A 62,183-nucleotide genomic window follows, 5' to 3' on the forward strand; every position below is an offset into this window, starting at 1 on the left:
TATGCAGCATATAGGAGCAAAGAAAACAGCATTTATTTTTAAAAAAGTACTTTCCCTGATTTAACTTTCACAAAGCTTCATTTGAAGTAAAATAAATATCCCCATTCGCCAAAGCATGACTGGACGCTCATTTAGATGGCCCTTTTGGGACACCTGCCATGGCACGTCTGATAATGCAGTCATGGAAATATGTGTTGGTGGTGTTTCATGCCAGAGAGCAGATGTGTGACAAGCACAGTGGCATCTACCGGCAAAGCTTTGGTATTTGTGAAGAACATTTAGTCTCAGTCCTTGTCCAAAATGAAACAAGGATCATTTTGATTTAAAGTATACATACAATTGCAGTACCTTTTTAGGTGTACTAATGAATATGTTTATTGTGTCCCTGTGGTGGTTCAGAATACTTTCGAAGGAGTGAGTGGAAAAGAGTTCCAGTGGAAAAGTGCAGCAGTGTGCAAAGCTCTGGAGAGTTAACTATGCATGCAGGGATAAACAAATGTACTGGAGTAACAGCGGACCATATCAAGAAACATCTGGGGGCAGTGTGTGCGTGTATTTATGCTAGCATATTTGTGTGTGCGGTGCACACATGCATTTGTGTGCAGGAGCCCACAGACCACATCACAAGATAAAACCCATTAATCCATCATACATGTGAATATAAAACGTCATTCACCAAAGATAAAAATAAGAGCGATAAGGTTACCGTGTGGAGTTTTTAGATTTGAGGCGTGTTACCAGTCAAAGTATTTTCAACAGAAGTTATGGCTGTCGTTACTGGACTGGCAACTTGAGCTCAGTTGGGCTTTAAATGCCAAGAGATGGCCTGCAACACGAAAGAGCCTTAAGTAGTACTCCCTGCCAACAAGATATAGTACCTCTGAGGGCGCAATGTCCAGACACAGAGAGAGAAAAACACTGTATTTTCCATCTGGGATCTAACATTATCTTTTTTTTTCTCACAAACACAGATTTTTAAGCTTATTAGGATGAAAAATGTTTTGGCTATTATTTCAATGGACTAAAGGACTTTATAGCTGCATTTCGATCACTAGGAACTTTTGGAGGAACTCACTGCATTTCCACCGAAGGAACCAGGGTCTAAATTTAGTTCTAGGGTCTTTATTTTAACCCCCAAAAAGTCCCTGCTCGGGGGTAGTACTTTCCGAAAGCACCGGTACTTTGGGAGGGTGGGCCTTGCCTTGCAGTGAATTTCTGAATGGTCAAGTAGAGGCTACTGGCTTTAACTGGAGAATGTCGGGTGTTTTTCTATGACTGCTCCTCTCTTTTCCACCGTTGTTTGCAAACCAATAAATCACAATCAGCTGTCAGATAACCACACAAGTCTCACCGATGTCCGCCTGAGATTGTACATCGCCATTAAATGTGTTGCTCGGAAATAGCAGCCAGCGTGCAGCGGTGTGTTTATGGCGAACAGCTAATGGAGTTGCGCTAAATACTGAGTCCAGCATTGTTGTTTTAAGTTTTTATCAGTCAGGAGGTTTCTACACAGAGCCGAAGTTGATCTCCTCTAATAAAGGTAATAAAGCTTGTTAAAAAAATCCAGGTACTCCGACACTCAGGTGGATACAGACATGTGTCCTGCCAGCTGATCTGCATCTCTTGTCGGCTGTAAATGTGGTAATAACCTTCCAAACTGTCGCGATTTTATTTTTGTGTTTCTTTCTCTGTGCTGGAGTTATTTTAAGAACTTTATAGCTTTATCCAGTTTGTTATTAAATGTGTAACAAACTTTATCATGTGTCTCTTCATTAAACTCAAAAAAGCAGTTTTTAATGGTCAAGCATAGCCTATTGTTTTTCATTATATTCCAGTCAAATCTGATGTTCATTTATAAATTTTACTCATGGATAGTGGTTACTAAATAATGATGCCTGTGCATCGCTTTGTACGGCGTATAGGCCTACACGAGCTGGTTAATTTGCCTAATCTTCTCAGGTCTTTAGACCACACAAGAATGGGCTGAAGGAATCTTTAGTTCCTTGAAAAGAGATCCGGGGTGTTGCTTCAACACTGCACAGCTATGGCAACATATCGTCATTGTAATGGTCGCAACCCGCTACCACATCTTGAATGACTGTAAACACCAATTCAGTGCTCTTTTCAGAGAAAAAGATTTCTTACTTATTGCACATGAAATATATTCCAATATGGATTCTTTTTTTGTATCTGAAGAGTCTCTTTTTTTTTGTCAGTGTGAGGGTGATTTTGCCACTAGATGAGACTGTTTGGTTCTACGCACCTGCCACGACTTTTTGAAAAGCTTAGCGCATACCTAATTACAATTGTTCGACCTTTGTCAGGAGAAAATGTCATGAGATGTTACACAACATTCTTGGTATTTTGACCCTCAACTGTGACACCCTCCAGTTGTATCAATGATGGCTAAATCACTGCTCATCTGCCCTTGACACTCCTCTTTGCTCCATTTACCAAGATGCATCCCTCTTTTCCTTTCTACTGATGCCCAGAGCAGTCAGGAGTCGCAACATTGATGCTGCAGTGGAGCAGCAAAAGCTTTCCTTTTGTAGCTTACGTAATGAAAACGTCAGGGGTGGGGGTATGCTCTATAACTGTTCAAGGCCCAGCCCATATGGGGCTTACAAGACACTAAACAGCAACAAAAAATACGATGATCATATGGCAAATCATAATAAACAGTTCAACAGATTCAAAGAGTAACATTTCAATTTATTACATTTAAATAATTGAAGTGTCTTGTATTATGATATGATGATGCAGTGTTGTGTGTCTTAGCTGCCATGCACTTTCTGTTACTTGCCAAAAATCTCAAAATCAAAAATCTCTTTAACAGATCACCTATTATACTTGTTTTTTACCTAAAGGTTGCAGACTTGCCCTCCTTTATCTCTACAAATCAGCACTAGAAGTTGATACTTGACCCTCTTGTCTGGGTTGATGCTTAAAAAATCATGGATAAAAAACGAGCAACGAAACGCAAAGGTGGTGCCGAAAAGTTGGGGGAGAAAAGAAAAAGAAGTCGTTGGTGGCAGGTTCACGTGTCTATTAAGATTTAAATCACAAATGCATGGTCCGGACAGCCACTAGGTTTGAATGTACACTGTCATTTATTTATTATACTCAAGGGCTCAGCTGGGGTAATTAGTTTACCTGAGGAGAGCTAGATGGGTGATTCTATTTTTAAAAATGTAATGTAAAATGAATGGCTCATTCAATTGGCTCGTTTCATGTCGTGATATACTATATTGGTATACAATTCTCCAGAATGCAGGAATAAAGCTCTCCAAAGACCCAGAGGCCCAACAAATGTTTTGTCCAGAGAGATGGCTGACTAGGGACAAATTCCATTTTTATGCCCCAGTCTGCTACTATTGGCAACCCATCACCAATGGCACTGTGAGGTTTAGCTGAATTATCTTCTCATCTTCTGTGGACCACAGCACAATGTCTGGACATAGATGACGTAACAAAACATGAGGGACTGACATGTAAATGAAAAGGTTTTCCTTTGCGGCGACTGCTTTTTTAACTGATGTACCTGACTGATGGTCAGTCTCACATTCGTCTTACCTCAACTACTCTGAGACATCATACCAAAACTCTTCAAATTGGGGCAAGCTGCTTCTCCCTCACCTGGGGCACTTTCTATGACTCATGAAGCCATAAACATGACGTCATCCGAAAACAGCAGAGCTGCCAGGCTGCTGTCACCAAAATGGACACTCTCCAGACAATGGCTGCAGATTGACATCCTGTTCATAATTAATGAAAAAGGGGACAAGGTGCATCCTTTTAGGAGTCCAAACTTTTCCCAAGAATCTGAATATACCTATTCTTTCTCATCCTGCTAGCATACAGGGACCAAATGAGTCATGGTATGAGAAGTCCCTTTGAGGAAATACCACATGGTTTGGTCATAGTGTGAGGAGTAGTTAGACTGTCTCTTTTCAGTGTTAAACAGACCTGAAATTTGTCTTTCAACAAAAAACAGCTAGTTCACACACACATTCTGCACATTCTGAGAAACAGCTTGCAATTGTATCCATTAGCAGCTGTGTATCAACACACCCCAGATGTCCAGGGATTATGTGATAGGAGTGAATTTAGTGATACTGAGAGTTTGAAGCACAGTGACAAACTAGAAGAGGCAGGTTACAGAGTTTGGGAACACACAAACTAACAGCAGAGATGGACTTGGATTCAGTCCAGACTGCCTGCCGTGCCAACTGTCAGTCATATTACACCGCCAACAAAGAATGCAATAAGTACCAGCTAATTAAATCAAACTGGATACACTCTTAGAAAGTTAAACCACCTCACAGCTTATATTTCTGTTTTTTTGTGTCACTGTCATCCAACACTGTGGAATTGATTGCTTTGATACCTTCTTCTGAGCACTTCTCTAATTCATTGACACGCACACATGCACACACGCACACACACACACACACACACACACACACACACACACACACACACACACACAGACGTCCACACAAACACAGATGTCAAAACCCGCTCGGTCAGTGACCCCCAAGGCAGCATGGGGTAGTGTAATTAAAGTACATTAACACATGCACCACAACTGTTTTTTCGCTTCACAGTTCAGGATGAGGGGTTGTAAAGCGTTTCCCTGATACATTATTCTGTATCATTATATCCCTCTCCCTTCGTTTGATGTGCTGATCTTCAATCACCCTGCAGTGGAGGGGTGAAGAACATCAGAAAGCTTTACACTCCGGCCAACTCGGGTTTCAGGATGCTGTAACGTTTTGAACTTAAAGCTGTTTCCTTGGGATTTTACTTGTGGGAGAGAACTTTATTCCTAGTGACAGGTAACCAGAGAGATGAGTGGTGGTCGTGGAAATGGGTAAAGTGTGAAAGCTAAGAAGGATAGCAGTTTAAAAAGTTTGGTGAAGTTTCAGCCTAATAATCAGATTGAATTGGGGCAGTTCAAAGGTCTGGAACCAGACTAGTTTAAGCCTACACTGTGTAATGCAGTTACCAGGGGGTATGTGGAAAAACTGTAGAGCGGTTCAATTATTAAAAACAGAAAACAACTTAGATATAAAGATGAGATGTAAAGATATCCACATATTAAGTCAGCTGTAACACCCGAATACTACCTGTGGTGACTGAGAAAGTCTGAAAACTAGTTAGCAAGCAAGCAGAGACGAGATGAGAAGAGTTACCTAAAATTAATGGATAAATGGTTGGAATAAGTCAGAATTTATAAGCTGGAATAGTATGAATTGGCCCTAGGTTTTCTGTGTGTCAACAACAATACTACTTCATATAGGAATATGCACCATGTGAGCACAATGTCAAGTGAAATACTGAAGGCCCTAAAACTAGATTTTGACAAAGGTTCTCTCTAAAAGAGCCACAAGATTAAGAACTGAAGGAACTGTCGTAGTTTGGTGCAAATTGCTCAGAAAATCTGCAAAGAAGTTATGTTATCAACTGATATAAGGTAAAGCTAGGGGTGCTGGGGCCCCTGGGCAGTTGCCTGATTTCCTGGTTTGGTTTGAGTTATTTATTTAGCTACTTTTTTTCAGCTAGTAGTTTTTTCAGGATGATCTGCAGACATTGATACTCTTTCCTAGAAAATTCCCAAAACATGGGTTTATACGGGGAATTAGTAGCATTATTTGACCCCACTGGCAGTCAAATTTGTTGTTGAAAGAAAAATAAATATTGAAGTCTGAACATGACATTAAACGACACAGACAGATGATTTTTTATTTTTTTTTGCAGTAAAGGTGCTGGTGCAGAGATAGGACGAGGGTTCTGTGTGTGTGTCTGATCCGGCTCTATCCACGACCTTGTCCAGCCCCTGGCAGAGGAAGGGGTCTGAGGTCTGGGTGCCATGGAAACTGCCCATTGGACCTCAGTGGGGAAGAACATTGTGCACACACACACTCTGTTTCTGTTGGACCGCCCTGCAGCAGTTCACTTATTTGTGGAAATGTTAAGAATTTGAGCAATGAAGCTTAGAAAATTGAACATTAACCAAAAACGATACATTTCCTGAGCGGTACTGAGGTCACCGTGGCAGCTCAGTACCATAACGCCCTAGGTCCTAATCTGGTTCTTGATTGTTGCTTCTAATTTATAATTTTTGTGAAATAAAATGGCTTGGAAAACAGATAAACCCCTTAAAAATAAAGACCTCACACTAGCTGTGAGTACGAGACAGCGAGCAACAACCCTCTTCCTCCTTCCTCGCTCTCCCACATGGCTGGCTCTCACTTCCCTCAGCAGACAATGGTCTCTCTGTCTCAAATGTTTAACCACTTTCTCACCTATCCTAAATACTCACACACACACTTTCGCAGACACACCCTTGTGCATATATAGACACAAATCAGTGCAATTTACATCCATGGAGACGCACACATACACGCACGCGTGCATGTGTGCACAAATACAGACACACGCTCACAGCCAAAGATGGGAAAAAGCAGAAATATCGCTGGTGTGATACCATCCTGAGGATGCCAGGGCAGAGCTGAAGTGTGGCACATGTCTTTGATGTGAATCCAGAGCATGGGCATGTAACAAACGCAGATACCAAATTACACCCTGTCCTGCTTTGATCTCCAAAACCCCATGCCTGCTTCGACAGGGGTAATAAGATTGTGTGTGTGTGTGTGTGTGTGTGTGTGTAAGAGAGAGTGTGTATCAGAGTGTGTACATGAAAGTTTTAATTTAGATGTGTGTGTCTTTGCCTGCATGATCAGTGTTAACACAAGTTTGTGAATGTGCATGCATGAGTGCAAATGTGCAATGATATGTGCAGTGTGTGTGTGTGTGTGTGTGAGTGGCAGTTTGTGTATTGCAGGGCAGCAGTTGCAGCATCGGGCCATGGGTAACTAAACCCTGGCTTGTAGGCGCCTGGTAAAAACATGTTCCTGGAGACCTTCTGCCGAGTTTGTCTTGTCGTCACGTCATCCACAGTGGACTCCCCACTCTGCCTTTACAGCCTACGATGATCAGGTTGCGTCTTGTATTTCCATCTGAACCACGCTCTAATCGCATGATGGTTGAGCTTCAACTGAACCACTTCTCTGCCCCGAGCGAGGAAGGAGGAAGAGGGTTGTTGCTCGCTGTCTCGTACTCACTTCTCTGCCTCTCACAGGAATTAGCGCAACACATGTGTATGCGTCCCTCATTAGTGTGTCTGAGATTCTGGAGTGATACACTGAGTGACGGGTGAATAAAACATTGAGGTTACATGTTGTAATTATGACTGTACTGTGGTTACTGTAATGTTTTAAAAAACACCTTCCTTTGACAGACCGATCTGGCAGTTTGGATCGATGATGATAGATGATATCTGTGCCTTGAGATGAGCAACAAGAGGATGAACAAAATAACTCTATAACTGTTAATCTGTGAATTGAATGTCATCGCCAGGAAGACCAATGTGCTAACAGAAATCATCACAGCACTTTAACATAAGGAGCTTAAAAATTTGCTTTATTTCTTTTCCATCACATCTCATTAAATGTTTTCATCTGGCTTGAATGTTTAAGAGCACAAAACATTGTTGTTATAAACACATGCATGAAGCAAGAAAGTATCACAAAGCTATAAACGGTATATAAAATCATTATGAGCAAAAAACGTCACAATATTATGAAATGTTTAGTCCTCTTTATAAAATCACATATAAAGATGACAAAATATTACTGGCACTGCAATGTAGTGACAATGCAGCTCTTTATGTGAGTTATGAGTAAAACTAAAAAGACATGGCTCACATGACAGTACATGTTCATTTAAGACTTGAGGACTGGAAAAAAGTAAAACACAGGTAGAAAGGTGTAATTGAGTCAGAATAAGACACCTGGGGCATCCTAGTAGCCCAAAGGTCGAAGGCGCTAAATGTGTAATTGCAATGGTTTGAGTATGGACAGGGTCCTTTGTCACATTATCCCTCCTCTCTCTCCCATTATTTCCCAAATATAATTGTTATCAAATAAAGCCACAACACCTGAAAAAATACCAAAAAGAAAATAAAGCTCTCACTTAAAAACTAAAGAAGTGTCAGTGTGACTGTAATAACTGTCATCCATTTAAGGATGAAAAATCTAAAACAACACTACTTTAACCAAAAGAACATGGATCTCTTCCAACTACAAGCTTTTGTGCGAAACAAAGTAAATATATGTATGGACACAAGAACAAACCATCTATGAAATCGAAATAGATGTTTGTTTTTGCTATGTTGTAAGTAGGTAAGGTTGTGTATGGCTTGTAAACAAATTTTTTTTTTGGGGGGGGGATAATAAAGGGGGTTGGTATTGCATTGTCAAAGCCAAAAATTCCATGTTTTGTGTATGTGTATAGGACAATTTGTATCCTTGCATCCCCCTTGTTAAAGCCGAACGAGTCATCCAGTGCTTGTAAATACCGGAGCAGCACAGTCAGGATAATGGGGATGATGAAGAGTCCTGCGGGAGGTTAAATGCACTTCATGGGCGTCTGGCGGCACTTAGTGGTGAATGTTTGCTACAGAGAGACTTCAGTCTACAGTGCTGTGATCGCATGACACTTGTCCACTCACATGAGCAAAAGCCATTCATGGCATATATGCGAGACATCAGAGTTTCAAACAAATGTGGCACATTACTGCATAATACCGATGATGAGCCTGTTGCTATTCAGTGACACACAACCATTGTGTAGCTTGTTTACAAACACATGTAAACACTTAGGCCTGCCAAAATGGCCCGAGTGATGTAATGGAAACTATGAATGCACTGGGATCTGCTGTCTCACCAGGAAAAGAGGGCAAAGTATGAAGCAGCTGTGGCAGCACATTGTCAGTTGTGTTTCTATCCGGGAATAATACTGAATACAAAAAATTATTTTACCAGTGAGACAGAAGTAAAAGTTATGTGATAAAACATTTAGTACAGTACATTCAAATTAAGGGTAAAGTCAAGCAGCTGTTTAAAAAGGTACCTGAGGTGCTTCATTTAGTATTACACCAGTCACTTTGGAAGTGTAAAAGAAATATATTAAAGGACATTTGTGAATTATTGTTTTGCCCAGCTGTACATGTTGATGAGTAGATAAAATGCTTACAAAATGATGCACAACCTGGATTTCCACGTGCTCTCAATGCTGTGACCGTTCAGTTTGGGGTCGTTCAGCTCATCAAACACTCCGCTGTCGATCATCTCCTTCTGCCACTGGATGGAGACTGCGCCTGTGCTGAACTCCTTGAAGAATTTCTCATCTTTGGCATCAAACTTAATGTCCTCACCCACACAGGTGTCCCTGAACTCGTCCGTGTCCTTGGCGTAGACCACGTTGGATTTTGGCACCCAGGGGGGCTTCAGCAGCCCGGCCTCCAGACGACGGAAATCGATGCTCTTGAAAAACACGTGGTTTCGTGGGTCGTCACCACTAACATTAGAAAGACACAACAGATGCTCAATTATTGAAGTGAGATTGAAAATTATGTTATGAAGGCAAGGGGCAGGTCAAATGATTAACTGACTGGCCAATAAAAGTGTTCATAAGTTGCTTCAAAAATCTGTTTCATGATGATATACTAGATTACAGAAATTCTGATACAGGTTACATGTCTACAGAGTAATAATAACAATAGCTTCATTATGCAACACCTTTCTTAAAAGGGACAGAGCACCACTGAAAACAGCAAACAAGATCAACAAATATGCAATACCTACAAATAACAGAATACCTTCGCACTGGAAGTTACTCCCACACAGGTGTTTTCACTTGTTTTGTTTTGTTGCACGTGTTTAGGGCCAAACAACCTACATCCTAATAGTCCTCATTAGTACACTGGTGACCTCATATATCCCAGTATTTGCTCTGTCCAACTTCAACCTCAGTAGAAGTCTAATCAGAAGAAGTAGATAATATAGTATATATTGGCAATTATCCCTTATAAGCAGGTCGTAATGTGTCCAAGAGGTTGGCAACCAAATTTCCTCAAGACGACTTCTCCATTAGATAGAGGCTCTAACAGCAAGAACACTGTCCCCTTTAGGTTGTGGTTTTGTCCCTTGGATGATAAGCAGTGTCAGAGGTCTAATCTGACTGTAGGGCATTAAAAGTTCAAAGACGTAAGCCTGAGCTGTACCACTAAGCCTTCTGAAAGTGACAAAAAGAAAGTCAGTCAATTCTGTCAGTGGAGAAATCCAGAAAAGGTGTAAAATGGTTGCTTGTACTTGATCTTTTAGTCTGTAATCTGGCTGCTGTTGCATTCGAGTCACCTCCACATAAATTTTCTTCAACATATTAATTTATTTTCCTAATTCAGAATCTGCTTGTGCTGGTAAAATGTAGTGCTTCAGCAGTGTTCATCAGCAAACTCATTTCTTTTATCCCTCACCTCTTGACCCCCTAAAATCTCTTCGTCAGTGACTTGCCCATGTGATGTTCATACAGTTATATTTAAATCAAGAAGTGAACCTAGCCAGTATTTCTCAAGAAATAAAACGGTTGGAAATCAACCTTTTGTGTAGCAGAACTTTAGTGTGTTTTGTCATGTTTCCTGTTCTTTTAATGATCTTTTAATTAAATGATCTTTAATCATCATTTGTGACCGCTTATCAGGTGACCCCTTCAAGGTGTCCTGACCTCCAGGTTGGGAACCGCTGGTGTGGATGCGGTACTCCTGAGCATGTTTCTTAAAGGACCATATCATACCAAAGATAACAGTATGTTTCCACTGGTGCAAAGGAAGTTTTCTTGACTGATTTCGTCCATGACGTCTATACCAACTAATTGCTTGAAAAAATTCAAGTTTTTTTTACCGGCACCCAAGGCGATGCTGCACCTTTTTCTTGAGAAAGAGACTGATGATATCTCTGGTGGGAGCATCAAAGTGTTTGTGTTCAAACTTGCACTCGTCCTCCAGAGTGCGCCGGGTCACCTCCTCAATCTGCACCTTTTCTTTGAAGTCTTTAAAAGGCAAACGGGCAGCCACCATCTCATAGATGCTGCAGCCCAGAGCCCACCAGTCCACAGATGTGCAGTAGTTCTCCTGCCTCAGAATCTCAGGAGCCATGTAACCGAATGTACCGGCCTGACAACACACAGAGGGGAGACATTAGCCTTCTCCATACATCTGGGGTATAACTTCAACAATAATTGCAGGGGGGTCAGAAAAGTAGGAAGGTTATGTATATTGCTGAAGGGAGTTGGGGAGTCAGCAACGGAGGGTCTTTTTCTTCAAATACAAAAATAATAAAATTTATTATACCATTCACAAATAAAGTTATTAAAGGGTACACATGTAGTTTTCAGTGGCCTTAAGCAGTGCGGTTTCAGAATGCAACCATTACATTTCCAAGTGTGTGCTCCTGAGCATGCTCCAACTAATCAGTGAGCCAAAACAGACTGACACACTGGAGAGAGCATCACACAACATGCTGGAAACGCAGGTAAACTCCCACTGTAACGTTACAGTAAGATTATTATCAGCTTGATGTTGAACTAATCCATGATCTTTGGCGTTACATTGCCTGCATTTAGTTGACGTGATACGTAACTGCCGGCTTTTCAATAACTATTTGTAAATCTTTTAGAGAGCCTCAGCAATGTCAGCATAGCTACATTTATTGGATGATAATGAAAATGGTTAGAGAGGTAGACTGAATATTATAAATGAGATTGTTGCCACACATTAGAATAACAGTTTGACTGTGGTAAGTAACGTTACACAACATGGGTATTCAACCGTGTTGTTGTCCTGCGCCGTTATGTTTCATTATAGTACATTATGTGGGTCACGTAAGTTGCAGCGACTGAGACCGGTGAAGAAGCTGTGCACCTGAGCATCGGTACAACGACAATAACTAAATTAAAAGTTATGAAGCAAACAATGTCAGATCCATGGTAATCTAGCTGGCTGCCCCTGGCTTGCATCACTATACAGGCAACCTCTGGGCTAGTATAAGCATATGGCTCCACATTTGCTTTGTACCGTGTGGCAAGCCATACAACTATAGTATTTTGCAATGGATAACATTAGCAACCAGTCAGCATTAGCAGGCAAGCTAACGTTATCTTACGTGAGCCAACTAAAGCACAAAATCAACATATTTCACATGCTTTGCTGTAATGTTAGTTTAATCAATCAATCAAGCTAGCTTGCATTAGCCTCCTTACGCTGCAAGTGTGTTAAACCGAGCAAGGGTTTGTTTAATATCTCATTCAGCTTTTCCTTTGTAAGAGAAAGAAAGTTATTTATTGCAGAAAATCCGACCTGCTTTCTTTACATAGGATGCAGAAGAGTGCTGGTCCAAGGGACAGACACAGCATGTGTATGGTTAATTTTTATGTCAGGTAACAACCCCTTCACAAGTAGGCATTTCACCAGCAAGGACCACACAATCAACAGGTACAATTAAATGATTTATTGATGATCGAAACAGAAAGATGTAATGATAATAGAAAGCGTTGGACCCGACGGACCCCCCAAAAGCTTCTAGTTACGTGAGAGCATTGGCTGATCTGAGATCTTTGAGATCTGAATGAGTGTGATGATAGTACGGCTGAAAGGGTAGCCAGAGTGACCAGGGTAATGGATGGGAAAAAAGCATGACGAGAGATTGCTTGGCGGAAGTGGCGGTGGCACCAGGAATCAAAAAGCCATTGGAACCAACTCGGAGACGATATGACGTCTTGTACTCTGGGATCCCAGAGTTGCAATTGGTTCACGAGGGTCTTGCAAGGGTTCGGGGTCATTGGACTCCGTAGAAAAGAATGCAGTGTTGTTTGGGGAATGAGTCTGAATTGCGAGTATGACGCTGAAGGTCAAGATGAAAGGGAGATGCAGGGAAGTGAAACCCAAGCGGGTGTGAACGTGGCTTCTAAGGTTCGGGACGTCTGAGTGATGCAATTACGTTGTACTAGTTGTGACGGTGGCGGGAGCTCTTCAAGCTGGCCTGTAGCACGAGAGATAGCTATGCTGTTAATGTTAAGGTTTTGGCGACCATTCCGCTGCGAACCATCTATCCTTATAGAACCCCCCAAACTCTGGACAGCAGCAGTCCCTTAGCTCTGCCACTCATTCTATATAAACCAGAGGTCCCCAGTCTAGAGGTCAGGATCCACAACAGGTCTCAAAATAAATCGGTCTGGTCATGAGATAATTAACTGCATAGGAAATCAGTAAAAAAAAACATATTTCTACAATTTTCAGGCTTTGATCTAATATTATTTCTTTTAGTTGCTGGAATATTTTGACTTCAGATCTCAAAAAATAATTCCAGTATTCAAGAGTGTGTAAATTTGTATTAAGTGTCCTGTTTGTCTGTCTGTTGATATAGTCTATGGTTGTGACCTACCAGGGGACTGCAGATGAAAGCTAGCTTTAAACTAACTCTGGTACAATACATCAAAGGTTACATGTCCCTTTCAAATTAAATAAAAAGACATACATATGCAAGTGACTTCAAAAGACTCACAACTCTCCTACGAGACATTTTAAAATGTATTTATGTAGTGTTTTTTTGTTTTTTGCTCTCAAATCAATGTGCTGTTTTTGAGGCCAGACAGACTCATCTAGTCTGGTCAAAAATTCAGCTTTTTAAAGTTCACATCACTCAACTGCAACAGACTATTTTGACCAGCTTGACATGATTTATGAGAAGATTAAATAATGAAACATGGAGACAAAAATACAAACACAATAGTGTGAAATTGGGGTCTAACAATGAGACACTGTTACAGCAAATAATGCTGCATTAACTGTCCTCCATCAGGCTGGTTAGCAGACAAATGAGACGTCATGGCTCTAGTGGGCGGCCTGATGTAAATCTCCTGACTCATCTCCTTGGACTGACACGTGGAGGCCATTTCTGGTTTTAGTGAAGCAAAGATTAACCAGCTAATGCTAACAAGCTCTTCTATACAGTTCTCACCCAGTGCAGCATCCAACTTGGGAAGAGGTGAGGCACCTTTTAATAAGATTCATTTGGGTCACACAAGGTTTTGCTCTCTGCTTGTTTGTCAGAGCCGGACTAAGACCCATCAAATCTATTCCTGGTAAGCTACTTTTAGTGGCGCATGAACAAATATACTGTGTGGTGGCTTTGTAATAGAGTAATGATAATATTGACCATGGACAATTTTCTTATATGTGAATATGTGATCAGGAGTACAAACAAATAAATAGACATTTCGTAGAGTAGCACAAACTACAGAGAGGCTTTGCAGAGTGCATAGCAGTACAAATGTCTGACAGTGAGTGTTGTAGGTTATCTAGGGGCAGGTCACCACACTAACCTTCAGGCAGCTTGTTTTGCCCTTTGGCAACTCCACAGCCAAACCAAGGTCTGACAGCCGACACTGTCCTTTAGCATCCAGTAGCACGTTCTCAGGCTTCATATCTCTGTACACAATGTCCATGGAGTGCAGGTGGAGTATCCCTGTGGTTATCTGGGCCACGTAGTAAACAACACGCTCCATACGAATACCCCGATCCCCAAGCTCGTAGATGTGGAACTTGAGGTCTCCTCCGTTCATGAGGTTCATGACCAGGCACAGGTGGGTCTTGCTGTCATAAGCGTAAGCCAGGTTTACAATGAAGAGGCTGCTGACCTTCTCCAGGATCTGCTTCTCCAGAAGTGCAAGCCTCTCCCCACTTTTCTTCTTCAGGCGCCTCTTATCCAGCTTCTTGCAGGCGTACATTTGGCCTGTGTGTTTCACCTGCACTGCACACACCTGCAAAACAGAGCAATATTAGTTTAGAATTTATATTTATATTTGTATTTATCTTTATTTATTGATTGTCCTCTTTTAGGAAATGTTTCAGCTACTTTTTGCTGTGATGTTAAAGCGAGACAGTGAAACTTTTACTGAAATGAACTGTGTAATAATATTGAATACTAAAACATGACATAACAGTAGCACAAGCAGAGAAAATCACGTAGTGATCAATCAACTTAAAGTCTGCTAACATATCCTAACATTAGCCTCCATAAGCTGTGAGCGTATTAAACTGAGCAAGGGTGCATTTAATTGCTCATTTAGATTTTCCTTTGTAAGAGAAAGGTTAGTTCTTCTTTTAAAACACACAAAGTCTCAAGTATTTGTTGTAAGTCAGCAAAGCAATCTGAGATTCACACTTTCATTCAGAAGATGGGATTTTTCTGCACATACCTCACCAAATCCACCTTTTCCCAAAATCCTAAACTCATAAAAGTATTTTTTACTGATCTTCTGCTTCTCGTACTCCTTCCACTGCAAGAACCTATAAAAAAGGGGGCTTTTCAGATACTCCGAGAATGGTTTCCCCCTCAGGAAGTCCCTTGTGGCTTCTCTCATCTGGCCTAGCGTCTCCTCATCAAAGTTCTCATCTGATAACTCCTTGCACCTCTCCGCTGCCTCTTTTGTGAGGTAGGTGAGAAAACTCCTGGACTCTGGTTGACAGAAGTTAGCAAGGATGCTCTGTTTGGCCTTCTCTCTGGCTTCATCTTCACCAAAGCTCCAGTCATGCAGCTCCTCCAGGAACTCAGCGGCAGCCACATACTGTGGGTTAGAGGCCAGGAGGAACTGCTGGAACAATTTCCTCCCAATAGGCTGTTGCTCACACAGCGACTCGTACTTCCCCACTGCCTCCCAGAGAACAGAGGCCTTTTTTGGTTTGGGGAGCGTCAGGGAGAGTCTCATTTTCTTCAGCTCATTGCAATCTATGTTCTGAGCATTCAGGTAGGCCGTGTTGGCCACAAGGTTGTCCAGTCCCACCAAGTCACCCATATTGGATGTATCCTGTGAAATACATGTAGGCAGCTGGGCCTTGTGAGCTACGACATTAATAGCAGACTCATCAGCAGGTTCCAGGCACAACTGAGTGCATGCATCTCGAACATCCTCCACCTCTTGTGCCACAACTCTTGAAGCATTAAAAGTACCACCGTCTTCAGGGATTTGTTGTGCGCTTATGTGTAGACGCCACTACGGGAAAGTAACTTATGTAGTCTGAACTTAAGAGGCTTTAGGCTCGTCTATTTTTAGGAGATGCAAAGTGCCTGTGTGCAGTAATTAGGCTGCCAGCATGACATGATGAGGTGGCAGATCCTGACCTCAACAAGTTAGAGGCAATTGGAGCTATGAGATAAAGAAGACACAGAGAGAGCTGTCTGAGTATAATGTGTGCAGTAGGCACACTTCATTGCTTATTATAGGAGAGAGAATAAAAACTTTATTAAATTAAATTAAAATAGCCCTAATTGGTTAACAGCCTAAGAAAATAAGTTTGAAGTAGCTGTCAGGAGAGTGGGGAATGTTCATCCTTGAAGATTTTAGCTGCATGGCACAACAAATCTTATATTTGAAGATGGTGCATAAAGCACATCTTCATCTTTATTCACTTCAACATCACCTGTGATTAAACAATTAAAAGAGGAAAAAATAACATGAAGACGTGCACCAATAATGCAACTCATTACAATAGCCCTGCTACAGATACTACACCTGCAAAGGTGAAATGGTTCAACTTATTTCCCCATGTTTGTGTGTATTATGTGACTAATTGGGACAACATTTTATGAAATTGGTCCAGTATTGAACAGGCGCACTGCAGTCGGCAACAGTGAAACAGGGCTGCAATGTAATCAGTGCGGGCAATTGCGCCTTGTCAAAGTACGTCCATTAAAAGGGCTTGTTGTTGCCACTGACAGGCTCAGATTGTTATTACCTGTGTCTGATATTGTGGAAAGTATCCCTACAGAGAAAGACCTTTTTAAAGAGTAAGATCCTTTTTACCAGAAACAGATGCTATATCGCTCTTGTCAAAGCCACCAAGATTCCCTTGACAAAAATACTAATTCTACCTCTCTGGTCGACCGCTGCCTCTTTCACTAAATTTGAGTTATTGTGCAGTGCTTTAAACCTTTTAAAGACCAAAGTCACACAATAACACAAACAAACAAAACAAGTGAGGCAGCGGTATACCAGCAACTCTTGTGTTCTGAGAGGTAAAATTACTATTTTATCATTTGAGTCTGGCGCTTAGAGGAGTGTTTCTGATTAAACAAAAAGGATCTTAAAATATTAAACTCTGTTACTAGGCAGAAAAAATCACAACTAAAATACACAGGTATTAGCAGCAAACTGTACTTAAAGCATCAAAAATAGAGGTGCTCGTCATTGAAAAAGTTACATTCATTGTATATTTATTATTGTATATTTTTTCTGATTTATTACTGTAATCATCTAAACATTGTAAAAGTGTTTAAATAATTTAACTGTATATACTGTTGGTTGGGTAGTCATTTCTATAACAACGCATCTTATAACCAATCATATGTTTAATGTATAAAATCTTGATCTTAAAAGTAACTAGAGCTGTCATAATAATACAGTGGAGTAAAAAGTACAATATTTCCCTCTGAAATGTAGAGGAGCAGAAGTGTAATGTAGTGTGGAAAAAGGAAATACTCAAGTACAAGTACCAATTTTGTATTTAAGTACAATACTTAAATAAATGTTCTTAGTTACGTTCAACTACTACTTCTTTGAATACTGTAGGTTAAGCTTGAAACTGGAACAAGGCCAAACTCACCATACATGTAGAACAAGTGCTTGTAGTAGCCTATAGGGGTTAGTATGGCCGCTTTCCAGGTAGTTCACTTCAACTGCCAAGGTACTTAATCATTCAGGTGACTTGTGGATTTCAGACTCCATCTTTTAACTGCACATTTCCATGTTTAGGAATGGTTTGGTGATTGCTATATCATTGTCAGCCCCACAGCCAATGTTCAATGTGTTGCATGTCATTCCTATTTGTATAATTCTGTATCATGTTATTATGCAGTTTCTTTGTTTTGACCTGCCAAAGGACTAAAGATGTGAATTAAAGCTATAACCTGGTACGGTGCATCAAATGGTTAGATTTATGTTTTAAATTGTACATCCCTTTTAAATAAAATAATTTAATAAATTACATTACTAGATGAAACAAATACACATTTACAGCTATACACTATTCTTTATTTTATTTTTATTTTTTACAAAGACAGTCACATATTCAAGGTGCTGAACACCACCAGACAATAATGTAAAGCTAACATGTGACCAAACACTGCAACAAGGTTGATCCTTCTCTTCACGACTCTCGATCCCTCCAATCATAACCAACGAGTCTGCGCTGCTTCAATTTTGTCCATCATCCTCCTTTGACACCAGGACTACTGGAACATGCAATCATATATAGGAGGACAGTTGTCGATGCCAGGTGGCTCTGCACAGGAGGTTGCAGTGATCACTGTCAAGTCTGTCACCACTTTCGGGTGCATACAGGTGCCGTCTGAGAATCAGACTGCCTGGTGGTGGGGCCTATTTGCCGATTCTCTGAACCACCCAGTCCTGCTGGCAGAGGGGGCAGCGATTGTTCTGCTTCACCCAAAGGGACATGCAGCAGTTATGGAAGGAGTGGTTGCACTCTCCCCATACAACTGAAAAAAGATGGACGATAGAGATACACAAACAGAGACAATGAATGAGTATTAACAGGGAACACACACTGTAATCAGCTGAGGTTACACAGATGGTAAACCTACACCTTGTTTATTTTAATGGTGAATAAACCTGTTGTTTTGTTATTTATGTCCAAGATGTATCTATCTTAAAAGCACAATCTTTGGCATGTTTCAGCACAGTCAAATGAGGTAAAGTGACAATAGTGGTGTTCAAGTTATGAAAAATGGGGAAGCTTACACGGAGACCGCTGAAAAGATTAATTTGTACTTGGGTAACAGTTAAACTAGTTATAATAATTAAAAAACACAGACTATGCACACACGCGCGCTATACACTGCAGGTATCCAGTAAATCTCCTTCTGTCACAATACATCTTACTCCGTGGAGGGCCAGTCACACTGAAATAATATTAATCTTAGAACTATTATAATATTTTACACACCTTCACTTATGATATATTAGGTGTATTACAAACAATTGCTCTGCAGTTGGCTCTTAACGTCACAACTAAATAAATCCCGAGTCATTTTTAGACGTTTGCATAAACATAATGCGTTTCATCCAAACAAAAGACACTATGTCTATGTGGATTCAGACTAATGTTGTCCATTTGACTTAATACATGAAACGACCAAGAAGACTTAAAAACCTGGCTTGGTCCGTGTCTTTTGACAGCAGCCCCGACACACTAGCTAATGTTAGCTTGTTGGATTAATGCCTGAATTAATAACGTGTTTTACTGCTGACATTGTCTTACCAACACAGTCCTCCTGTTTGTTTTCCGCCTGGCATCGGAGACAAGCGTCTGCGTATTAAGAAAAACATGTCACGAACACGGCACTCTGCCAGGGACTTATTACATACATTAAAGGTAACATTAGCCCCGTCAGCTACATCAACGTTGGCCGGTTCCCCGGACTCACCCATAACTTGTACCCGACAAATGGCACAAGTATCACACTCAACGTCCCAGCTCCACATAGCTACAGCGTTCCACTTCTTCAGGGAAAACATCTTGTCCCCGCCCGACTTAGAGCCCGAAGAAGTGGTGTGAGAGAGGACTAAGCCCGGCTCGTCACCGTCATCCATCTCTGCTGCACTGTACCTGAGGTAACGTTAGCCGGGCTAATTTAACTAAACAAAATGGATGAAACGGATAGCTGGATTAGCGAGCTTCTTCTTCTCTGTATTTACTGGCGGATCGCAACTAACTTTAAAGGTACATACCGCCACCTATCGTATCGGAGTGTGAAGAACCATGGCGTTATGTGAATTCTACTTTTAAATAAATGCCATTAAATGTAATGGCAGAAAATTGTTTTTTTCTTACATCTAATCTTTTATGCATGTACTTTTATTATTACTGTTATTGTTATGTCTTATTTATATTGTTTCTATCCTTAACCTATTCTTATTATTATACTCATTATATTAGTCTGTCCACACATGGGGTTTAGGTCAGAGCTGATTGTTTTTATTGTTTTCCTCTCATGCCGTTACTCTTCTCTCCTTGAATGTTAATTCAAGACTGGGAGAGGATCTCTGTCCCCCAAAACATAGAAACTTGGACTGTGTAAATGATTATGCATCCCTTTGGTCTGGGCCGGACTCCCAAAGCTGCCCAAGGCAGCAGGTCTCTGGACCAGCTGATTTTCTGTTGTAGTACTTCTCTGTGCTGATAACTTGGGGAAATATGGACTCTCCCATAAAAGTAACCTTCTTACTAATAAAGTAAGAGACATTTCTTTAAAATTATACATACATTTTATCCTACTAGCCACTCTCTTTGCAAAGACTCTACTCATTCTGGGAATTGCATCCAGAGACAATAATAAACGTACTGTTTTGTTTCCACTGTAACAATAACAGAAAACAGGAGGAATTGTTCCTAATCAATCTTTTGATCATTCTAGGAAAGTTACACATTGACAGAGCCAAATTAATCAGTCCAAACCTCTGGGCCGTATGTAGGACCAACAACTATATGAATCTTTAATTTAGTGTTGCTTTACTGTACCGTGTCTCTTTTACAAAAGTTTGCATTGTAAACACCATATTTCACATAAAAGCCTATGCACACAATACAAATAGCCTGCTGCAAACTAGCGTTGGCTGTTGATCGCATTCATCTATGCAATAACTATTCTGTGTGGTGTATCCACTTTATCACCCGTTTCTTTGCAATCATCATCAAGTCTAAGTATTAAAGTCATGGGACACACATAAGTGTTGAACTGCAGAAATCTGAATGCACTCCGGCTGGATGACCACCCAGAGTCCTCTGCAGGTTTGAGACTGAAGTGGAGCTGGTTCTGAGAGGGATGACATGCCATCACACAGCCCTCTGCTGCCTCTGCACTCTGACAGAGCAAAATCCCTGTTCTGACGAGAGTTGTTTTACTATGAGTTGCAGAGTAGCATACAGCTGTGTTAGATTGCTGTTTCACTAACACAGTGGATTAATGGTAAAGTGCACAATGTGTGGTAAGTTTGAACGTGGGAAAAATTGGTTTGTTCAAGATTGCACTTGGAAAGCTGTAGAACATTAGGAGCTCTGGGTGGATCAATTAAGACATTTTAATTGATTGTACAGGATATTCTAAGCCTGATCTATTTCCAGTCATTTGCTCCGAGTAGCTTCACCGGCTGTCAAAACGTCTCTATATTCAACCTTGTTATTAGTCCTGATGTGAAGTATACACAAAATTAAATACTTGACAGTAGGCCATCACCTGTGCATTATAAAGGGGGGAATATATTTTATGGCAAGTTGAAAATAAAGTCTGAAATAATTTGTATCCAACTATAACTTTTGCTAGGAAAATAGAAACGTCTCCATATTCGCCCCTGTTATTAGACCTGATGTGAAGTATACACAAAATTAAATACTTGATGGTAGGCCATCATCTTTGCATTATGGAAGGGGAAACATATTTTGGCAGACTGCTTGTCCAGCCTGGTAGGAGGCTACTGTTATCGCTTTTTGTGTATGAAAAGTTCTGTTTAAATGCAATGCATTATTAAATTGTTATGATAATAATTTACCCTTTAAGGAGTTGGACAATTTCCAGCAATATCCAAAGGCCATGCAATGGAAACATGGATTACAAGGACAAAATATTGTCTACAATGCTGCATTCAGTTTAATGTACATTTCGAGTCAAGGAGATGTAACGTTGAGGCGAGCAAAGCGTTAAACTGATTACAGTGATGTTGATACAGTATCGATGGCGTATGTAGGAGCAGCTTACTTGAAAAAGGTGACAGTCGTATGAATCTAGCTTCTAAACAGTAACATGGATGACAAAGTGATCGACTACGTTGTCAGTTATAACATCACCAGACTGTTATCGCGAAACTAAATGTTCGTCTTGTGTAGACATTCTCAATTGAGTGCAATGAATAATACGAAGTTCCGTAACACATAACGTAAGCCTATAAAAACGTTTATAAGTGCTAGCTTGCTCTACACAAACCTCGTTAATAAAACAATACTAAAACGATACATTGAACAATCCACATGGTATATTTTTCATTCACTTTGATGAAGTCGAAGGTCCGCCTTCACCGCTGAATGCTCGCGCGCTCCCGCGGCAGGGGAAACATAATTTCCTTGGCACGACCGGTGTACGCCGAAATTCATCCTGGTTGGCTAAATCGGGAGTCAGCACTAATTTATTTTTACCGGCAGTCTCGGCACTGTGTTAGTGCATTGCTGCCTCCCACCGGTATAGTATCGCCATTGAAGCTTTCTTTTTCTTCTTGTTTCCGGCAGACTAGACGCATCTGTGGCGTATTGCTGCCGTCCTCTGTTCGTTATTCACATCTTAATGGTAATTGCCTATATCCTTTTGTGTAAACCAGTTTTATGTAGATACTCGATCAGTTTCTTCATTTTGTTCCAACTAACCAAATTAACTAGAGTGCGTATGATAAATATAGTTTCTCCAATTGCTCCCAGGTCTCTAAACAATTTCCTCCTTTGACGAGAGTACTTTCTACAATTTACTAATACATGCTTCACTGTTTCCTTGTCTCCATATTCGCATTTTCCATCAGGATGTTTACCAATCAGAGCCAGCCCACAGTGCCCAAACCTCAATCTGGATAGAACTACTGCATATCTTCTCTTGCATCTAAAAGCACATTTTCCTTTCTCTACAATTCTTTGTAATGAATATGTTCTCCCCTTCCTTTCGTTTTGACCCATCAGTATAGATTTGTAGGTGGCCTCCCCATATTTGACACATCCGGGCTTTTATCTCCTTCACTACAGCCTCTGCCATATTTCTTTTGGTTGTTTCCATAAAATATAGGTCAACAATGGGATCTAGGATCAACCATGAAGGTATATCTGAACGACATATTGGTGGACATACATTCAAATTCACAATACCAATTTACTCTGCCATAGATTTGAGTTTTTCTGTAAAGTTTGTTTTGATCCTTCTTGCTGTTCCCATAAACTCCCAATGCTGACTCCCATCGAAGCTTTGCAGCCATACAGTCTTGATATCCTGCGATAGACCTGTAGATACGAGCGCACCGCTCAGTTGACTTCCGGCTTTTAAACCAATCAACTTCGGCTATTTTCAGATGCGTCTATATGTGAAATCGGATTGGCTCGTTCAATCTGCAGCTACTCCTTTTGAATTTTGTCCGTTCGTGGCAGTAGATTTGTTTAGGTAGACGAAGAGGTTGCATCTGTCTTAAAGGACGAATTATCCGGTGGCCAAAGGCTTTGAAGGTGAGGCACTGCTTCGAAGCAACATTTTAATTCAGTTGGTCTTTAAGAGAAATAACACATGTTAAGTTACAGGAACGTTAACTGTTAGTCAACAAATAACGTAATAGGTTAAACCAAATGTTAATCCAACCTTGCTAACTCTAAGTTAGCACTATGTATGCGAGGTAAAAGTTATGTTGTAAAGTTTATTGCTAACTTTAATTACTTATTTAGCTAGTTGTGGTCGAAAATGTGTTCTATGTGCTCATATGTTAGCTTGACAAAGCTAACTGCATAACGTAAGTTACGCTCGTGCTTTGTTTTGTGGCTTTCAGGTTGAAAACCCTTTGAGGTCAGCCAAGATGGATCTTAACTTGGGTGTTAAGGCTCTTCTTAGCTGGGTAACGTTACGTTGACAGTTAGATAGTGCAAATATGTTGATTCCCGCAAGTCTTTTTAGATGGTTGCAGTTTTATTTAACCAACTTGTCAAACTATCTTTTTACAGATTAACAGTATAAAACTGTCTGACCGAGGATTTACTATCAACGATTTACAAGATGGAACAGTCTTTCTAAAAGTTATTTCTATGCTGTAAGTAATGTGTTGAAATGCTTTGCCTGTGTAAACAAACGAAGCTCAATGACCTTTGAACTACGTCTACATGCTTCTTATGTTAGTGGGTTTTTGAAAGTAACGTTTTATTCCTTTTGAATTAACCTCCACTTCATTCTTGCTTCACCTTTGTCATCTCAGGAAAAAGGAATCAGTCTCCTGTGTCAGTAATTCCATTGAGAAACGGTTTAACCTCATTGCAGACTTCCTGGAAAGTGAGTATCTCCATCTTTCAAAAAATGTATTGTTATTAACAAAAACGTTCTTGTTGAAAATGTCATGTCTGCACCTTTGACCACACCCTGTATCATTGTTGGGTGTGGTCTGAAGTGTGGCCTGTTGCACCTGTAAACATGCCAGACAGTAATGTCAGTGTGTAAAGAACACACCCTCAGTACCACCTTTTTGTTAACTTACCTTAAATCTTACAGGCAGACAGATGTTGAATATTGTTGTCCTTTGAGAATTAACCTGTATCTATTTTGTTTATTAGAGGAGTGCAGATTTAGTGAAACCAATGGCACTTCATTGTCTTGGGACAAAATAAGAGATGGCATCAACCTAACAGTGGAAATTTCAAAGGTATAAGAACAAATGAATAATTAAATAATAAACAAAGACAAAAATGTATTTTGACTCGTTCTTTGTGATACCACCAGGTGCTTTTGTTGCTCGTGTACCATGACATAATGAATGAGCGTTGCACCCTGAACATGTTGGAATGCGAAGTGGAGGTAAGCGGAGAGCTGTTTTGTTTTGGTCCACCACTGAGATACATCACCATAACATTTAATCTATCATGTGTTGTGCTACCATTTAATTTGATGCTGATTTAATATACATTTCCACACTTAGCGGGAGATAGCAAACCTAACTGGTTCCTTTGTAATGGAGAGCGAGGGCTGTGTTTATCTGAGCAATGGGCTTGAAGCTTATTTAAAAAGGATACGTAAGTCTTACACTTTTTTTAATGTCTTCCATTTCCCCCATGATATGCCATTAACAGACATTTGTGTCACACACAATGCTTCTGTATAACACCAGCTTCCTGGTCTTGTAACATGCAAGATTTCAAATTTGTCTAAATGTATCTCTCCATGAATTTTAGATTTGTCTGTCTCTCATGAAATATTTGAGCGATCAACAACCACCTCTACCTCCAGCTTGTCGACCATTTCCTCACTGTCAGATGACGAGTCCCCTGTCTTGCACCGTGCACAGAAAATCACATTCATGGACATGCATACTGTGGCTTCTTCCTCAGTCAGGTATCAGTGTGGATTTATCTAACACAGGACTTATCATATTTATCAAATGTAAATAAGGTGATTTAACAGTCAATATTAATCCAAACTTCACTAATTTTCTTAAATAATATTTCATGAAGACTCAAACTTCACATTATGAGGCAGTCAGTATGGGTTTTTCACTGAGGTTATACAGGATATCTGTGTGGTTTGGGTATTGATCTGCTGACCCTCCCTTTTATTTTGCTTATCTGCTTTATTTTCACAGCAAGTCTCCTCTGCAGGATATCATGAACACACCTAAATTTCAGCTGAGGAAGATGCAACGACAGATGATCAGGGAGAGAGACTACCGAGATGGTTTGGAGAGAGAGCTGGCCACCAAGCTTGCATTCATTGCACAGAGAGGTACAACATTGAACTTTTAAATTTTACAATCACTTAAAATCAGTTAACCCCCAGACATAGCATCACAAAGACCTAACAAACCAGGAGCTGAAACCAAAGTCCCCTCAACCAGCTGGTCCTGAGGCTCTCTGCAGTAACAAGTCTCCAGCAGCCTCAGGACAGCAACACCAACTCAAGCAGACCAAACCAAATTATCAACAAGCAAAAAGAAAAATATATTGAATACTGGAAAGAAATGAAGAAAACACAAAGTAAATTATAATGTTATCTGACCCTAAAAAGAGAATTCATACTGGCAAACTACCTGAGCACAATAAAATGTCCTACACTAAGAAAAATATTGACAACATACAGACTGAGTGAACACAGCCTGGCCATTGAAAAGGGTTGACACAGACAGAGCTGGCTACCAGAAGAGGAGAGACTCTGCTCCCAGTGTGACAGGGGACAGGTAGAGACAGACCTGCACTTTCTAACCTCATGTCTTAAATATAAAACACTGAGGGGAAAAAAACATTGCAAACATTTGCCAAATATACCCTGAATTCGAATTTATATCAGACCCACAGAAACTCCCCTATTTACTGGGAGAAATGCCTAAATATCAAATAATTGCTGCAAAATATATCTCCTCATGCCATGAACTGAGGACAACCAGTGGAAAGTGATAAATAATTGTACAAATTTTCAAATTATTATTTTGATTGTTTGATATTTTAGTTATTGTTCCTTTTATCTGTATTTTATTTTTAGATTTTACATTTGATACTGTTTTTTGTTTGTTTTTTTAAGTAAAAAAAAAAAGTATACATTTTTAATATTTTGTCTATTAATACACACAGACGTTACTGCTTCATTTATTTTTTATTTTCATTTTCTAACACATGCTTACTGTTTTATTTATTTACTTTTATTTTTAATATTTATTATTACATAAGTTTTATTTTTAACACACACAAACAACTTTTACTCTTTTATTTACTTATTTAATGAAATGTATGAAATTAATTGTTGTAATTTATTGGCCATATTGTTGTTATACATTCATGCCAATAAGCTGATTTGAATTGATAAAACATTGTTCGTAGGTTAACCTATTTAGTTTTACTTTTGTAGTCTGTTTCTTTTCTGAGTAATATTTAACAAACATGTAGTGTTCTGTCTAAGTGCTACTGATAATGTACTCTTTAGTTAACTAAATTTGTTCTGCTTAGGAATGTCTATTTGTTTCTCTTCAAATAAAACTCGGTTCTATACTTTGTTTTCTTCAGAGTCCCATATTAACCAGTTGCAGTACCGCCTGGATAAGTTGAAAGAGGAGCAAGGTGATCAAGAGCAGGTCATCAGGGAACAAATTAATGAGCTTGAGACCAAGAACAATGTGTAAGTACCCAAGAACTGAACTAAACAAATTGTTGTTTATTAATGCATGACAGAGCTAATAACACCTTTTACACCAAAGATGCAAATTTAAAATGATTGTCCATTTTAAAATGAAATGGACTGAGCTAGTACCCTGTAAGTTACAAAATGTTGTTTTTGTTTAGGCTACAGCTAAACTTTATGACCTAATACAAATGGCAAATACAGTTATTAATTTAATCAATCTCACAATTTGTATGCGCAAGAAATTTACTCTTTCATACCTAAACCCAGCAAAAATTTGCTGTAAAACTGACTTAAGAATATGCTTTGTTTACTGCTTTGTGTCTTAGGTTACAAATGCGTCTTAATGAGATGTTAAAGCAAAATAAAGACTTCAAGAGTAACTCCTCACTTATGGAGCGCAAAGTGGATGAGCTGACAGAAGAAAATGGTGTACTCTCTTCCCAGGTAATGAATGACACATGACAGTCTCATAACTGTCCTCTCTGTTATGAGGGGATTAGCAGTCAAACGTGCTGGTAGTGTTGAGTGTCAGTGAGTTTGGCGATAACAGTCTATGGTTGTTACCCTTTCACATTACATGGAATCACGTGTTAATGTTCAAATCAGAACTTTTACTTAATAAAGATTGTAAAGGCTTTCTTTTAATATTTTGCAGATGAGAGCAGTGTGTTCACAGCTGGCCATCTTTGAGAAAGAAGTTGACAGGCTGACAGAAACTCAAGCATCTGCTCAGGAGGAGTGGAAAAGCAAAACAGGCCACCTAGAGTCTGAGCTCAATCAGGCTACTGCTGAAAAGGTAGATATCCTTTCAACAGAAGCCGTGTTTGCAACAAGCTTTTGGCTTTTTTAATCTTTTAAGGGATTCAAGTTGTAACCACTAGAATTAAACATGGTTTTAAAAAAGCATATGTTATCTAACATTGTTATAGTTTTATGTTGTTACTGTATTTCTGATGGGCTATTTATAAAGCATAGCAATCGTTTGAGTTTTGTGTTGACTGGAAGCAATCATTTTACTTTTCCATTATTCTGAGTCTGATTTACATTTTGGGTTCTACACAAAGCGTTTTAATGTGCTATGCTCCTTGTTTCTCAGGAGCTTCTGACTGAACAAATCCAGATCCTCCAGGGAAAGATTTCCTGTTTGGAGGAAGAAATAAGCAGGGCTGCTAAGGAAGAAGTAGGAGAGAATATGGGGCCTGTAATGGAGGTAATGTATGTGTAATAGCTGACAAGAATACTATAAAACTAAGCTCAAATGTTTCAAATTCAACTCACACATTTTCTCAATTTTTGAATTCTATTTTGATTAGATGGTTACTGATGGTCTTCTCTTCTTAAATTGCCAGAGAGAAATGTTTGAGATGGAAATCGGTGGTTTGAAGAATGAGCTTGTGAGCATGCTTAGTTCCCTGAAAAAGGCAGAAATGGAGATTCAGGTCAAAACACAGCAGCTGGCAGAATATCAGGAAGAAATTACTCAACAAAAGGATCTCCTGAAGCAACAGAAGTCATGCACTGAAGAAATTATTCAAGCCAAGGATGAAATTATAGACAAGTTGCAAAAGGAGATCACTGAACAGAGAGTATTCCTTCAGCAAGAGATCCAAGATCTCAAGCTTCAACTTCACCAAGTTGAGCATCAGAAAACTGAGCAGACAACCAGACTACAGCAGCGAATTACTGCTTGTGAAGCAGAAGTTGAAAAACTAAAGGAAATTAAGAAAGAGAAGGAAGATCTTCTCTGCCAGACTGAAGAAAAGGTGAAAGATCTTGAGACAAAGTTATATGCTGCCAGTTCTCTCTTGGCTGGTAAAGACCAACAGATTAACGGCCTTAAAGAAGAAGTTGACATTCTTACAGATGAAACAAAAAAAAACAAAAGTGAAATTCAAGCCAAAGAGGAAATGCTTGCCAAATTACTTCTGGAGAAGTCTAACGAGCAAGAACATTTTCACAATAAAATCCAGACCTTGACAGTCCAAGTTCAAGACCTTGGCTTGTCGCTCAGACAGGCTGAGCAGGATCAACTTAAGCAAGACCTACTAACTAAAACCCAGCAAGAAAATGTTCAACAAAGGGAGATACTCCAACAACAGATTGTAACCTGTGAAGAAAAGGTCCAGCAGTTAATTGAAGAGATACAGGTCAAAAATGAGCAGCTTGTTGTTCTAAAGAATGAGGGCTCTCGACAGTCTGAATCTCTGGAGCAAGAGATTAAAGCTCTAAAATGCCAACTAGGACATCTGAATGACTCTCTCAGGCAGGCAGAGGAACAAATTCAGTCTCAAGAGGTAATGCGTACAAAACAGGAGCAGGAAAGTGAAAATCAGAAGGCGATCCTGCAGCGACAACTCTCTGCTTCTGAGGAAAAGGTGAGGAAGATGAATGAGGAGATCCGGATTAAAGAGGAACAGCTGATTCTGCTGAAGACTGATGGCTCAGAGCAGTCACAACTTCTACAGCAACAGATCCAAGATTTAAAGACACAAGTGGAGATTCTACGCTCATCACTGAGGAAAGCTGAAGAGGATTTTAAATCCAAGGAAAATCTGTTTGCTGAACAGCAACTACAGAGTACTCAGGGTATGGAGGCACTCCAAGTGCAGATGGTAGCATCTCAAGATGAGGTGAAGAGGCTAAATGTAGAGATCCATGCCAAGGAGGAGCAGTTGGTTCTCCTAAAGACTGAGACCTCTACACACTCTGAGCTGCTACAGCAGGAGATTGAAAGCCTGAATAAACAAATAGAAAATATGAACCGTTCTCTTGAGATGGCCAAGGACCAGGTTCAAGCCAAAGAAGACTTGATTGCCAAGCAAGAGCAGGAGAGCACTTTGCAGATTGAGGCACTCGGAAAGCACAGTGCAGTTCTCGAGGAAGAGGTTAATCGGCTGAGAGAGGAGATCCAAACTAAGGAGGGTGAGCTGGACATGTTAAAGGTCGAGAACTGCAAGGAGTCAGAGGTGCTACAGAATGAGATCCATTCTCTGAGGGACAAAGTACAAAGTTTGAATGAATCCTTGAAGACTACACAAGAGCAGGTTCGTGCAAAAGAGAATCTGCTGACTCAGAAGGAAATGGAGATTTCTCAGGAAAAAGATGCATTCCAAAACATGATGGCAACCTCTGAAGAGGAGATGAAAGGGCTTAGGGAGCAGATCAAGGCTAAAGAGGAACAGCTGGTCACACAAACTAAAGAGAGCTCCATAAATTCTGACTTGTTCCAGCAAGAGATTGAATGTCTAAAAAGCCAACTAGCTAATTTGGGTGACTCTCTCAGAAAGGCTGAAGAGAAGATTCAGACTCAGCTAGCTGTGCTCACCAGCCAGGAGCAGGAGAGCGCTCATCAGAAATCTCCTGCAGCGACAACTCTCTGCTTCTGAGGAAAAGGTGAGGAAGATGAATGAGGAGATCCGGATTAAAGAGGAACAGCTGATTCTGCTGAAGACTGATGGCTCAGAGCAGTCGCAACTTCTACAGCAACAGATCCAAGATTTAAAGACACAAGTGGAGACTCTACGCTCCTCACTGAGGAAAGCTGAGGAGGTTTTGAAATCCAAGGAAAATCTGTTGGCTCATCAAGAGCAAGAAAATACTCAACAGAGGGAAACACTCCAAAGCCTACAAGAGAAAGTCAAACAAGCTGAGATTCTGCAGAAACAGATTTCTTTGCGTGAAGACGAGATCCAAAAGCTTAAAGAATCTCAAAGTAAGAAAGAATGCTGCTTCCTTCAGACTGAGAGAGACCTCCAGAAACAGCTATCGGCTAAATCGGAAGCTGCGGAACACTACAAGGCACAGGTTGGTGTGACCATAAAACACAATTCAGTCTCACTACTTGATCTCTGTATACATCATAAAATGATTGATATAGACGTTTTGTTTTATGCTTTTTACTTATTGACCAGTAATATCAACTGCTCCTGCTCTCTTCATGAGCATACTTGGTTGGTTTGTTCGTTTGGTGTCAGACGAGTAGGCTTGACTAAGAGATTAATACTAAGTTCTTTGTTTTTTCATCACAATGCCACAGATGGAGAAGGCAGTGAACCATTACAATGGCAAAAAGCAGCTTCTTCAGGAAAGCCAAGAGGAGGTGGCCCATCTCAAACATTCCTTAGAGGCTAAAGAGCGAGAAGTACAGGCCATTGCCATGGAAAAGAAGATTCTTCAACTGGATTTGGAGAAAGCCCTAACCAGTGAGAAGAAACTTGTGAGCACGGTGGCTAGTTTGGAGGCACAGGTTGGTATTTTCAAACATTTAAAAAAGAGTCTTTTCATCGCTGGATAACAGCACACTGAGTTCAATGACTTTGGTGCATTTTGCTGCATATCACCCTGATCTTTATCGATATTGTTATATCTGTATTCTTTTAGCTGACCTTTGCTGACCGTAAACTGCGTGCACAGAATAAGGTTCAAGTTAAAGAAGAAAGGTCAACAGAGACATGTTTCTTTGAGGTTCCCGGCATGCGCTCAGGGTTCACAGTAGAGCACGTGAAGTGAAGAGAACCATGAGTGCTGACAGTCTGGACCAGAGCTCTCTGGAAGATTTTCTGGACTCCACAAGGTAATACACCTCTAAGAAAAATAGCCTGAAATATTTCAGGTCTGCAGATATCTCACTGTGATTGCAGCTATTTCATAATTTGATTAAAAGTACTAGAAAACATTTCTATAGTGTTTAGAAAATCCTGGAATTTCATTTTCGTAGTTAAAAATGTCAGGAGCCAGTCTGAAGGATCAGCTTTTTTTATTATTTATTTATTTATATATTTTTGATCCCTTTTGTTCTTTGGGTTATGCCATTTACTAAATGAGTGAACCTCAAAATTCAAAATAAAAGTATAGTGTATTTATGGGGACATGCCACATTTTGCAGGACCAGCAAAATCTTCTCTCTACACACTCTTTAAAACTGCTAACTGCATCTAAACACTCAAATTTCAATCAGACAGTTTTTCTACCCAAAATAACTGAATAAATGAAAAGCTGAAAAGAGACCATCTCCTGCTTTTCACCTATTTGGGTTTGTAATCTTGCACTATGTTTAAAAAACAAAAACAAAAAGTTGACTTAATGTTTTTCCAACTAATGAGTTCCCATTGTCATAATGCTACAACAAGGTAAAGAAGGAAGAAAAAAACTTGAGAAAGGCAGAAAAGCCAGAAAATCTTTCATCAGCGTAGTGGGAATCTATTGTGTAATCTCTCTCAATACTGTGTTTTTTACCTTTGCAGGAAACTCTCAGCGCCTGATGAATCAAGCACCGCTTGTCCGCAGTTCAGAGCGCTTGGCAGAGAAACGCCGGGGTCTATGTGCCGAGTCACTGGAAACCCTTTACTTTACACCAATAAACAACAAACAGATCAACAGGTACATCACACAGTTGAGACACTCTTGGTTTTTCACAGAATATCCACTGTCATGTTTTTTTTTTTAATATGATATATATTGATATATTTTCAGTATATTGTATACTGACTGTAGATTTTAATGTCTTTTATAAATTGCTAAGCTTTACTCAACCTTCATTACATTGTGATATTTTTAGAAATTCAGTTGGGTTGATTTCAGCTTCTCCTGTTGTCAGTTTTCCTGTATGTGGAAATCGTCTATCATCCAGAGTAAACACCAGTATAAAAGCTATGCTCTTCAAGACTAGTCAAAATGTTTTGTTTGCCTGAACCCATTATCAGTTTACTAGTAGTCAATTTGAAAAATTTGATTTGTAGATAACAGTAATGGCACTATGACGATAGAAGTAAAAATGTTGGAACTCTTGAACAATATAATTTATAATCCTTTAGATTTAGTATAGCTCATCCAAATCAAGTTAAGTAAAATTTGACTCTCCCACTAGGGGAAATTTGCTTGCAGTCAGGTATTAAAAACATTCAGTACATCATATATACAACATACCAGACAGGACAGAGAGACAATAAGATTACTTCATATGAAGACGAGGTGTGCAAATTGCTCAGTGGAAAAGTGCTTGTGCTTCAATCATTTGTGCAAATTTAGTCTACAAATTACAGTGCAAACAAAAGAGTCTTTGAGTTCTTTGAGTATGGAAGTCTATCTTCTGCCCGAGGGCAGAATCTCAAACTCCCCCTGCAGGGGATGTCGGTACAAGCCAATATGGCATGAACTTCCTTGCGACCTGCCGATCGTAAAGGTTCTGTGTTTGCCCCCATCCCCCCCCCCCCCATATTTTAATGGCCACTCTGACAAGTCGACTAAGCCTATTCTTCTTTCGCCAGATTCAGGTTCACAAACCATGCCACAATACAAGGATGAGTAGAAATAGCAGTAAGCAATAGTTGTCCTGACTACAGGCTTCATATGTTTAACCATGCAACAGTGAACCACGGATTTACTTAAGCTACAGCTCATCTAAAGTTCATTATTTTGTGGTATTTATTTAAAAATAATCATCCAGTGATTTATCGGTTTGGAATAAAAAAAATAAAAAAAAAAAAAAAATCGGCCGGGCAATTCTCTCTTCCTTAAACGCACACAATTTCCTGACTATTATTATTATTATTATTTTTTGAGTAACCAAACTCATTATTATTGAGATTCTTGTTTTCTTTTTCATCGCCTAGGACCAGTACAGCGCACAAAATGGAAGTGGATTCAGCCTGTAGAAATCCAACTTCTTCTGTGAAGCGACGCAGGACCACTCAGGTTATTAACATCACCATGACCAAGGTGGAGGAAACTTACTTGCAAACTTGTTGCATGTTATGCATGTTCACAACAACACAACACTGTTCAATAATCATTAACGTTTAATAATCACAATGGTTTCTGTCTCTCCCTTTCTCAAATATCGTCTTTGTGCATTTGAGGCTAAAGCTGTTTTTTTTTTGCCTGAATTTCTTGTCTATTTTTTTTACTGAACCTGAATTTTTTCTTGCACTTCAAACATCGCCACACTCTCACTACAGATTATTGTAGCCGTATTTGATTGTTGAACTGTGATCTGTAGAAAACCCCAGGTGGAAGTGAAGCTGATGAAACTTTCTATAGTCTGGCCTCCGCTCGCTCCCAACCAAACCTCTCCAATGCTCCTCTGCACAACCCGTGTCTATGGAGCTCTTTGGCACACCAGCCAGAATGACCGGCGCTGCCAACGACCAGCTCATCGGTCTTCCAGGGTACAGACGGAGCGCAGTCCATTCACAAAGTAAGTAGATACAATTCTCACTTGCAGAAAACATGCCGAGCTGTTAAGTGTTTTTTTTTTTTTTTTGCCTTTTCAACCCATGTGAGTAACATGGAGCTACGGGTGAAACGAACAGAAAACACTGAAAGGGGACCATCACAATTACCTAGACATAAAGGTGACGCCATTATATTGTATTATATCCAACAGGCCAAAACCCCAATATATTCAATTAACTGTAATGTAAGAGTTTCTCACATTTTGACACTTGGAAAATTAAATGGCACGTTTGCATAAAAATGACTTTCTTTTTATCTGATCAATTTTCTCCATATCCTGAATCCTTCAGAACCAGACTGGTTCATGTTTACATCTCCACCTTACTTAAAAACACGTCATTGGAAACCTGAGACATCATATTAGCAGGCTACAATGCTACAACCAACATTTAATATATAAAAAAAAAACAAAGTTTAAGCCACTTGACCTATTTTTTATTTTTTTATTTTTTCTTCAATACATGAGACATTCACAGCCTCTGACAACTAACAGTGCAATTCAGAGCCCTTTGTTTACCTGTGATTTTCTCAGACAAGGAGTTGATCACCCTGTACGACAGTTGAGTTAATTGTGTTTAGCCGTCTTAACTAGCATTCAGTACTGAAGCAGCAAACAGTCACACTGTCCTGATTCCATCACATTTTCTATCACAGATACTTGCTCTTAAGTGACTTGGAGACAAAACTCTGTTTTGTAAAGGTTTACAACATGCCATGCTGCTATTCTGATTTGATTGTAAAATTTAGATTAGAATTTAGGGCTTTTCCACTGATAATGTGAATCACCGATGAGTACAGCCGTACTAATAGTTATTGATAAACTATAGTAATTGATCACAGAGAGTTGTTGACTACTGTAATACCCGCATGTACATCTCATTTATTTTGTCAACATCTGTTTGTCGTCAGCCACGAGTACATTCTGCGTGGGGGCAGAGAACGAGCCAGACGGTGCACCTGACGATTGGATGAGGATTGCTGAGCTCCAGGCCAGGAACAAGGCCTGCCTTCCTCATCTAAAGAGCAGCTACCCTGTGGAGTCTGAGGTTAGTAGGGATACTTGTAGACATGCGAACAACAAGCATACAATCACACATGCACATTAAAGATATTCCTAATTAGTTGTGGAGACGGTTATAAATAATGCTTAGGGAAGTGGATTTTTCCAGATCTGTAAGTACTGGAGCTGGCCAAATGAAATGGAAGGATTTGAGGTCATCTACAGGCTGACTTGTGTAAAGTTTTCTCCTTTTTCAAGTATCAACAAGGATGTTCGTTTGCGTTCAGCTGCCAATTCCACACCTGCGCAGTGTGTACCACAGTCGCACTCACGCATCAGTGGTACGTAACGTGTTGGGCAGTAATACTGTAATTTTACTATTCCCAGTAAACAGTAATGTAACAGATTACTATTTCCAAAACAGTTACATTATTACAGTTAGGTTACTAATCCAGGTAACGCTGCGCTACTGAACGCACCATCCCTGACGTAAATGCGAAACCGCGCTGCAGGTCAGCAGCAGCTGTCAGCCAAAAAGCTAAAGGAAGACTAGAATACAGGGAGAGAGGGATTTTCGACAGCTATAAGAAACATTATTGCCATTATTGTGTCACAGTCTAAGATGCAAAGAACGTTGTCGTCCGTTGTAAACTTTGTGCGACCAGCAAAAAGATTTTGACCGCGAACCATTCTACATTTATACTTAGGCTAATTGAGGCATCAGCTAAAGCAACACAGCAACGTGAAACTCAGAAAGTGTTCTGTCGATTTATGCTACCTATCAAGATGTGCTACTTTAACAATTAGGCCACCAGGTCTTAAACAGGCGACAACCTTTGCTGCTGTCTCTTATTCATTAAAACTTCTACTGAACTAATTTGAAAGTTAGTAGTTATTATTTAGTTATAGACTCAATTATTGCATGTTGCACATTTAGCTGTTGAAGTTTGGTAAAAAATTAATACAAAATAATAATTATAGAGAGGTTGCGATGGAGCAGTGGATTAGACACTTTGACTCTGATTCCCACTGCAAACATCACACAATAAGTTATTGTCATGGGTCCTGCTTTACCATCATGTTATAATAGAGCCGCGGCCAGTTTTATTGGGGTGTGGGAGGGTCTCATTATATTTCCTGCCTTTTTGCCCTTTCAGCATTCAGGCATGTGATTGGCAAATGTTATTATAGCTTTAAAAGATTGGAAGTTTCAGTTTTTAAAAAAACCCTCTGTCTCTTCCTGTAGACCGGCCATGGCAGTGTGTTCGTTTTTACAGATGAAGAACTCAGAATGGGCGACCCGTCTGACACAATCCGTCGGGCGTCTATGATGCCTGGCCAGCTGCAAGACTCTCTCTCCTCCCACCGGCACTCCCTCATGGTGGGACACGCAGGTGCCGCAGCCAGCAGACGTTCTCATCGCATGTCCTTGATGCCAGGCCAGCTGCCATCCAACACGGTCAGCTCCTCTCATCTCAGGAGTCCGAAAGGGATTAAGCGGTCTTCATCTACATTGTCCATACATCAGACTTCGCCAGAGGTTTGTTTGCATTTGTACATAGTTACATCTTGCATTACTTCACGCTTAAGTCTGACTGTGGCACTGTAGACACATGTTTTATGTAATTTCTTTCTTTCTTCTTTTTTTTAGATGTATTTTTCTTTATTGCCTCATGACAAACTATATATTAATGTTAAAGTTTAGTGTTCATATTTTATTGTCCACTTCATAGTGGAACAATAAACTAATTAATTATGTTATACTGTGTCTTTGTCATTACCCTGAAGATCAGTTTTTGTGTCTGTCTTTCATACTCTTATCTTAAGCTCTTTGGTGATAGTCATTGTACAGTCACAAAACTACATGAATGTAAGCAAAAATAAGTCATAATTGTAACTTGTACTTATCTCTCTCGGTCTCTGTCTGACAGAAAAGGGTGAAGGCCAGCTGCTTCCCCCGTCCACTGACTCCCAAAAACAAGAACGTGAACAGTGGGCCCTCCACCTCTAAGCTTCACCCTGCCCTCAGTCCAGTGAGTGTAATATATTCACACACACACACACACAGTGTTTCCTCTAGGATTTTTTTTCAGCAGGGGGGAAACAACAGACTTTTCTTGGTCTTGAGAAGCTGACACACTGTAACAGATACCGTACATTTACTGCCAGAATATTTTCCTGCGCTCGTGTTCAGTCACTTTCTGCCACTCGGACAATCAAACACTCGCTACGCACCTCCTGATTCAGAGTTACGCTGCTCTTATAATACCATCTGTCACGTATGTTCTACATAGAACGAGGAGAGGAAGCGAGCTGAGCATTGAGTGTTGCCGTGCTCGCACAGTGTGCGACTGAAAACATTTGTAGCGCATAGTTTAATGGTCGTGGGAAATTTTAGTGCCGTGCGTGATCCAGCAGCGGTGCGCCGCAGGGACAGGGACAACATTGTTTGATAATGTAATCATACACATTGTGTTTTGCATGCATCCATAATAATTTCACTTACGTTACTCTCTTAGGCCGAGCGGAGGCAGTCTATGATGTTCACTGTTGAGAACACCCCTAAGAACAACAACTACCTGAGGAAAGGGCTGAACAAACTACGCAGCTCCACGCGGAAATCCCCGGGCAAAAGCTCAAAGAAGTCGCCAGCTCAGACATCTGCGCGCAAATTCCAGGAAAACACACCTTCTGCAAATTCTCGCACTGGAGTGGGGCGAGCAGGCAGAACTGGAAGCTCTCTTGTGGCAGCTAAAGGACAGAGGAAGTCTCCACGAGCCACCACCAGTACTGCAAAGTCTCCTGGACTGACCGCTAGTGCTCGCAAGGTAAACAGACAAATTTGTTCAGTGTTTAACAAGGTACACTTAAAACATCCTTTTTAAGGTACCCTGTGGAGTTTTCTCTGTCTGCACTTAATTTGCCCATGGCAGCGTGCTACTTGTTGTTATGGCAAGGGAGGGATAATCTGCTTAAAAGGAGTCCAGGTGGCATATAAGGCAATAGGTATGATGTAGAATCTCTATCGGCTGATAATCAAACAGCCGCACGTACTGTGGTAAATTTTTTAGTTAATGTTTTCAAAGCTTGTGTTGGTAAGACCGTACTGTAACTTTTTCATTTGGTTACAGTCACGACAAACCATGTGAGATAAATTAATAGTCTGCAATGTTTACAGTTCTACTGGTAAGTGTGGTTTGTCGAACAGTGCCTGTCCATTTTAAGTTGGTAAGAACAGCTTGTACCGTTATGTGTGCTGAATTGAAATGGAGTGGAAACCCCACCTAACTGGCAATGTGCCTGTTTTGGTGCGCACTCATTGTGAACATATTCATAATGTACGTTCAGTATTTCACACTAAAACACATCGTATCAATCTATTTTTTTTATGTTTTCACACGGTATTTATATTGCTTTACATGGTTACTTTTATCGTACATTACCGCCCTCTGCTGTCAGCAGACATATAGACCATGTCTGCGCTGTACAGCTGTGGTACTGGTCAAAACCTCCAAGTTATAGTGAGAAACACTCTATTACAAACAAACAGATTTGGTTTTTAATACATGGTATTTGCAGAAGGTTACTTTCACAATCAGTGCCAATCAGGTGAAAGCATAGCCACTGTAATACCTGTTTTTTGTACAAGGAAAATACCACACAATTTTTTACTTGTCAAACAGGTTTAACAGTGGCATTCTGTTCAGGTGTGCCAGTTCCCTGGTAATGTGGATGTAACGCAACTAAGCATTTTCTGCTTTGATGAATGAATGAATAATATGTTTGTAAAGTATGTGTGTAGTGATACACTTTTTTGTTGTTACACTTGAGTCTAAACTTGATGGTAATTTGAGTCCATAGTCAGTGGTCCCTCCTAATTTACGCATTAAGGAGCCAGAGCAATGTAGCGCCTTAATATGACGCAGTCTAACACAACCCCAACTATAATCTCTAAAAGGATTCTTGTCAACTCCTCTGTGGCACTTGGCATTGCAGGGCTATTGCATTAAAATGTACAAGTGTACCTAATAAACTGGTACCTTTTGCGTATATTGAAAAAACTATTGGAGACGGATTATGTGTGGGTGTCCCTCATTAGTAATAAAGCTTATGAAGCAAAACTGCGTGATAAGAACTTGCTTGATATGTGTTCAGTAACTGCTGAATTTTAACAATGTTTTCAGGCGCTTGTGTCTATAAATGAAGAAAATCCTGCTGGATGTTAAAAGGTCAATATTGCTTAATAAAAGTAATTTTAATTTAGTTAATGGGGCTTTGTTTCTCACACTGGCTGGGTGTTGGTTCTTATATTATAATAACTCACGGTGTGTTCATTTATTTATCAACCTAAGGGGTATCCACATGTCTGTCAAATACCAAGCACTGGCAGCACTTTACAAGTCATATTTATATTTTATTGAAATGTGTTTCTGTTGTTTAATTCGATTTATTTTTTTTTATATCCCACAGATGATGAGCAGGATGAAGGTGTGAGGACTGGTTCCCAAATTGGAGTCCACAGTTTTACTTGATCATACTTTTTTTTCACTTTTTCTTTTCTCAAACCCAACTTTGTTTTTATTGTTGTCGTTGGGACTTTTGACAATCTTGTCTTAATCTGCCTTTTATTTTTCTTTGTATTATATTTACATGTTTGTCAATAAAACAATAAAAAAATTGCACATTGTGGCAAAGCCTCCTAGTTGAGCCCTTAAACAGTTCTCAAGAGTTGAGTGACTGAATGCAGCTCATGGATCAAGTCAAAGCAGTGTCTCTTGTGTCCTTAACCATTCATTGTTTAAATGTGTTCAAATAATCTGATTAATTCTGACAGTTAATCAAACTATATATTAAAGTTTTAAAGTTAGGTAGCACGTTCCTTCAGCTCATCAATTAGTTTTGGTCCTTTTTGCTAACTTGGCAGAATGAGCTTCCTTAATTTAAGCATATTTATTACATTGGAAGTCAATTTTGATTGATGAAATGTATTTCCTAGGAAATCATCATCCAAAAATGTTGGTGTTCTACATGTTAAATTTGAAAGGCGGAAGCTTTGAAATCCAGTGTCACATGTCAGTTCAAATTAAATAATAATTTATACTATTGCAGTTCATTTAAACCTGGTTTGAGGTATAGTGCTGACTGTTTCCCCACATGAAGAGGTCCCTTTATCGCCCACTCAAACACAACTTCCGCTGTGCGTCTCGAACCTTCAGAACAAAAGCAGAATATTTAGAGTAATAGAGGGTTTTTTTGTGTTTGTAAAGTCTATGTACTTGTCATACCTAGTACATGAAAACACATGACTGATCAGTGTAAATAATTAAGATTAGAAATTCTGTGCACCATTTTTAACTGGAGGCTAAATAATGGTAGCCAGTAAAGGTGTAGCATAGGTTATTAGTATGCGTGAACAATTAATTTACAAACTGTACACCTGGTCTAACCTGTTTATTGCGCATTTAATCTGTAGCTATGTAACAAAAATCACTTTGGCTCTTAAAGTAAGAAAGATGGTATAATGTCACTTTAAATATTGTACAATGGTGACTTTGTGTGAGGAGAAAAGTAATTTGATGTCTGATTTGTGCATTTAAATTAAAGGGGGTATTGCAGTATTATCATGTTATAAAGTTTGGGTGCCTAAAGTATGTTGCATATCTAAAGATAAAATGAGAACATGAAAATAAAGCGCAGGCCAAACAGAGCATTGAGTATCTGCACTAACAATCAACAGATTTTATTTTAATTTTTTTTTTTTTTTTTTTACAGTGGACAATTTAGGCTCGAAATGGATATGTCAGCATGAGCTTTGTACATTATCTGTGCATGTTTGTGCTGGCAACGTGTGGATGCTTTCGTGAACACCTTAGATTATGCTTTTATTCTGAAGGGTGTGGTCTGGAAGTCGTCCTGTAACTGTAGGAGGAACTCTAAACGACTAGAAACTGAAAGTAAGAGCCGGAGCAGACAAAACGTAGCAGAAAGAAGTTAAAATGCGTGGCCGGTGACATTATCTCACCGTTTATAGTGTTATTTAAGTCGTATCGATTATTTGATGGGAAACGTTCATTTCTAGAGCGTCTGTGTATTCCTAAACCCAATCTTTAGTACATGTGTTAGCATAACTAACCGCCGAGAGCGAGTGCCTGTATGTCAAACTAAACGTTAACGCGGCGGAATCTTTTTTTTCTGGACGTAAAGTTATTGCGATAAGTAAGTCGTAAATAGTTTCTAAAAAATAAGTTTTTATAGCAGAGGTGTGTGAGTGTCTTACAGCCACGCCATGGACCCGGACACCGAAGTTGCAAGGTGGGTGTTGTCGCAGCTTTTTTGGCAAGGAAGATGAGGTAACTTAGCCTGCCGTCTTTATATTATAATCCTCTGTCACTTTAGCAATGCATGTTACACATTATTGACAAGCAAAGTTAAAGTACTTGCGTCGGTTAACGTTAAATTACATTAGCCATATTATCCATCTAATTAAGTTGTTTATTGATTTACCTAACCTTGTATAAACTAGTTATATGATATTATAACGTTATAGTTTGATGCATTGCTGTAAACTACCCACAGTATGTATATAAAGTAGTAACAGTTGGCTCAGCGTCAAACGTATACAGGATGATATGCAACATACATACGAATGCACCAGTAATATCAATCCAAACACATGGTCCCTGTCTGTTTTAATTTGATCATGTTTCTGCTAGATGAGTACTTTAGCTGAAAATACTTGCACAGCTTTACTTTGAATTCACCTGAAGGCAGAACTTTTACTTGGTAGTGTAGAGTATTTCACAGTGGTATCAGTACCTTTACTTCAGTAAATTATCTGAATACTTCTTTCACTACTGCTAATTCTTCTATGACATATCTCAGTGGTTATTATCTGACCTTTTCGACTAACAAGTCACAGCCACTGGCATACTAACACCCTCTTTGTGTCACCCTCAGCATCTTAAGGCAGGGGAGTGAGGAGGAGGATGAGGAGGAGGAGGAGAAAAAGAGGCAGAGACCGCCCTCCAGCTATGGTTCGATGAAGAGTGACAGTGATATGATGGAGGAGGAGGAAAATGAAGGAGAGGGTGCAGAGGCCAGCGCTTCCCAGTGTTATCCAGTGCTACAGGAATCGACTACTCATGACGCGACAGGGTAGCGTGTCTTGCTTTGCTATATAAGCCTTTTCCTAATGTGTATGTGTGTTTTTAACCACATATGGCTAAAGTTGTACATTACTGCTGACTACTTTTGCTGTGATCTGTACTGTGGCCAGTATAACCCTGCACCAGAGCTGTTGTTCGGTAGAGTTGCATAGATGCGAGGGGTGTGTAATTGTTAAGGTGGAGGATCAACTTTTAAATACCAATATTCTACCTTGATTCATTTTAGTAAAAACGAATGGCTGGATGTTTTTCTGTGGAGGCCAACACAGGTTAAGTTTTCCACGTTGTTATTTTTAAGAGAAAGGTTCAATGACTTAGAAATTGCTAATAGGATTTTAACCAGGTTTTAAAAGGTGGATTTTACCCGACTTTTTGTCCAGGTTGCAGATGATTCGCTCAGAGTCTCCAGAGACCCTCTACACAATGACCACGCAGCAGACCCAACCACCAGGAGCAGTTGTCATTGACACCAGGTGACACACATGTCTATCATAAATCTAGACGATGTGAAGCAAAGCAGTAGTTATTTTTGCTTAGGGATGTTTTATTGATGCACCTAAATGTCATAATTGTATGAGTATCTGACTTAAAAATAATGAAAGGATGCATCTTAACGGAGCAGTCATGCAGCTGAAAGCTTTAACGTTAAAAGTACTTTCATAGAGTTGCTGTATAAGTTTCTTTAGATTCTATAGAATGCTTTGTCTAAATTAATCTAGACCACCATTTTAAATCATTTATTGTATTTTTTTTGTACTAACTTTATTATTTACATGTGAAAACATAAAACATTTATTAAAAATGGTCTGTTTATCTCTACAAGTGTTTACTATCTTTGTGAAAACGTATCAAAACACGTCACAAATCACAGTCATCACTGGACAATATTTGCAGTGCACTTTCTTACCATAGCTCTGGGGTTCCCATTGTTTCCCAGGTCTTCTGATCTGGGGGATCATTCAGAAGAAGATGATGAGGAGGATATGGATGACCTTTTGGTAACTCATTCCCCAGAACCACCTGAGCCAGTTGAACCAGATGACATATTTCAGACTGATGAGAACGGCCAGCCTGGCAGACTACACCCGGAACAGGACCTGCCTCACATTTTCAAGGTTGGTAAAATTATAAAACTGTAATTGTTGCTTCTTCTTAATATGGCCCCAAGGGTACCTGTCATTTCTGCAGGATCATGTTAACTTGTGTTTTCGTTCTCTTTGCAGTGCATCCAGAGTAGTGTGACATCCCTCACTAAGGAAGAGCTATTCAAATTTAAGATGTGGTTTTACCAATGGGAACCAGGCATAACGCTGCAGCAGGTGATGGAGGGAGACCTTCTCGATTTTGTGGACAGGATCCTGGAGATCCTTGGTAAGGAAACATTTTGTTATTCCTTCTATGTAATATCTACATTCATGTGTACACACCATTTGGGGTTCTACTTATGGAATTTATTGATATTAAGTCTTAAAGAAAAGGTCAGTTTCTCCATTTCATACATTTCCTTTAATATCGCTATCCAGTCTCCCTTTGTTGTTGGGTCCTTATCTAACCAATAATTAGTTACTGTTTTCTTGTGAGCTACAAGTAATATTTTATAGAGAGATTTATTTTGAATGATGGGATGGCAGATCTGACGTGAGCACTTTGTGAACTTGATTATTTAAAAAAAATAGAATTTACTTGTAGTCAATTTTGCAGCTGGAATATTAATTTTTTCCTTAACAGTAAAATGCATTGTTAAGAAAATAAGAATACAGCCTTGTGTTGTGCTCCGGGACTTATATACTGTCAGTGGTTGCTTACTGTTTTTATTTTATATTAAATTCTGTTCCACAGGCCAGGATCGCTCCCTGTTGCACACTATAAGTACCCTTGAAAGTGTCAACCAGAAACCGAAGGCAGACGAGCTACGGAATCAGTGCAAGAGAGGCAAGTGGAAACTGGTTTTATTCCAACACACCAGCTGCTACTGGTGAAATTTTAATTGAATCTGAATGTTGTTGCTGCGTTTTTGACATGAGTATTATTTTCCATACACATTATTTTCACAAAAAAGTTATTTAACAAAGCATAGATGGCTTTCTCTATGAATCTGAGGATGTTAGGTGTGTAGCAGGTCCAAAGTTACTAGAAATAGATATTTTTTTCCCCAAGGAAATTTGAAACTAATGCAGTATTCAGTATGTTCCTCTTTATCTTTCTCCACCACCAGCGATGATCCGTTTTTATTTGAAGCAATATTTAATCAGAAAACACCAAGTCATCCGTGAGGGTGTTGTTCGAGCCGGAAGGCAAAATCTTCTAGATACCATCTACGTTGAGCCCCAGATTTCCACCTGTGGTTATGGAGGAATTGACCCCTCCCATGAGTTCCGACCCCACCCTCCGACACCTGTCCAGGTCCCCGGTGCCGACACCTTCATTAGCGTGAACAATCTGTTCCGACTACAGACGGATGATGGCAGGCCGGTGAGAACGGTGCTGACCACTGGGATACCAGGAATTGGCATGTCTGTCTCTGTGGGGAAATTCTCCCTGGATTGGGCAGAACTGCGTGCCAATAAGGTGATTTTATTTTTTTTAAAGAAAAGTCCAATTGTCAGTGGAAAAGCTTAAAAAACACACCTCTCCGGTACCCAACGACAGACAGACAAAGTTAACGACTAACCTGTGAACACAGCAGAGCATCTGGCAATCTAAACCGTCAGATACTGTAGATACATGCCAATCATATTAGTTTATAAGGCTGTAATATGGAAAATGTGTGTGTGTGAGATTTACTTGGCTTTGTTTGGCCTCTGAAGTGGCTAAAAACTGATTCATTCTGCTTAAATGTTGAATTACATAGCTGTTGTAGCTGCAACAGAAAACCTCTCATTGATACTGTGTACTGTATGTCTTACTGACACAGATGAAACAATGCAAATGGAAATTTATCACGAGTAATTCTCACAATGGACTGAAACCATTTTCTTGTCCACTTTTGCTCAGGACCTGCAGTTTGTCATCAAACTTTCGTTCCGAACTTTCTGGCTTCTGCGTACCAACAACCCTCTTCCTTCAGAAAAGATGTCCATCATGGAAGTGATAGAATATTATCATCCGAGTGCAAAGGCATGAAATACCTGGAGGAAGAGGACTGTAAATTTCTCATCATAATGGACTCGTTTGATTGTTACCAAGCGCCCCTGGATTGGGAGGTATCCCATCTGCACACATACACCTGACTCACCCATTCATATTTAACCGAGAATATTTAGAACCCTAATTATAAACATAACCACATATATAAAGTTTAAAATCTCTGTAATTTTGACAGCACCTTCACATTGAACTATTGACAAATAATAGGCAAATTGTAACTCACTCAAAAGTTCTGATATCTACTTTCTGTATTCAAGAAGACAGTGCTATTTTTATAGATAGGGCTTTTCAAAGTGCAAAGTATAAATAGCCAGTTTTTAAAATGCAAAATGGTCATGTGAGCAATCCAGGCATGTTTTAAAAACATCTTAATCCAGATGAGCTGATGATTTGTCTGTTCTTCTCTCCAGAATGCTCCAGTAATAAATGACAATTACACCCAAGCACATCCGGACGTCTTGATTGTGAATATCATCCGAGGCACTGTGCTTCGTGGCGCCCGCATCTGGATCCTGGGGAGACGGGCAGCTGTCTCACAAATACCATCTCGACTCATAGACGTTGTCACAGAAATACAGGGCTTTAGGTGAGTGTGTAGATGTTCTGTGTGTCCTATTTTTACTTTGTAATTAACTTTTATTCATGATTTTGTGTACTTGCCATCCTGTGAATGTGTTCGATCAGTGAAGTACTACTGTAGCAACAGTACAACTCTAAATTTATTTGATCCTGTTTCAGTCCAGTTTTATCTCTCCCCTCCCCCTTTTCTCCAGTGATGAGATGAAAGATGACTACCTGACAAAACGCTTTTGCGATGCACAACAAGCAGCAGATATTGTGGCACACTACAAGCGCCTGCCAACACTCCAAATACTCGCTCGCCAACCCTTTGTCTGCTGGATGGTGGCCACTGTGTTCGAGCGCTGCTACCGTTATCAGGGCTACGGGGTGCACCCACCCAGGCTGACGCCGTTCTACGTCAGCATTTTGATCGTCCAGACCAATCGCAGGCTGCAGTTCTACTATGGAAAGGCGGATAATGACCTAGTACTGTGCATTTATTTTTTTTTAACAAGTACCAAAATTAAAAACTACAGATGTAGGGGGCTACAGATTTTCTCTGTCAACATTCCATTTTCTGTTAGTAATATTGTTTAGTATTGAATACAATTCGAATTTAGTAATTTATTTTTTAAGTGCAGGTATTTACTTATCTGTAGACAATATCATGCACCCTAATCTGATGCTGTCAGAGACAACAGACCTGAAATGAATGTCATTATGAAGATTGTTGAGACTGTATTATATTAGTGTTACTGTTTTTGGCCCCCTTATATTTGCATTATTATGCTCAAAATTTAACCCTAGTATGGACACCTGTATGACAGAATGTAGAAAACAAACAAAGTGGAGCTTTACTTAGAAATCTGCATTTGGTGTATTTTTCCACTCAGAAATGGTCCAGTGATGACATGCACCTGCTGACAAAGCTGGGGAAGATGGCGTTTAAGATGCTGGAAAGGAACATCAGTGTGTTCTGTGAAGAGGACTTGAAGGAGTACGGGCTGAAGTTGACGGAGGTGACGGTGTTCTCCGGCATGTGCACTGAGCTCCCCACCGCAGCCTCAGATGGAAGGAGGATGTACTGCTTTATACACTTCACCTTTCAGGTAAAAAACCCTTTTCCATTTAGCAGAGTTTGACACTAGATGGCTGTGTTCACATTCCTCTGCTGAAGCTCAGTTTACATACAAGCAGGATTTTGTGACATCACGTCTAGTTTGGTCGTGAGACACTGAGAATGGACTTTTCAGTGAAGACGAGTAAATGTGCTTTAAAGAATGTGCAAGGAAAAACCTAATCAAGCAGACAGAAGCCATTTATTGGAAGCAAAGGCTTTGACTGGAGGGGATCTGTGGAATTCAGATATAATGGAGGGAAACAAGACAGTTTGGAGAGTGCAGTGTTCACTGGGGGATTTTAAGAGGCAAAAAAAAGTGCTGGGCATCATTTTTAACAGGTGTGTGCATAAAGTCATCTGTTTCTTTCTTCGTTATCGTGTTCGTAATTGTTGTTTTTTGGGTTTTGTTTGAAATATTTGAGTTATAAGTACACATGAACTCCCACCTCCTCACTGCTGACTTAGAACTTGAAGTGCTTAGAGGTAGCCGCATAAAGCAGGTGCTGCTACTCTGAAACAGAAGTTAGAGCGTCTTTAGATTCCCTAGTGTGGTTTGTTTCTTAAGTATAACACAATATGTGGGCGGGGTAAGGCTTTGAGAGGAATTTAATTCAAATGCTTCAGATGTAATTGGATCGCTCAGAATTGGGTGTGAATACAGAGTGGTACAGAGCCTACACCTGCACCTCCCTCACCCATGTTGTGGGATAAGGAGAAGGAAGAGGGAGAAATTAAGAGACCTGAGCCACACTCTTTGAAAGTAAAAAAAAGTTTTTGCTGTGTGAGATCCAAACACACACACACTCACCTCTGAACCATCAAGTCAAGAGAGGTCTTTTATTTATATAGTATTAGCTAGTTGCCCCAAATCTGATTTGATTTTATAAATGATGATATTCACCAAGATGTGTAATAAAGAATATTTATCCTTTTTACAAGAGGAGGAAAGAGTAATTTCTATATACATGTATTCTGCAGATATACTAAGTGATATCAGAACCATTAAAACAACATCTGAACATTTTAAATACTGGGTCTTTAATAACCATAGATAAACCACACTGCTGCTCAAAAGAAATACCCCTGGAATTGACAAGCCCTTAGGCTGCCTCGACACCAGGACACCCCAAAGGTATCATCTGAAAATCTCCCTATGTCTTCTCTCCTCTAGGAGTTCATTGCCGCTCTGTATGTCTTCACGATGTTTCGCTCAGAGTCTAAGAACGTTCTGGACTCCGGGGTGTTGCATATGCCCAAGTTCTTCACGCCAAAGGATCACACCAAATCAGCAGTAGGGCTTGTCCAGTGTGCCCTGGACCGAACCCTCAGCTCCCCGCTGGGCCACTACGACATGTTCCTGCGCTTTTTGTGCGGCTTGCTTTCCCCGGACTGCCATGACAATCAGCTGAGTGGGTATCTCTTCCGCCACAAAGCGCCGAAGGTGGGGGGACTAGATGAAGTGCAGCGGCTGCTGGAGCACATGATACTGACTGCTGAAGAAAAATATAAAGACCGAGTGGGAAACTTAAAGGAGTGCCTTAGAGAAATGACCCAGGAAGATGAGTGAGGTGGGTGAGATCATGAAGGTCAGTGTTACTTCATGTTATGATGAGTAAAAGACAGTATGTTATATCTCACCATAGAATTTAAAAGTGATCAAAGTGTGACAAGACTCAACAGAACTGAGAGTGACTTGTTTAGGTCTGTGCCATTTTGGCTTTGATAACATTATATTTCATACAAAGACATTGTTTTGATAAAAGGGGACCTATTTTGCTCATTTCCAGTTCAATATTTATTTTGGGATTCCACTAGAGTAGCTTTGTATTATTCATAGTTTTTAAGAAATCCTTATTTATCTTATACTGGGCCTTTATGCAGCCCCTCAGTTCATCCTCTTTAAAAAAACAAAAACAAATTCCCCCTGTCATCTGATTGGCCTGTGAGCTTCTGTAACCTACATCTTCTTTATACACCCAGTTCTGTGAGTCTGTACCACCTCATTCTCTTGCTGGTGTGCTCCATAGCATATGACAGCCTTAACTTACCTTGGAAAATAGCGATATTGGGCAATGAATTTCATGACTTCCCTGTTTATCAGACCACAAGGGCCGGTGTAGGTATACAGTGGGTACGGAAAGTATTCAGACCCCTTTAAATTTTTCACTCTTTGTTTCATTGCAGCCATTTTCCAAAAATCAAAAAAATTCATTTTATTTCTCAGTAATGTACACTCAGCACCCCATCTTGACAGAAAAAAAACAGAGATGTAGAAATTTTTGCAAATTTATTCAAAAAGAAAAACTGAAATATCACATGGTCATAAGTATTCAGACCCTTTGCGCAGTATTTAGTAGAAGCACCTTTTTGATCTAATACAGCCATGAGTCATTTTGGGAAAGATACAACAAGTTTTTCACATCTGGACTGTTGGATTGCTGCAGTGATGGTTGACTTACTACAACTTTCTCCCATCTCCCGACTGCATCTCTGGAGCTCAGCCACAGTGACCTTTGGGTTCTTCTTTACCTCTCTCACCAAGGCTCTCCCTTGGAAGGGGTCTGGTCGTCCCAAACGTCTTCCATTTGAGGATTATGGAGGCCACTGTGCTCTTAGGAACCTTAAGTACAGCAGAATTTTTTTTTGTAACCTTGGCCAGATCTGTGCCTTGCCACGATTCTGTCTCTGAGCTCTTCAGGCAGTTCCTTTGACCTCATGATTCTCATTTGCTCTGACATGCACTGTGAGCTGTAAGGTCTTATATAGACAGGTGTGTGGCTTTCCTAATCAAGTCCAATCAGTATAATCAAACACAGCTGGACTCAAATGAAGGTGTAGAACCATCTCATGGATGATCAGAAGAAATAGACAGCACCTGAGTTAAATATTGTGAGTGTCACGGCAAAGGGTCTGAATACTTATGACCATGTGATATTTCAGTTTTTCTTTTTTAATAAATTTGCAAAAATTTCTACATTTCTGTTTTTTTCTGTCAAGATGGGGTGCTGAGTGTACATTACTGAGAAATAAAATGAACTTTTTTGATTTTTGGAAAATGGCTGCAATGAAACAAAGAGTGAAAAATTTAAAGGGGTCTGAATACTTTCCGTACCCACTGTATATAGAAAAGCATAATAGGTCCCCTTTAATACATCAAAGAGTCTGTTTTTCTATGCATTCCAGTACAGTGGAGTTGATCCAGCACTGCATGTCTTTATTCAGCTGTTTTATTTCGATATGATTTTTTTCCCCCTGTTCCAATTGTGACAAAAGAAAAAAATGAATCTTTAACTTAACTAATCTTCAAAGATCAGAAGACATGACAATTCATCAATACAAAACAGATTTTGTGACACTGGATCTTTCAGCATTTGTGTTTGCATTTGTTTACCTCTTTGTTTTAGGTTTTCATGTTACCATCTGACACAGAAGTAACAAAACGGACTAAAGGGTGAATTCCAGCAATGAACTTGTGTTTTGTCATGTTATGAAAAGGATGATACTAGTGTGAACTGTCTTCTCTGGAAAAAGGGATATTTAAGGCTTTTTGGGGTGTGTGTGTGTGTGTGTGTGTGTGTGTGTGTGTGTGTGTGTGTGTGTGTGTGTGTGTGTGTGTGTGTGTGTGTGTGTGTGTGTGTTAGAGGTGCTCCGATCAGGATTCTTTGGGCCGATTGCTGAAAGCAGCATCGGCCGATAGTGATCACCGATCACTGGGTCTATTTGGAGCCTTTTATTTATCATGTAGCTTTATTCTGTATATTTATTTAATTGATCCTAAAAACAATGTATTAAGTGTTCAAGTTAACAGTTGATAAAGTATCATGAAATGACTACTGTTTATTTTATTGCCAGGAAACATGGGCAACAAATTCTGCTCAATCTGTGTTAGAGACTTAAACCATAGCAGGTTACTGTGAACATCTTATAGCTTAACAAATATAGCTTTACTGAGGAATAAACTACAAAAACAGAAAAAACAGCATCTTTATAAATTTACTACAACCATAAAAACTGCAACAAAAAAGGCTGTAGCCAAAATATTTAGGAGATAAAGGAGCACAGGCATCATGAGTCGATGATAAACTCTGAAGTAGCTGCTTTTTGTTCTGGAAAGCTCAGGCAGGTTCTGTGGGCTTTAGGGGAGAGAGGAGCAGAGAGAGGGAGAAGGGCTACAGAGAGGAGTCATAACTGCCTTCAATGAGATTTGAAAATAGGGAAAATTGAAATAAATAAAAATAGGCTACAATGTAAATTCCATATTATACAGTCAATTGTTAATATTACATAGGCTACTATATTCATTATAATTTCATATGGTTTGCCATTAGTAGGCTATAGGCCTTATATCATTTCAGTGGATTATTTTCATTTTTAATCCTTGTGCAGGAAGCACAGTCTACATATTTTAAATGCTGCCACCGACTTTACCAGAGGGAGAGTAGCAAACAAGGTTTTTATTTGATTTCATAAAGGTTAAAAACACGGGAGATTGACGGGGGAAACATTTAACGGGTAGATACCGGGTGAGAACGGAAAAATACGGGAGAATCTCGGGGAAAACGGGAGGGTTGACATGAGAGGAGTAGAGAGAGGAATGGGGTAATGTGAGGCTATATCCACACTGCCACGTTTTAAAAACATTTTTGTAACGAATCATTTTTAAACGAACCATAGCAGCGTTTCAGCTGCGTATCAGAGTTGATCTCTGTCTATATTAGAATGACTGAAAACTCACATCTAGTGGCCGTTCAGGTAGCTACACTGGGCATGCGCGTGCCAGTGTAAACATGAAGCAGATGGTTTACTCCGCAGCAGCAGACGATTTAGTGAAAGTAATACAGACCAAGAACCACACCAGGCTTTTTGCATTGACCGACAACGAAGTGGAAATGTTACTGAAGTAACACGTGAGTACGAGAGACGGCGGCTGGAAAACAGACTGGGAGTTAACACAAAGTAAATACAGCAACAGCACAGTAGGCTAGGCTAACTGTTTAGTGTTATTTACACATTACTTATATTTTAATAAAAATACCAAAACTAAAACTCTGTAAAGCATCATGTTTTTGCTTTGCATGACTGATAAGACCGACTCACAAAGCCAAATGTGAGTGTGTGTCATCGTTTTATAAAGTCCTCTGTTTTGTCCATCGGGTCAGCAGCGTTTTCAAACAAACATCTTCTGCTTCTGATTCACCGTTTTAATCTGTACGGGAGGCGGAAACGTAGCAAAAGGTCTCCGTTTTTGTAACGAAAACAGAGAGAGAGAGGAAGTCAGCTGATTGAGTGGCGCCGCTCTTTGCATCAAGAAACTCACACTGAAGGATCAGTCTCTCTGCCTGATGCGCTGCGTCTGTTAAACTCCAGTTGCGGGTGGCATGTGAGTGAGATGAGCACAGCTGCGACAGTTTCACGTGATCGCTCCTGAGTGTTGCTCCACTTGTCTGATTGCTGGTTAACTCGAATTGTAAATGATTAAGTGGGCGTGTTAATCCCTTGTCTGAGAAGGACTTTGGTGCTAGCTAGCTTTGAAAACCGCTCACACAGTGTAGTGAAACATTTTAGCTGCCGCTGAAAATTTGTCTGGCGAGTTTTGCATCATCTGATCGGCTTTTCTTATCGGCCTTTTAGCGACCACCGATCAAACTTGTTAAAGCCATTATCGGCCGATTATGATCGGTGACCGATGATCGGAGCACCCTTAGTGAGTGTGTGTGTGTGTGTGTGTGTGTGTGTCCCTGAGAAAGTGCTTTTATTAATTTAGAAGTATAAAAAAATAATCGAGTAGTTTGTGTTTCTTCTTTCTTCTTATTTATTGTACATTTTAGTCCTGCACTGCTACAGACAACAGTGTTAATAATTAGTTTCAGTAATTTCCTTGGTACTTGTTGGGTTTTTAGAGTGGTCCCATTATTATTAAACATGTATAAACCAACATGAGAAGAGGAATAGGGGAAACTGTTTATTGGATGAATGATAATGAACAAGTGCCTGTATTACAGTACTTGCAAATTGGTTTTGGAAAGAAAGAAAATCTGTCAGTTATCAGAAAGTGCAATAAAATGTGAATGCTAAAACCAGCAGCCCAAAACACCAAAATTCACTGAAAATTATATCAAAGCAATAGTGGAATGACTTTTCCATTTTTATGAAAGAGATAAAAAAAAGACAGAACAGACAGTGAAAACAACAACATTTCTGCTGTCAGTCATCTGGACAGTTTTCAGGTGATGTACTGGTGTCCAGAAAAGACGTTCCATTCGAAACTGGAAATGGGGGAGAAAAAGATGAAATTTGGTAACAATCTCATGCCAGACTGGGCCTTAAACAAAACAGCAGCTTACCTTGGCAGATGTAAGGCAGCTTTTCATGACAGTTTGCATCCAGCCATGTGAAATTTGACCCATTCACCGAGATGATCTTTCCACAGTGGTTGTTGAAGGCGTCCACAGGTGCACTGCTGTTCCATGGTGGTGTTCCAGTCTGATTAGCTTTTAAACCTGAAGTCCACTTCCAGGGGGGGGTTTGGCCAAAGATGGACCGCTCCAGGCCGATCCACGACCCATTCTGCATACTGGCTGTGTTATTTAGCAGGAGCAAGTTCACTGCGTCCTGCACTGTCTGGTTGGTGATTTGAACCAGGATGGAGTTCTGGTTGAGGCAGTCCTCCAGAGCATCGATCCAGCTTTTAGGTGTGGGGTTGAACTGCAGACCTGCATCTTGTAGGAAATAAAGTTGACACTGAAAGTAATGCATACCAGCATCTAGCATTATTTTTTTTTTTCACTTTATTTTTTTAGATCCTTTGTTATAAAATCATGGACAAGGCCTTTTAAGAGTTGGATTTCCTTATATCTTCTCCCGATTTCTCGCATATTTCAAATTATATTTATTTGTGGCAACATTATAGGGTAAATAAAAAAAACAGCAAAATAAAGAAAATGTATTTTAAACATGAATTGAAATCACTTGCCATTTATGTCACTGCAGTTCTTCCTAACAAGGTACCATGAGACATTGTCTTTATCACAGTTTATCTCCATGTGATCTCTTGATGACCTCAGGGAACATTTTCCATTGCTGTGGGGGGAACAAAATCTTTTTAATCAGATAAAGTAGTGCTAATAAGTGTAACCATAAATAAGCTGACACAAACATGCTGGCCCATTATGTTTTCTATGGCCACTTGTGGACACAACAGATATTTACTCTGTATGAAATGTGAAGCATTGGCAGGTGGGATCTCCAGTCCCACAGTGTCTCACACAGTCAGCTGCAGTAGGACAACAGACTGAGTTTGTACAATCTGATAAATGAAAACATGAAAGAATTCAAAAAAATAGTTAGAGTAAGAGTGCAGACAGATTTCAAAAACTTCCTCATTTATTAATTTCCTCTCTGTGTACTTGCTATATCAATAACTGTAATGTCAGTAAGTGATGCATACATGTTGGCTGTCTGCACACTAGAGACGAATATATTTTAAATATGAAATAATTCCCTCAGCAATTACAATAAATCTAATTCAGCTCCTCTCCCATAAACTTCATCTAAAGCAAAAGCAGGTACTTGGAAATTGAAAGCATGTGAAGTTAAAAACTGAGGCACTCATCTACTTCTCCAGATAATAAATGTTGATGATTCGTTTGTGGGGATAACACAGCATTTGAAATGATTAAAGTGCTTACCTTTTGATACCTTCAGACATAGAAAGAATTCAAGCTTGGCTTTATATAAGTCACTAATGCAGAGGTTGGTCCCGCTGGCCAAAGGCTCGCAGTCGTCATTTCTGCAACAATATTTTATGGTCCGTTGTGATAGGCAATTGAAAGGGACACTGATTCCCTCTTGTAGCTGTATACATGGCTTTTTTACTGAAACTGTAGGCAGCTGGATTGTTGCTACAACATTGGAAAAAACGTAACAGAGGATCAGTCTTTGACATTTTTATTTTGTTTAAATTTGAAAATATCGTTTTGTAAAAACCTGAATTTATCAGAAAGAAAGCTAAACCATAAACTAGTGTGAAGAACAAGATATAAATCTATCTGAAAATAATTACCAAAATATAAATTATCTCTCTGTTTATATATTTAAAACAACACTGCAGTGATATGAACAGTGATTACACATGAAGAGAAATATTTATCTTGCTAAGATTAAAAAAATAGGGCCAGCACATACCCAGCAGCAGTAAGAGATGGATAAACTGTGCCATGGCATCTAAAACAAAAAGAAGTACAAATAGAGGATAAAAGTGAACAGAACACCTTAGATGCAGATTACTAAACCAAAATATTCATGGTAATATCATCACTCAGAAATCATTCAGTAGTATTTTGCCCAGATTTAAAGAACTGAGAAATATATCCACACTGTACAACTCTGCTGTCAGTGTAATAGTGCTTTGGCAGTCAAATACTCTGTGATGAGGGCTTCTCTGTACTGCTTATTTCAGTGTATTGTGGTTTCTTCCTACCAACACCTTACATAAAAAAACTACCACATATGCATTTGTTGAGAATATAATATACAGTACATTGAAGTGAAATTATTCAAGTATCATGTTTTTTTGTAGATTTTTAGTATAACAGATACACATGTAATACACCTATGTAACTATCCTGCATGTAAAAAAATGTTTTTCTTGCACATGAATTTTTCCACATCAAAATTAAAAAAACAAGTCAAAAACACATTTTTGACTGAATTTGTAACCATTGTATTAAGTAGCTCTAAGGATTGAACACCAACATGTTTATGTTAATGAATCTATCAAAAACTTACCCAGTAAATGAGGATGTATTTCTCCACAAAAAGTGTCAGGAGGGTGGGTAGGGAAATATGAACAGAAGTCTTTATAGCACATCACTTTATAGAGCCGTTTACCTCTTCCGCCAAATAACCAAAGAAACACACCCACAGCGGTTTGCTCATTAGTTAAAAAGGGGATTAAGACTTTTAATGAGACGCTGTGGATGTGTACTGTGTGTAGACTGTAAGATGTCAGATGCATGTGTATGTTTTAAGGTAAAAGCACATGCCAAATCAATATTAACCAGCTTTCTTTATGTGTGTGTTCACCAGAGGTGAGTGTTAACAACAGTCTGCACAAAATGTAATCTTTAGTGTATAGAACAAGTTTTGCTTTCTCACTTATTCCCAAATAAAAATCTAGTATTGTGTTTGATGCTTAAAGTGGTTAGTATTTATTTCTTTTGTCTGTTGCATCAGCTGAAAAATCAGCAAAATAGTTAGTTTGACCATGTCTTTTGGTTTGTCTTTGTGTTGTTTCTGTCTGATGCTCTTTGGACACATAACAACGGGAAAGATAAACCCATATTAAAATGAAATGAAAGAGGCCTCTGTGTTTAGCTAAGAACTGAACAGCAACTTCCCCTTTTCCATAAAGCACATGCAAATGCAGGTTCAGGAGCCTAACAGTGTGAAAGTTTCCTGTCAAATAAGATGCAAACATCTGTTCTACGGGAAGATGCTTTTCAGTTATGGAGAATGTATTGAATTTGGTTATGTCAGCTGCATACATGAAAAAATGCTTCCTTTGTTGAAGGTGTTTGGTTGAAAGGAAAGCTGATACATGGGAATTTTCATTTATAGTAATATTTTAAACACAGGCCTTGGGGAAGTACTTCATAGATCAAATACCTGTTTATCTTTTCCTTTCCTATTTTACCAGTAAAAGTGATCTTGAAATTCAATTCTTTTTTTAAGAGACACCTCACCAAGAAGGCAGCATTAAACATTGTTCCACTGATAAACATTATACAAACAATTTAAACAGAGTAAGAAAATTGTCATAAATATGTCAATGCAAAAGTTTAATGTGCATATAAATTACAGACACACACACACACACACACATATATATATATATATATATATATATATATATATATATATATATATATATATATATATATATATATATAAAAATGAGAGTACATGAAGTAACTCTCATAATTACAGTTTTTCTCGATTGCTTGAACACATTCCTTGAAATTATGCCTCTTTTTCTCGAAGCTCTAAACACAAATCCATAACTTCTCATCCAATTCCCCAAACGTCCTATTTTCAGGTCAAAAAGAAGCTGTCCACTCAAAACCATTCAATCTTGCTGAATAACCAAACTTTGCCCTCAGACATAACACACAAGCCCTCAAAAACACACACACTACAACACAGTCTTACACACTGGTGAGATAAATTCAAAACAATACTACAAAAACAGGTTATAATTAATGTTGTGATTCTCCCCCTGAGAAACCTTTTCACATTATGAACATAACAAATGTAAACTGTTATGGCAGAAAATTGTGTCCTCTTACATTTAATCTTTTATGTATGGTCTTTTAATATATTATTATTACTATTCTCGTTATGGCTTATAGATATATGTATTGTGTTTTTTATCCTTAACCTTTCCTCTCCTATACCCCTTATGTTAGTTCGTCCACATTTACTAGGGTTTAGGTCAGAGCTGTGAGATTGTTTTGGTGTTTTCCTCTCTTGTTGTTCCTCTCCTGGAATGTTCATTCAAGGAGAGAGGATCTCTGTTCCCCAAAACATAGAAACCTAGACTGTGTAAATGATGATGCATCCCTTTGCTTGGGGCCAGATGCCCAAAGCTGCCCTAGGCAGCAGGTCTCTGGACCAGCTGTACAGTATATGTGTTGTAGTACTTCTCTGTTTATTCTCTTTTGTTAATAAATTCTTTAAAGACAATGGTTGGTTGTAACTGTCCAGTGTTCTTTGCTCAACCCCTCACCAGGAAAATAATTTCCACGACATAAACATTTGCACATTTTTTATTTCTTAGTACTGTACAGTACAACACACCAAACAACAAATTATTTTGCCCCAGCATCCTGTCTTTTGTCTGGGACAGACCAGAGATTCTTGTTCTCCACTTCCTTCTCCACCTCCTCCTCCTCTCTCTACCTCCTCTTCCTCATTACTACTCCTTCCTCCTCCTCCGCCCTACTCTTGCTCCGCATCCTCATCTTCCTCCTATCCCTTCTTCTCCTCTAACTCCTAATGTTCCTCTTCCTTCACCTCTTCCACCTCTCCATACTGCGTTTCCTCCTCCTCCTCCTCTCTGGTGTCCTCAACCTCTTCCTTCAGATTTCTTTGGATCCATTGTCCATCCATTGAATTGTTCCAAAACTGAATGAACTGACTCTGGCCCTGTCATCCATCTATTGAAGATTCACATTGGTGTGTTATCAGTTTTGACTGTTTTATGTTTCCCCCTGGGTAGCTGTGTGCTAATTGAGCTCAAGCTGTGCTGATTGAGTGAACAATATTGAATGTTAGTGCTTTCTCAATGACCACATGGTGTAGGCAATGAGAAATGAAGGGATTTGTGAGTAGAGTTTAGGAAAATGGGTGTGCTTATGGAAAAATGGAGTTATGTTTTTGAAAGTTTAGCTCAGAAGCCTGGTTTTATAGTGCTTAAGCAATTGAGAAAAACTGTAAGAGTTTTTTCAACTTATTCTGACATAATAAATCAGAAATAGAGTTAGTATCTAAAAGTTTAGACTTACTAAGTCAAGATTTTGACTTTCCACTTTTTAAAACTTTTATTAAATACTTTGTCCTTGCCAAACGTTTTAGGTATTCTTTACATATTTTTTTCCCCCACAGTAAAAGTGTAGAAATGTATTTTTTCGATGTATTCAACTGTAATGTATTCAAGATACTGTTTCTCAACTGCTTAGATGCATTTTCTGAAACTCTAACCTCATTCTCAAAGCTCTAAGTGCAGTGTCCAAAAGAGTAAAAACATTTCTCTTCATATCTTTTCTTCATATCTGCAACAATGTCACCAAATGTATAGCACCTTCTGATTAGTGTGTAAACCCAGAAACTAAAAATATCTTGTACATGCAAATATATAATTAATTTGGTTTTTTTCCAAGCTGTTAGGCCACACAACTTGGTCAACTTGAATGAAATAACGTTTTGTGAGGGAATTTGCAAAATATTAACCAGGGAATGTGCAAATGCTCACAAGTATGAGGTATAAAGAATATGTGCATGTGCAGGATAGTAATCCCAAAGATGTGTGTTAATAACACATTATGTGACGTGTAGGGTCTATGGGGACATTGTAAGACACGGTCTCAAGAACAACATAAACTCAAGGATTTCTGCACAGAGGAAGAGGGCAATGAGGTGGAGATTAGAGAGAATTATAAATGACATTCCATCAAACTCATTTTTGACAGCTATTTCCGGTCCCACCACCCCCACCGGATGTCTGTATGTAACTGATAAGAGGGGGTGCATCCTGTCCCGCCCCAACCGGAAATATGGCTGTATGTAACTGATAAGAGGGTTGCGTACATCCTTCCATTGTGTGTTTTTCATTGATTTAAAGAATTTATTAAGTAATACAACTTGAATGAATTAACTAGGAGGTGTTTGTGACAATAAATTTATCATTAAAAAAGTATAGCAGTGAGTTATAAGTAAAAGGAGGAATCTCCGGGGCCAGCAAAGGATCAGTAGGAGGTTTCTTTGGAATCAAGTCAGTCTTTATTATTAAACAAGTGAAGAATAAATTGAAATAATGACAGCAAAGCAGTAAAATGGTATAACGGTGAGTAAAAATTAAACAGCATTACAAATTACCTTCAACAGCATGCAGCAAAATAAGAGAGTGTTCCAAATTACTTTGCTATTGCTTTGTCTTACAAACTTGCCATCATTATCACTCCAAAGCTGTAGCCTAGAGTTTCCATGAGCCAATGACAAGAGACTAGGAGGGGTTACCATAGGCCAATGATGGGAGTCTGTGAAAATAAAAGGAGTCCATTTAGTCATTCAGAAACATATAACGAAACTATTCCAAAACAACCTAAACATGAGCAAGAGAGCAGTCAATTCGAAGATGATCAGCCAGACACCTGTAACGAGTTATCAAAACTCAACCCCAGGAGGAGCCCCAAAGAAACGAGTGTTGTACTTGAGTCGGATCCAGACGCCGCCACCCGATACACTTCATGAGGAATGGAATTTAGATTCAGGACGTGTCTGGGGGTATGCATTCAATTATGATGTAAACGAACTTTGTTTTTACCAGTTGGAGAAAGGTGAAACATTTGGACCCCTCACAGCAAAAGCAACGCTCACATCAACGGACTGGGCTGTGCTGACTCTGTTGGTTTTAAACAATCTGAAAGCCGCGACGTCCGAGGAACCTGCTACAAAAGACAAGGAGACTCAAACAACTGTGAGAATCTCCCAGGAGGTCTGACTTTTTTTGAAGAGATCTTTTAGCTTTTCTGCTTTTTCAAACATTATTTCCATCCAATCCTCGACAGGTATCCTTAATGAAGTCTGAAACACGCCACATTCAGTATTGAAATACTGCAAGACAAATTCATCCAAGGCTTCATCTCCTTCACTCTTCTGATGGCTTGCACGGTAGAACCATCTACCAGAAGCTGAGCTTTTTGTCTCCCAAACACTACAGGAAACAATTTTTTTAGGAACAAACACGGGTGGAACTTCCTGCTTGATTCTCACAGTTGTTTGAGTCTCCTTGTCTTTTGTAGCAGGTTCCTCGGACGTCGCGGCTTTCAGATTGTTTAAAACCAACAGAGTCAGCACAGCCCAGTCCGTTGATGTGAGCGTTGCTTTTGCTGTGAGGGGTCCAAATGTTTCACCTTTCTCCAACTGGTAAAAACAAAGTTCGTTTACATCATAATTGAATGCATACCCCCAGACACGTCCTGAATCTAAATTCCATTCCTCATGAAGTGTATCGGGTGGCGGCGTCTGGATCCGACTCAAGTACAACACTCGTTTCTTTGGGGCTCCTCCTGGGGTTGAGTTTTGATAACTCGTTACAGGTGTCTGGCTGATCATCTTCGAATTGACTGCTCTCTTGCTCATGTTTAGGTTGTTTTGGAATAGTTTCGTTATATGTTTCTGAATGACTAAATGGACTCCTTTTATTTTCACAGACTCCCATCATTGGCCTATGGTAACCCCTCCTAGTCTCTTGTCATTGGCTCATGGAAACTCTAGGCTACAGCTTTGGAGTGATAATGATGGCAAGTTTGTAAGACAAAGCAATAGCAAAGTAATTTGGAACACTCTCTTATTTTGCTGCATGCTGTTGAAGGTAATTTGTAATGCTGTTTAATTTTTACTCACCGTTATACCATTTTACTGCTTTGCTGTCATTATTTCAATTTATTCTTCACTTGTTTAATAATAAAGACTGACTTGATTCCAAAGAAACCTCCTACTGATCCTTTGCTGGCCCCGGAATTCCTCCTTTTACTTATAACTCACTGCTATACTTTTTTAATGATAAATTTATTGTCACAAACACCTCCTAGTTAATTCATTCAAGTTGTATTACTTAATAAATTCTTTAAATCAATGAAAAACACACAATGGAAGGATGTACGCAACCCTCTTATCAGTTACATACAGCCATATTTCCGGTTGGGGCGGGACAGGATGCACCCCCTCTTATCAGTTACATACAGACATCCGGTGGGGGTGGTGGGACCGGAAATAGCTGTCAAAAATGAGTTTGATGGAATGTCATTTATAATTCTCTCTGAGATTGGTACTTCCTGCTCTAAGGTAAGGAGCTGATTCTGTTTCTAGTTTAGTTGGCCATCCTTTGAATGTAGAGATTTTTTTACAGAGACACAGACAATGACATCATCCATCCATCCATCGTCAACCGCTTATCCTGCCTACAGGGTCGCGGGGGGCTGGAGCCCATCCCAGCTGACATCGGGCGAAAGGCGGGGTACACCATGGTCAGGTCCAATAACATAATATGATGCCCAAATTAATTCTTACTTTAGATTACTTTTAACATCTACTTTTTGATAGTGATAGCTGGGGAAATATTATTTTTCAAAAGTGAAAAGGACAAAAAATCAAAAATTAAACTATGAGGACAAACTGCAAGTAGAATGACATCCAGTGTGTGTGACTCTCTTTAACTCAGTCTCAGTCAGGAAATCTGCAAACACCACTCCTGAGTTCCTGTTTGCCATGAGAGGTGAGAACACAGTCACAACACACTGTCTAATTAGCTT

General features: G+C 39.5%; 5 protein-coding genes across 8 annotated transcripts; 2 read left to right on the top strand and 3 right to left on the bottom strand.

Annotated features, from left to right (window-relative positions):
• Window positions 1-9,088: 9,088 nt before the first annotated feature.
• LOC119883283 (rhodopsin kinase grk7-b-like) lies at window positions 9,089-15,875 on the bottom strand. The gene is made up of 4 exons (XM_038693853.1): window positions 15,160-15,875; window positions 14,284-14,721; window positions 10,806-11,077; window positions 9,089-9,423 (listed from the first exon to the last, which is right to left on the bottom strand). The coding sequence occupies exons 1-4, from the start codon at window positions 15,754-15,756 to the stop codon at window positions 9,096-9,098; spliced, it is 1,635 nt and encodes a 544-aa protein (XP_038549781.1). The 5' UTR covers window positions 15,757-15,875; the 3' UTR covers window positions 9,089-9,095.
• A 2,094-nt stretch (window positions 15,876-17,969) lies between these two features.
• On the bottom strand, window positions 17,970-19,630 carry rnf7 (ring finger protein 7). The gene is made up of 3 exons (XM_038694059.1): window positions 19,404-19,630; window positions 19,238-19,285; window positions 17,970-18,455 (listed from the first exon to the last, which is right to left on the bottom strand). The coding sequence occupies exons 1-3, from the start codon at window positions 19,567-19,569 to the stop codon at window positions 18,337-18,339; spliced, it is 333 nt and encodes a 110-aa protein (XP_038549987.1). The 5' UTR covers window positions 19,570-19,630; the 3' UTR covers window positions 17,970-18,336.
• Window positions 19,631-23,106: 3,476 nt separating this feature from the next.
• On the top strand, window positions 23,107-39,784 carry numa1 (nuclear mitotic apparatus protein 1). Its single transcript, XM_038693651.1, is given in 28 exon segments — window positions 23,107-23,227; window positions 23,542-23,607; window positions 23,714-23,799; window positions 23,962-24,035; window positions 24,314-24,402; window positions 24,480-24,554; window positions 24,676-24,769; window positions 24,929-25,088; window positions 25,336-25,475; window positions 26,747-26,858; window positions 27,191-27,308; window positions 27,520-27,660; window positions 27,961-28,074; window positions 28,214-30,219; window positions 30,221-30,668; window positions 30,901-31,110; window positions 31,245-31,352; window positions 31,355-31,437; window positions 32,108-32,134; window positions 32,136-32,243; window positions 33,476-33,581; window positions 33,862-33,940; window positions 33,943-34,059; window positions 35,007-35,143; window positions 36,344-36,637; window positions 37,029-37,130; window positions 37,617-37,925; window positions 39,568-39,784. Coding segments are annotated over 27 exon segments (5,400 nt in total). The 5' UTR covers window positions 23,107-23,227; window positions 23,542-23,568; the 3' UTR covers window positions 39,592-39,784.
• A 5,590-nt stretch (window positions 39,785-45,374) lies between these two features.
• Window positions 45,375-53,846, top strand: nlrc3l (NLR family, CARD domain containing 3-like). Of its 4 annotated transcripts, none has more exons than XM_038693508.1 (6): window positions 45,375-45,466; window positions 45,821-45,996; window positions 46,184-46,457; window positions 46,865-47,080; window positions 48,263-48,677; window positions 53,522-53,846. In XM_038693508.1, the coding sequence occupies exons 1-5, from the start codon at window positions 45,383-45,385 to the stop codon at window positions 48,656-48,658; spliced, it is 1,146 nt and encodes a 381-aa protein (XP_038549436.1). In that variant the 5' UTR covers window positions 45,375-45,382; the 3' UTR covers window positions 48,659-48,677; window positions 53,522-53,846. The 4 variants fall into 4 exon arrangements, with proteins under 4 accessions (XP_038549436.1, XP_038549438.1, XP_038549437.1 ...); XM_038693510.1 differs by having other exon boundaries at window positions 48,263-48,659; XM_038693509.1 differs by lacking the exon at window positions 53,522-53,846 and adding an exon at window positions 50,496-50,560.
• Window positions 53,041-55,972, bottom strand: LOC119883044. The gene is made up of 7 exons (XM_038693512.1): window positions 55,879-55,972; window positions 55,276-55,314; window positions 54,780-54,992; window positions 54,301-54,397; window positions 54,065-54,171; window positions 53,436-53,810; window positions 53,041-53,357 (listed from the first exon to the last, which is right to left on the bottom strand). The coding sequence occupies exons 1-7, from the start codon at window positions 55,958-55,960 to the stop codon at window positions 53,296-53,298; spliced, it is 975 nt and encodes a 324-aa protein (XP_038549440.1). The 5' UTR covers window positions 55,961-55,972; the 3' UTR covers window positions 53,041-53,295.
• Between the last annotated feature and the right edge of the window lie 6,211 nt (window positions 55,973-62,183).

The sequence above is a fragment of the Micropterus salmoides genome, unplaced genomic scaffold (assembly GCF_014851395.1).
Source record: "Micropterus salmoides isolate LMB-PRFRI ecotype aquatic unplaced genomic scaffold, ASM1485139v1 Ms_hic_scaffold_3, whole genome shotgun sequence".
In the NCBI taxonomy this organism is placed as follows: Eukaryota; Metazoa; Chordata; class Actinopteri; order Centrarchiformes; family Centrarchidae; genus Micropterus; species Micropterus salmoides.

What these genes read in the sequence shown, in the direction of transcription:
- LOC119883283 (XM_038693853.1), bottom strand. Translation starts at nt 15,756, where the DNA reads ATGGGTGACTTGGTGGGACTGGACAACCTTGTGGCCAACACGGCCTAC. An exon ending in GAAAAGGTGGATTTGGTGAG is followed by an intron (nt 14,722 to 15,159) that starts GTATGTGCAGAA and finishes TCTGTTTTGCAG; the next exon opens with GTGTGTGCAGTGCAGGTGAA. An exon ending in GCAAAACAAGCTGCCTGAAG is followed by an intron (nt 11,078 to 14,283) that starts GTTAGTGTGGTG and finishes GTGTGTTGTCAG; the next exon opens with GCCGGTACATTCGGTTACAT.
- rnf7 (XM_038694059.1), bottom strand. Translation starts at nt 19,569, where the DNA reads ATGGATGACGGTGACGAGCCGGGCTTAGTCCTCTCTCACACCACTTCT. An exon ending in TTGTCGGGTACAAGTTATGG is followed by an intron (nt 19,286 to 19,403) that starts GTGAGTCCGGGG and finishes CTTAATACGCAG; the next exon opens with ACGCTTGTCTCCGATGCCAG. An exon ending in CAAACAGGAGGACTGTGTTG is followed by an intron (nt 18,456 to 19,237) that starts GTAAGACAATGT and finishes ATCTTTTTTCAG; the next exon opens with TTGTATGGGGAGAGTGCAAC.
- nlrc3l (XM_038693508.1), top strand. Translation starts at nt 45,383, where the DNA reads ATGAAATACCTGGAGGAAGAGGACTGTAAATTTCTCATCATAATGGAC. An exon ending in GAAAGGCGGATAATGACCTA is followed by an intron (nt 46,458 to 46,864) that starts GTACTGTGCATT and finishes TTTTCCACTCAG; the next exon opens with AAATGGTCCAGTGATGACAT. An exon ending in TTATACACTTCACCTTTCAG is followed by an intron (nt 47,081 to 48,262) that starts GTAAAAAACCCT and finishes TCTCTCCTCTAG; the next exon opens with GAGTTCATTGCCGCTCTGTA.
- LOC119883044 (XM_038693512.1), bottom strand. Translation starts at nt 55,960, where the DNA reads ATGTGCTATAAAGACTTCTGTTCATATTTCCCTACCCACCCTCCTGAC. An exon ending in AATACATCCTCATTTACTGG is followed by an intron (nt 55,315 to 55,878) that starts GTAAGTTTTTGA and finishes TTTTTGTTTTAG; the next exon opens with ATGCCATGGCACAGTTTATC. An exon ending in GCTGCCTTACATCTGCCAAG is followed by an intron (nt 53,358 to 53,435) that starts GTAAGCTGCTGT and finishes CCCCATTTCCAG; the next exon opens with TTTCGAATGGAACGTCTTTT.